This window comes from Emys orbicularis, chromosome 10 (assembly GCF_028017835.1).
Source record: "Emys orbicularis isolate rEmyOrb1 chromosome 10, rEmyOrb1.hap1, whole genome shotgun sequence".
NCBI lineage: Eukaryota > Metazoa > Chordata > Testudines > Emydidae > Emys > Emys orbicularis.
In genome coordinates, this window is record NC_088692.1 from 7,324,588 (window position 1) to 7,393,440 (window position 68,853).

The window sequence follows — 68,853 nt, forward strand, 5'->3', positions numbered from 1 at the left end:
TTGCGCGTAGGTGTACCTGAGCATTGACTTCTGCAGAGTCTCTCAGACAAGCTTTGCAAAGACTAATTATGCTGTCTTCCTGGGCTGTTGCCTCTATTAATTCAGACTCCCCTTCGTGATAACACAAGGGATTTCTTTGAGATTTGGGGCCAGCTAGGTGGCACTGTCCCTAATCCACCTCTTCCAGGCATTTGGAGTCCTGCAGCTCCTCTTTATCCTCCTTGTGAAGACTGCTAGCTGTCTGGGAGGGGGGAGTTGTACCAGCAAATCATGCTGCAGAACTGTGCAAAAACCTAGGGTTAGGTTGCCACCCTGCAATCGATCTCTCTTAGGAGAGGGCTGCACATGGCAAAAATAAATAGTCCCTAAAAGGCAGGCATGGCTGGGGAAGGCTTTTACTTTCTTCTGGGTCTCTTTCCTCACAGCAGTTCTATCTAAACCAGATATAAACCTCCTAGAGGGTGAGTCGAAAAAGGACAAGGGATGGCTGCAGACTCCACATAGGGATCATTTATTCGCCCCCAAAGCCAGGCCTCCTGAATGCTTCCTCCCCGTCTAGCGGTGTGTGTTCTCCCTGCTCTATGGCAAACAGAAGGGGGTAGCAATTCCAGGGCGGTTTTTTCCTAGTAAAAGGCTGCTGCAGGGTAGGCGAGACATCCTGTGGCTGCATTCAGTTAACCCCCGGGGCTTTTTGCTGTGGATATCGGGGGGTGGGGGGGGCAGAATAGATCGGGCTAGGGGAGCTGCCTGGAATCTTATATTCCCAACGTAGCCTTGTACCTCTGCTCGCTATGCTGGAGGGGAGAAAAACTCCGCTTGCATTTCTCCCCCTTTCGGAACCTCTGCGCTGCAGTCACCGAGAAGATTAGACAACAATCAGCCACGCGGCGCGGTTTTTTACTTGCAACATTGCAATGTATATCGAGGGGGGGGGGGGAGAGTAATTGTACCCCTGGTCAAAGGAAGAAGCAGCACCACCCCCATGACATGAGATCCCAGGCGTGCTGGGTCCTGCGCCCCGCTCCCACTGCGACTCCCCCGGACGAGCCTAGCGGGGGGACCCCGCTTGTCCCCCAGCGTACGCTGCTCGGTGCATTGGGAAGAGGAGGGTCGAGAAGTGCTGCTGCGAAAGCCCTGCACGCCCCCAACCCCGCCAGAAACCCAACAGCCCTGCCCGTTGCTTCCAAAATCCAAACCCAATCCCGCCGCTGCAATGGGCCTCTTCCTCCTGGGGCACCCCCGCGCCTGCTCCCCTCAAGCAACTGTACCCCAGTGCTGCAGGCTCCCGCTCTGGGGGAGGGGGAAGGGTGCGCCTGCCCTAAAAGGCTGTGGCTGTCAATCAGGCTGAGGAGGCGGAGCCAGAAGCTGGGGCTCCGCCCCTCCCTACCCTCGCCAGTAGCAGGTTTGAGCACAGTTCAATTGAGCAACTTTTTTTTTTCCCTCTTCCCAGCCCCAGCCATGGAGGTGGGGGCCGCGGGCAGGCTACGGCCGCTGCCCATAAGTTGGGCTGCTTGGGTTTGCTGCTGAGTTGCTTGTTTCCATGGCCTTCTCCGGGGGAAGGATTTGTTAGCAGGAAAAAAAGGGGGGGAAGCCCCCAGAGCCCAGCAGCACCCGCCAAAGTGACCCCCCCCCAGCCAGGGGGGGACACTACCCTGCAGAGCCGACCATGACCAGCCTCTGTTTTGATGACACTTCGCTGGACAACCTGGACCCTTCCTTGACTCTCCAGGAATCCAGCGAGATCACCACAGCCCTGCTGAGCGACATCGACGGTGGGTAGCGGCCGGGCAGGCGGGGCAGAGCTGGGGCCGAGGAGCGGGCATGGCCGGGGGGGAGGGCAGCGCCTGGGGCAATGGACAGCTGGGTCCTGACCCAAGGGTCTGGGGGCAGGGAGGAGCTGGGGGTGGGGATGTGGGGGCTGAAGGCGCCTGTGAACCCAAGCGCCTGGCTTAGGCCGGGGGGCTGGGCTTTATTTCAGTGCTTTTTACCCTTCAGCGTGGTGGGGGTGGGAGGGTTTCTTTGCCCCCCCGCAGCTTGGCCCCTTCTAGCACCGTGTTTCCAAGCTCCGGGATCGCACACGTGTGTACGAGAGGGGCAGCGATCCGCAGGCGGGTACCGCCTTTCGGGGGCTCTCTTGTCCCTCGGTAGGATGGGGGGCTTGGTGCATGGATGGGGGGGTGCTGTGATTTCCGATCACGCTGGGGGCTCCCCATGTAATTACCCCCCGATCGATTTTGCTTTCAGGAGCCTGCTGCTGTCCCCTGCCCATCTTCCCCCCCTCCCTCGCCCCCCAGGCTGCCGGCTGCAAGTGGGGTGCCCGCTCGGGGGGCTCGGAAGCCAGGCCCGCTAATAATAAACCCAGGCCGGCCCCGGGGGTGGGGACGCTCCTCAGGCGGCTCCGGCTCCGCGCCGGCTGCTGGGCTGAGTTGTTGCCCCAAGCCCCGCCCCTTTGCTCCCCGGGGGCCCTGACGTCAGCGGGAGGGTTACTCGCGGTCATTTCCCTCTTACCGAGGAGAGTTCAGCCGCGAGCGCGCGGGCGGCCTGCAGGCGGCGGGGGGGCGTGGTCCGAGGGGTGGCCCGTGCCCCCAGGCCGGGCATCCATAGCCGGGGAGCAGCCCTGCTCCTGAGCCCCTCTGCGTGCGTGATGCACCGGCTGCCCGCTCTGCGCAGTGCCCGCGGGCTTCCCAGAGAGCCCCCCAGCCCCGCGGGGGTCGCTGGAGCACAGGGGCACAGTGCAATGGGCAGCCCCCCCAAACCGGCGTCTTCCCCTGGCCGTGGGGAACCCTGGTGGGTGCTTGGGCCTCGAGCGGGACGTTTGGTCACTGGCCCCTTTGCCCGGGATGCTTTGGGCAGGATAAAGGCGCCTGGCGGAGCGTGGCGCAGTGGGTTGGAAATGCAGCGTCACCGGTTTGCCCCGCAAAGCGCTCCTTTGCGAGCCCTGATGGGTCCCGCGAAAGGCTGTAGCCCACGAAAGCTTATGCTCAAATCAATTTGTTAGTCTCTACGGTGCCACAAGGACTCCTCGTTCTTTTTTCCGGGCTGTAGTGAAACCTTAGGAGCCTCTGCTGCGGTTCGGGCTGCCCAAGGGTCTCCGTCAGAGCCTGCGTTCGTATGGGTCTTGTTTATTTCGGGAGAGCCCAAGAACGGGTTCCATCGTGCTAGGCACTCACTGGAACGTTCGCCTCGTGAGCTGCGGCTCTCCAGGCCTGGACTGTGCCTGGATTAGACTTTATCTCATGCCATTTTTTGCGTTCAGGGACAGTGGGGATGAGGGGGCACATTTGGGGTGGGGGAGAACCCCCAAAGTAATCGTGGGTGGGTGGAAGGGCCGGATTCAAAGCCCAGTCGGGTCAATGGGAGGCTTTCCGGTGACTTTGGATCTGGTTTAACAGAGATGACATTCGTGTGCTTCTGCACACTCAACCCATCCTTTCCGACGTTCGTCAGTCCAGGAGCGTCATCACGTTCTGGTTTTGTGAGTGATCTGAAGCACCTGATTCAGTTCCAGGGGGTGCTGCATGTCTAGCTAGTCGGAGGGTGCATTTTGTGGCTCAGAGGGGCACCTGTGGCAAAGCCACTGGAGTTTGTGAGGTGCTTAGGGCAGCTAGCTGTGGAGAAAGGCATGCATGCGGCTGTTGGACTTGTCAGCTGAATTTGTAAGTGGTGGAAGGCGATTTCTTTTTCTGCCTCAGCAAATTAAAAGCAAACAAACTGGAAAATAATCTGCCAAGAGGGTGCTTTAATCAAGCAGTCGAAGGCAGGAGGAGATCAATGGCTGGAAGACGCTGGACTAATCCAAAGTGGAGATAAGGGCCACGTTTTTAACAATGAGGGTAACTGACCATTGGCCAAGGGAAGTGGTTGCCTCTCTGTCACTTGGCATCTGTGGGTGAAATTCTGCCTCTGTTGGAGCTTTTCCATCGATTTCAATGCGGCCAGGGCTTCACCTTTTAGCTCCAGAGCGGATGTCTTTCCAAAAGACTCGCTCTAATTCAACCACAAGTTTAACGGGCTTGATGCAGGAATCTCTGCGTGGAATTGTCCGGCCTGCGTTGTGCTAGAGGTCAGGCTAGATGATCACAATGATCCTTCTGGGCTTTAAAATCGATGGGAAAGTGACAGTTAAATGCAATCTGAAGTTTGTGCGATCGGTCACTCAAGTGGAGGATTGCCCAGAGCTAAGCCTTCTCCTGCCGTGTTGCCTGGCTGGTAGTTTATATTCTCTGAAGGAATAACAAAGAGCAATACATTAAGGGTTACACTTAACATGGGAAAGAACCTGGGGGGGGTGTGGCTAATGTGGCAAAGTTTTAAGATTGCTCTGGCAATATTAACGCCTACCATCATCGGCCTTCTGGGGGGTTAATTTCACAGCTTAATGATGCAATCATGCTGGCTTTTTACATTGACTGTCCTTGAGCAGAAGGTTAGTAAAAGGCAGTTATGTTATATGCTCTGTGTATTGCACGTCCATGGAGCTGAGAGCTGAGGAGAGCCAGAGCAGAAGGAGTTTTGGATCTGGCATTCATGGTTCAAACCCACCTCCAGCTAATTGCATTCTATTAGACAGTAAAACCTGCCTTCCTTAACCACTCAAAGGACCGCCTGCTCCCCCATTCCCTGCCATATAGTCAGAGGTTTGGGGCATGTGCCCTTCGGCTAAAGGTGGACCAGGTGTACTTTCAATATGGCCCTGATCCTGCAAGCTGCTGACCTGGGCAGACCCTGACCCACTCGCTGAGTCAGTGGGGGCTCTGGCTGAGGTCGCTGCGCTGACCTTTTTTGAAAGGGGTGCTTGAGTGGTTTCCCTGAGCACTGTGAATAGGTCACCCCTGGGGCCCTGCTCCTGCTCCCGTTGAAGTGTACGGCAAAGCTCCCGCTCCGTGGTGTAGGCTCAGGCAGGTGACCTCCAACGTTCCAAACATCAGAAGATTTCCCCTGCCCCCCCCCCCCCAATCACTGTGAGAGCTGGGGAAAGGCAGGGGCTGCTCAGTGGGTCCCCCCCCTGAGGCCCTGTGCACGCCTTGTCATGTATGAAATGGGCACTTTTGTATTAGCTCATGTGTGAGTCATGTATGCCCAGCACAAGCCTGACCCCACTGATTTTGTGCATTCAAGGGGCCCTGTTGTTCTGGGCACTGCATGGACATGCAGTGAAAGGCAGCCCCCGCCCACGGAACTAGCAGGCTGACTAGGGCCGAGACATGTCGCTTGGGTGGCATTTGTAAATACAGCGAACCCTGCCGAGATGCCACCCGTCCTGCCTGGGCAGCTCCCATGAGGATACCTTCTCCCATGATCCGCTCCGGCATCTTCCTTAGGAGAGTCCCCTGCTGTGCACACCCCCTGCCTCGGTCCCTTAAGACTGTCGTTTCTTTCTGCCCCTCCCTGCCCCGTGGAAGCTGCTGGCAGCACATCTGACATCACCATCCTGCAGCGTTGTGCTCTGCGATGCCAGTCGCCTCCGTGCGTCTCCTCACCAGCCAGCCTGCCTCGGGGGTTCTCCCTCAGCTCTGGCAGAGCCGCTCAGAGACTGGGACGGGTTGTTTCTGCCGACGGCGATAGGAGCTGCGCTCGCCTGCAAGCTTGGCTTGCTCTGAGGTGGCCTGGCGTGGTTCCTCCAAGCAATGAGTAATCCTGATGGGTTGGCTGCTGCAGCCGTGGGCTGGGTACGGTACCAGCAAATAGGCCCCACTGGAGTTAGGGGGAGCCCTGCTGAGGGTGTGGAGAGCCCCTGATGTGAGCCGGGGAGGCTGGAGCAGGCAAGGGCTCTTGCCAGCAACCCAACGTCAGGACTTGGGGACAGAACGGTAGAGGAGCGGGCTGACACTTGCAAGGACTTGAGCAGCATTGCACGGTGGGGTCAGATGCCCAGCTTGACTGCCGCTGCCTCTGTGGGACCGTGGGCTAGTCACTCCCACTCACCTTTGCAACCCCCCCGAGACCTGCACAGGGAAAAGCACTCAGGGCCTGATTTTCAAAGGTGCTGAGCCCCCCCGGTGCTCCACTTGACGGCCATAGGAGACACGGACACTCCGCATCCGTGGAAATCAGGCGGTAACCTCGCTCCCAGGGGAAGGATGGGTGCATCAGCAGCCTCTTCCGCCGCAGTGAAGAATTGGGAGCTGGCTCAGAGACCGTGAACCCCAGCCTGGCACCTGTGAGACTGGCAGGGGGCTGCATCTGCTCTTTGCCCTGGGGGTGTGACTGGTGGAGCAGACTCACTCTCCCCTTGTGTCAAGCTGACATCCCGGCATTCACCAAGGTGGGCACGATGCCCAGAGCTGTTTTAGACGAGAGATTGACAACGGTCTCTGAAAAGCAAACATGCCCTCCTGCTGCCCAGGGAAGTCAGAAGGTAACTGCCGGTCAACTGCAATTCAGACGTGGACTTTGTCCCAGGGCAAAGGGCGCGCCCTGATTCGGAAATGCTGCACAGCTGTTGCTGTTATCTCCAGGAGCATAGTGTGGCTAAATTCCTGGCGGGGCTTCAGTTTTGATGCAGATGTCAGTGGCTTGCTTTTAGTCCCATGCTATGGGCCAGATCCCCATTAGGTCAGTTGCATTCTGTCTGTTAAATTCCTCCCCTCTTCTGTGTTTAGTTAGCTGCAGTGTCCCTTACTCCCTGTCCTAAACGGCTGTTCCAGTGTTGCTGTGCACGATTAGTAGCTGCCGTGCTGTGCTCCAGAGGTGGCTGCATTTTGGCGATGCTAGGGAGAATGCCATTCCTGGTAATAAATAGCTTGTTGGATGCACAGTGCTTTGGCAGTGTAAGACTATCCCATTTCACATGCTCCCATTCCGCGGCTGGCTGGGATGACACACGTTCCCAAGGGGGAGGGGGGGGGGAAGACAAGGGAGAATGAGGATAAAAGGGTGGGGAAGACCTAAGGTGTCTGAACTAGGCTATTTTGCCATCCACGCCCTCATCCTCACAGCACAGCACTGAGCTCCCACACTGGGATGCTGGACAGAGCAGTGTGGTATTTGGTGGGCAGAAATGAGGCATTGTGGGTATCTTCGGAGGAGTCCGGCTGCATTTCTCCTGGGTCCTGGTTACCTGTTGCAAGAGGAGGGGGGCATGAGCCAACTATTCCGGGAGCGCACAGGCGGTCGGAAATGGGTGGCTCAGGCCAGGGAGCTCAGCAGAGAAGGGCCAGAGCGATCTGAGTACAAGGGAACCTCGCAGAACAAGCAGGTTTTATCTGACCCTCTAGCAGCGCATGGACTTGCCCCTTTGGGCCAGTGTCATTCCCTATGGCCTTTGGTTCCTCCGTGGGGCCTTTGGTTTCACCTATTCGGTATCGGCATCCTCTGGGTTGTGTTTTCCTTGCTCTGATGCGACAATAAAGAATTTCTCTGCTGTGGAGTTAGCCATTTCCCCCCCCCCCCCCCCCGCCCCACACACACACACACACACCCAGCTGGGGTAACCTAGGCTCCCCTGCCCAGTCAGACGTGCCCTACAGTGGAGAGCTTAGGGCGACCATATTTCCAGAAGTGAAAACGGGACACTGCGTGGGGCTGGCCCAAGACCCCTCCACACATGGGGCTGGCCCCAGCCACTAGCCCAGCCCCTCCACCCCCGCCCCGATGGGCTGGCCCCAGCTGCTCCCCCAAGGAGCCCCTCCCCCAGACTGTCACTGGTCACTCGAACCCTGCGTGCCCCCCACTTGAGGCTGTCGCTGGAACCAGGCCTGCTCCCCATGCACTGGAACCCTTCCTCCCCCCGCAGCCCAACTACCCCCCTGCACGGGGCTGGCATCTCTGCTCGCCCCCCACACCTCACCCCACTTTTTTGACAGAAGTGAGCATTTGTCCTGTTTGCTCTTGCCAACCTGATCAGTCAGCAAGAGCAAATGAACGGGACAAATGCCCTCTTTTGCCAAAAAAGTCGGGACAGGGCTTAAAAAAGGGACTGTCCCGGCCAAAACGGGAGGTATGGTCACCCTAGGGCAGCACCGCCTCCTCACATCTGGAGCAGAGGGCTGAGTGTAACCCTCGTGAAGCCACTTAAATCGGGAGGCTGCAGCTTTCTTGCAGCCCCGGGAGTTTGCAGGGCATGGCACTGGGGCTCCAAGGGAAAAGCTGCGTCCAGTTGCTCCTGATCAGCTCCGAGTCCCGGCCTGCTAAACAATCCTGCTCGGGCCCTGGCACATGGCTCCCATCCAGGGATCCTCCAATTCTTCCGTAGCGCGGATCGCACCTTAATGGAGGGCCTGTCTCGTGGCCCCTCCGTTCCCATGCATCATCTCCTGGCCACACCCCATGACATCCCTATGGCTACAGCAGTGATTGCTGACTTGGACAAGCACATCAGGGAAGCGTGGGATACCGCTGTATCTGCTTCTAATGCTGTTCAGCAGCTGGGAATGAGCAGAAGGGGCCGGCCCCATGTGACAGGCCAGCCCAGCGGGCTGCAGACTCCCAGGAAGAGCTCCACGGGCCCTGGCCTGGGACTCTCCGAGCTGGCACACCCCTTCCATCTCTGCTGAGCGGTTCTCCTGCACTCCCAGGCAGTCACAGGTCTCTAGATGCCGCTAGACTTCAGAGGGGGGGCTCTGGAGTCTCAAAGCACCAGGGCAGCGCCAGTTCCAGGGGAGGGGGCAGCTCGAGTTTGCTTTCACTCCTGTGGGTTTATTCGTGCGAGGGGGGCTGGAATTGGTGCGTGCTCACGGTGTCCCTGCTGCGCGGTCCTGGCGTGAAAGTTGCTGATGGTAGAAGTGGGAGGGGTGGATGGGGACAGAGAGGTTACATGGCCGCGTTTTTGTTATTTATTATTTGTGTTATTTCAGTGCCCGGGACCCCTGGCGCTAGGTGCTGTACAAACATGTGCATGGTGCCCATTCCTCAAGCAGGTCACTAGGGTGTCTGGGGGCCAGGGGCTGGCTCCAGAATAGATCCTCAATTTGTTTTCAAGGCCAGATGGGACCATCTTGGGCACAGATAGCTGAGGGCCTTGGCTCTGGAGGGTCTAGCAATCTGCCCTGCTGCCTTGGAGCTCAGGGCGCAGAGCTGTACCATTGCCAATGGTGCTAGCAGCCCAGCGGGCTGTGCACGCTGGCACCAGGGTGAGCAGGGCTGAGAGGCAGGCCCTGGATTCTGCAGCTTGGCAGGGCGGGGATGGAGGAATTGGTACATCTGCCCTGTTTTCGAATGGATTTAGTTGTGCCTTTCCCCCCCGCCCCGTTGTAACCAAACACAGACTCGGCCCGGTCAGCGTCGGGGGCCTGGCCCCAGGTGTTTAGACTCTTACTGGGTGACTTGTCTCTGCTGATTTTATGCCAGTCCCCCGGCCGCACCGCTGGGCTCCAGCTCTGCTGCGTTTCCCGGGCTCGGTCAGGTTCCACAAACCTCCCTGCTTAGCCGGTGTGGCATGGGAGGGGGGCTCTGCTTGGAGCCTGGTTGGGAAACAGATGGGGCCCCGTGTCCCCTTGCCCCGCACGGAGATGCGGCACCCAGCTCTACCCCTGATGGTTGGCGTTGGCTTGAAAGGCCCGGGGTCAAACGCCTTTGTCCCGAGCGGGCAGGGCCTGTCCTCCGCTCTGCCCCACTGTCTGATGCCCGAGCCGCAAGACCAGAGGCCAGGGCTGGGATCCTCCCTCGCTAAGGGCGGGGGTGCAGCTGTGTCAGATGGAAGGAGAGAAACAAGGCACTGCAGGGCAGCGTCCTTCAAAAGCGCCTGGCTCCCAAGGGGTTAACTGTGAATGACCGAGAGTAACCCCGTCTGGCAGCGCCGGGGTTAAGGCAAACGGCCTGGAGTAACCCAGCGCCATTCACCTTGGAGGCTGCGCGGGGAGGCCCAGGCTGTCTGGGGGCGGTTGGCAGGGCCGGATAGCGAGGCCGGGCAGGCGGGCGCCGATTGGCGGAGAGGGATCACCTCATGCAAGAGCCGTGATTCACAATTCCACCCGCGCTCCTTCCCCGACGGCTGGGGAGGCGGGACAGGGCGGGCGGGAGGCACCCGGGTTTGAAATAACCACACACGGCCCCGCTGCCCAGACTCTGCCATCCTTCTCCCTCCGGCCGGCCGGGCTGATCTGGGCTCGTGGGCTCCGCGGGCACCCGGCCTGTCCCTGGGCCACGGCTGGGATGGAGTGCACTTTCGAAGGTATCTCCCCCCCTGCACACGCACTGCTTATTCGGTGCATTTGGGCTTCCAGATGTGCAGTCTGCTTCCCCCCCCGCCAGATGTGCACCCGTCTTGTGGGGAGACTGAGGTGGGGCATGTGGGCGAGTGTCCCCCCCCACCCCCTGCAGCGGGCTAGGGTCACCTCTGTTTGCGATGCGGGGGGAGGCTGAAATCTCTCCTGCTTGGTTCCACTGAATGCTGCCCTGTCAGGTCAGGAGGCTGGGACGACCGGAGAGCTGGGCACCCCCTTTCCTGGGGTGCAATCCATTGTTGGCCTGCAGCGCTCGCTGAGCCCAGCCGTCCCAGCGGAACTCCAGCACCGCTGGACTGGAGTCACAGCAGTGCCTGGCCCCCTCCCTTTGAAAGCTGCATTGAGTGGAGGGAGGGAGGATCGCACGATTCTGCAGGCGGCTGAGTCTGGGGAGCGTGGGGTGAGTGAGTGGTGGGAGAGGTGGGGAACTACTCCCCTATAACAAGTGACAGCCTGTCTCCTGCGGGATCCACTCACTCAGGGACTTTCCTGGGCTGCAGGCATTTGTATTTTGCCTGAGTTTGTCACTTTCCTTCCAGCAGCCCCCAATCCATGTCCCCACTGCCCTCACACTGCTTCCTGAGCTCCCCTTTCTCGCTCCGTTTGGAAAAGGACATTTACAGCGTCCCTATAAAGCGGAATAAACGTGTTTGTGGAAGGGTGGAGTGGGGGCTGTTACCCGCCAGCTCTTTGGTGACCACCTGGAAATGCTCCATGCAAGACCTCTGAATTATGCCACGAAACCATGGTGAAGGCCACATCGGAAATAGACCGACTGCATGCTCCATAGTGTGTGTGTGTGTGTGTGTGTGTGTGTGTGTGTGTGTGTGAGAGAGAGATATTGCGTTATAAGTATCTAATCACACTATGTGATCTCAGATAGTCTATAACCCCTACCGTGTGCTTCCTAGTGGTGCGTGCTGTGTATTGTGTTATAATTGTATAATGCTACTCTGTGCAGATATACAGACCCAGTGTGCAGCCGTTTATTACCTGCACTGAGGCTCTGCCCAGCACCGTAGAGGTGTGATCACAGCAGGGACAGGAGTTACCCCAGCGGTGCTAGGCTCTGTCATAGTGTTACAGATCTGGCCTGCACCTGTGGCCTTTTTGTGTGGCAGGGAGATGTGAGCAGTGTTCTCAGGCGGCGGGATGGGGGAAGCTAACGTAGGGATGGGTCGGAGCTGGGGCCTGGGACCCAGGACTTCTGGCTTTTGCTGACATGGTGCATGAACTTAGGCAAGTCACCTCAGCCAACATTTTCAGCCTGGTTCTGGTGTCTCCAATGTTGGGAGCCCAGCTTAGGACCCCTGGGGCCTGGTTTCCCCAGGTGCAACCACAGCACCCATTAACTTCAACTAGAGTTAGAGCAGCTCTGAAAATCAGGCCCCACATGGCCCAGGGCGAGCTCCCAAACTCAGTGCCGAAAACGTAGGCTGAGATTTTCGAAGCTGACTAGGGGAGTTAGAATCAGGACTCCCCATCCAATGAGCGGGGCTGTGAATCTAACTCTCCTAGTCAGCTTTGGAGTCTTCGCCTCAGACACCAACCACTCTGTGCCTCAGTTTCCCCAGGCACATGGTGAGGACAGTGAGACCGAGCTACCTGGTGGCTGAGCTGGAAGGATCAGTTTGGTAAGAGCCGGCAGAGAAGGCGCTAGGGCAGTGCACAGTGTTATTAATGGCTGGTGCTCATTGCGGCAAAGCCTTGGCCGTCGGAAGGCTGGGTTCTGATCGAGAGAGGCCACTGGCTCCGCGTGTGACCGGGGGTCATCTCCCCGTGCCGCACTTGTAAAACGCGGTGAAAAAACCCAGCAGCTACTGCTGCGTGGGAGTGGAGTCGTCCAAGGTGAACAGATGCGCGTCTGGTTTCAAGCAACAGCTTCGACTCTGCCTCCTGCAGCCCCAGGCCCGTGTGGCAGCCTTGTCTAGGTGAGGAGGGAAGGGCAGCTCCCTGCGTCTGGTGGAAGACTAGCACTCGAACGCAGGTTCACCCTGGATGTTCAGAGCGTGCGTTTCCTGCACGCCTGTCAGAGGCTAGAATAGCGTCCCCGTGGATTCTGGCCCTTTCTCACCTGATGGCTGGGCATGGTGATGGAGTAGCCATCTCCCCCCCCCCCCGCCCCAACTGAGATGTTGGCCTGTGGGAAACACTGCCACGGCAAATGAGCGTGAGCACCGAGGGCTGCGTTTACCTGACTGGGGGCCCTGTCCCCTCCTTAGTTAGACAGGAGGGTTGCAGGCCCTTTCACACTGCAGATCACGAGCTCATGCTGTGGGCCCCGATCCTGGTCCCTGCCCCGCACTCCCCCTGCAGAAACCCGGACGCCAGGCTCCATGGAGCAGGGAGAACTAGGGCAGCCTGCAGGAGACAGCAATAAATAATGGGATGGGCCCAGCTGACTGGAAACATCTCCTCAGCGCCGTGCCTGGGCTGTTTGTTTCCTTTCTGGGGGTACAGGACTGACATGGCTCAGCCCCAGATTCTCCCCCCCCCCCAACCGCTTGCAGCTCCCCCGCTCTGTCTCCAGGTTGGGCCTGGCCCCCAGGTGCTTTGCTCCAGTGTTGGTGTCATCGGGACATTGGATCACAGCTGAATTGACACCAGAGAAGTCCACCCCAGGGGCACTGAGCAGCCATGTGGAGGGGGAAAGGAGTGAGGCGGGGGTTGGGTTTTTTAGTACAGTTGGTCAAAAAAGCCTCTGGAAGCCTGAAGCAAAGCCCAGACTGGGCTGTAAGTAGCAGGACGCATTGATCCACAGGGGGAGGGAGGGTGATGACTGCTGGGCTGGGACACGAGAGACCCAGGTTCCATTCCCTGCTTTGCCGTAGACTCCTTGGGCTAGGCACTGACTTGCTCCGCGCCTCGGTTTCCCCCCCCGCACAACGGGGCCAGGACGATAATCCTGCTTTTCCCCTTCCCGTTGTTGGTTTGTAAACTCTGTGGGGCTGGACAGCAGGGCTCTGTCTCTCGTTGCGGGTACATATAGCCCCTAAGCCAGTGGGCCTTTATTGACCCTCTGTGCTACCGTAATACGGAAAACAATAATACCCCTTCCCCATCTACAGCCAGCGCAGGACTGGGCCCTGCAGCCTCTGCTCCAGCCCACGCAGGGGGGGGCTGCCCCTCCCTGGGCTGTTGACAAGCCCCCCAAGGATGTCTCCCTCCTCCTGTTCATTGTTTTCTTGCCATTCAGCCTAAGGGTCCCCTGTCAGTTCCCCTGCAGGCTGCGGTGGGATAGAATCCGGGCCCAGCCCCCTTGCTCGTGTGAGTAGTCCCCTGTGAAGTCAGGGCAGCAGCCCACGTGAGGAAGGGCTGCAGGATCGGGCTCTCTGGGGTCCAGCCGGGCATGGAGCAGCTGTAAGAGGAGGGGTGAGATTTTGGATCCTCCCCATTGCACCTCCCTGTGTCTCCCACTTCTTGCCTGTATCCCCAAGAGTGTCCCCTTGGTGGCTGGTCTTCCAGCTCCCCCTGCTGGCAGATGCGGTTATCACACCCACAGCGGACATGCCAAGGACGGTACCCGACTCCCCTGGGCCGGCGCGCTGTGCGTGGGTTGTTTGTAAAGGGCTCGGGTGGGCTGGGCTGGGCCCAGGGGAGCTGAAGGCTTTCGGTCCAGCCTGCTGGTCTGGGCTGCCGTTCTACCCCCTCGGAATCCCCCCCCCCCCCCGTCCCCCCCGCGCGGTCCTGTGTGTGGCACTGATGCTGCAGCTGGGGGCAGTTGATGATGGGGACTTTGGCAGCTGGCCCTGCAGCCACCCATTAGGAGGCGCTTGAGGAGCCTTCTCCCCCGCATGCCGTCCCTGAGCGCTGGCGGCTGGGACCCCATGGGGCAGGCTGGGACGGAGGGAGCTTTAAAGCAAAGGTGCCGGAGGCCAAAGGCAGCCTGCAGCCATTGAATACGGAGCGGTGACCCACGGGGGCTGTGTGTCCCAGCACGCCCTGCTCTGCCCATCACGGAGCAACCTGCTTGCCCTGCTGGCAGCACGACATGATCTAAGGGCGAGTGTGGGCAACCCCTGGGCGGGAGGGTGGGCATGCCCCTGCTGGTACATGCGATAGCCAGAGGAAGGTGCAAACGGGAATGCTGAGTGTGCGCAGTAAGACTCGCTCTTTGGCCCCAGTTGTTGCTTCAGTCCAACGCCCTCCTCCTCCCCCCGCTGAGATGAGTTTGGGGGGGTTCAGCCCAGTTCCTAAAGGTGCCCACATGACAAAACCCACGGCTGGCGCAAACACCAGATTCAGTGGCGAGGCCCAGGTGCAGTAGGCCTTGGAGTTAGGTCAGCTGGTGGGGCAGCATGGGGGAGCTGGCCTGGCTGGGGATACAGGGACGCCGGGTTCCCAGGGCTGTTTTATCCAGCACCAGCGTTTACCCTGCGGGCAGTCTAATAACCGAGCTGGGTCTGGTTGCAATGTGGGCAGCCCTCACCCTGCAGGGTGTGTGGATCCCCTCCCTGCCAGACAACAAGCCCTGTATTCGGGGCGACGTAGATCTCTGTGGTACGTGGGATCCCTCTCACTGCTGGGCTGGCTTGGGGTGTTTTCCAGACATGCTCCAGCTGATCAACACCCAGGACAATGAGTTCCCGGGCTTGTTTGACACTCCGTTCGGTGCACCTGCCACCCCGATGCCAGAGGCCAGCACGCCTGTGGGGCTGCCGTCCACACCCGGCTCTCTCGACGGCTACCTGGGGCCCAGCCAGGCGCCCCCCTCCGCTCCCGTGAGCATGTACCAGGTGCCTCCACCGCTGCAGAGCTTCTCACCGCAGCCCCAGCTGAGGGCCGGGCCAGGCCTGACGGTGTCTCCGCCGGCGTCGGATATCAAGGAGGAGCCCATGGCACTGTCTGCCAGCCAGCCCCGGCCTCTGCCCCAGCCACAGCAGGGGTTGATGACAGCCCAGAGCTTCGTCCCGCCTTCCCAAGGCCAGTTCACCCCACAGCACTTGCTGGGCTACCAGGGTCAGCACGGCTTCACCGGTGAGGCTCGGGATGGGGGGAGGGCCCCTTGAGATGGGGCTGGGTCTCCCGTGGGACTCCGAACTGGCCCTGAAAGGGCTGTAGTCTATGGGGCAGCACTGGAGTGGGATCAGCTCCAGTAGGTGATGCGTTGTCCCCCATAGCTAATACTGTAAGGGGTTCATTTAAAGGGACGCTGTCAAGTAATTTAGACCTAATCTTTTGGCCTCAGTTTTTTTCTACCCTGGGTGGGACTATCCTTTTGGGTCTTTAAAAACATGAATTTAAAAACCAAATCTCACTGAGCAGTGGGGGTTTTTTTGTTTTGGAAAAAAGGAAGTGGGAGACAGTGTTTATATAGGACCTATAATTTTGTCACCTCTGCTGCTGCCAGGGCAGCCCACGGGAAGAGTGCAAGCTGAGCACCAGTAATGAGGCCCTGAGGGGGATATCCCTGTGGGGGGGTCTGTTCACTGGGGAAAGGGCAAAATGGGTGGGAGGCGTGGGCTGTTTTCAAGGGTGTGATCAACTCTGGCTGGTCCCCTGGCAGAGTGTGGGGCGTGATGGGTGATTGACAGTCTCTGGAGCATCCCGAGTGAGGAGAGGAGAGGAGCTGGGCCCTTGGTCTGCCTGGCTGACGCAGGATCGCGGGCGGGCAGGGCCCCTGGAGTGTGAGGAGCAGGCTCCACGCTGCATCTAACTCGCTCTCCTTCCTTGTCTCAGCATTGCATCCCGCAGGGGCTGCTGCCCAGTCCCCGGCCAGCCTCCCTCACTCCTCTCCGCAGATCCAGCCCGTCACCCTTCAGGCTCACGTCCAGAACATCTCGCCCCAGCAGCTGCTGGCCGCAGCCACCACTGGCACCTCCCAAGCTGTCTCCTCCCAGATCCAGCAAGTCCCGGTAAGCTGGGGCCAGGAGCGTGGACAGGCAGTGGGAGATCCAGGCACTCCTGCCCCCCGAGCTGGGGGTGTGGAGCTCCAGCGCTAACCCTCTGCCCACCCTACAGGTCCTGCTGCAGCCCCACTTCATCAAGGCCGAGTCCCTGTTCCTGACAGCTGTGAAGACGGATGTCTCTGGGGCAAAGACCTCCAGCCACACGTCGCTGGCCACCACGGCGGCCATCCAGTCTGCGCCGCTGCAGGTCCCAGTAGGTGAAACCCTCGGTGGTCCCTGTGTCTGAGTCTCCCCCACAAGCCCACGTCTCCACCCCCAGGCTGGATCTGCCGCTTGGCCTCAGGCCTGGGGTCAGAGCCAGTCAGCGGGGAGCTGGGAACAGACCCAGGGCTCCTGACTCCCTGGCTGGGGGGAGGGATAGCTCAGTGGTTTGAGCATTGGCCTGTTAAACCCAGGGGTTGTGAGTTCAATTCTTGAGGGGGCCACTTAGGGATCTGGGGCAAAATCAGTACTTGGTCCTGCTAGTGAAGGCAGGGGGCTGAACTCCATGACCTTTCAGGGTCCCTTCCTGTTCTGTGAGATAGGTATATCTCCATATATATATTTTACCCTCCATATCCTCCCTTGGTGCAGCAGCCAGGGCCTGGGACCTTCCCTGGAGACCAGCAGGAGCTCAGCCAGTTAAAGCCATAGATAATATCTGGGAGCGGCGTCAAGGCATCGGCCAATTGCAACTAGAGAGCAGAGCTCGGGTCCTGGCCCAAAGGGGACGAGCTCAGTGGGTCTCAGCAAGCTCCACATCTCAAAACTCAAATGGAGCTGGGCCCGGTCGAATGTCAGCCCCAGAGCGGTTCACGGGTGGGAATGTCAGGAGGGGGCTGTGGGTTGGGATTGGGGGCAGCAGCAGAGCTGGTGTGGGGGGGTGGAGCCCAGGGCTGGAACAGCAGGGCAGGGGGCTGCTGTGTCAGGAGCGAGGGGTCCTGGCAGAGCTGTGGGGGGGAGCTGCCTGGGGTAGGTGGAGGGGCTCTTTTCTCCCCCCACCCTGGCAGGGTGGGCATACTCCTGGCTCCGGCCGACCCCAACGCCCTGCTCTCTCGCAGACCCTGGTGAGCGGAGGCACCATCCTGGCCACGGTGCCGCTGATGGTGGATGCCGACAAGCTGCCCATTAACCGGCTGGCGGCCAGCGGGAAGTCAGCCTTGGTGCAGAACAAAGGCGAGAAGCGCACAGCACACAATGCCATCGAGAAGCGCTACCGCTCCTCCATCAACGACAGGATCATGGAGCTGAAGGACCTGGTGGTGGGCTCGGAGGCCAAGGTACCCGGGCAGCGGTGGGGCCTGTCGCGGCAGGGTGGGGGTGTCTGTCCCAAGATGCAAGCGCTGTGGTTCCCCCCTCCCTCCAGCTGCTGGGGGCTGGGAGGTGCTGCAGGCCGGGAATGAGGGGCATCAGCAGAGCTAGCTGGGAGTACGGTGGGGCGGGGGCTGAAGGGGCTCCTGCCTGGGTCTGGCGGCCATGTCGCATCCTGGTGCCACCAGGACACGGGCTTGGCTGGTGGGTTGAGCTCTGCCACCCAGTTGCTCCTCCGCAGGGACAGTACCCAACAGCGGTTAGCACGGGGGTGGGGGGTGGGCAGCATTGCCGGGGGCCACTCTAGACCTTCTCCCCGGGGTTGGCTGTGTCCGGCGATGAGGGGCAGCTGTGCCTGAGCGCCCGTGTCCCTCTCTCGGGCAGATGAACAAGTCGGCCATTCTGAGGAAGGCGATCGACTGTATCCGCTTCCTGCGGCAGAGCAACCAGAAGCTGAAGCAGGAGAACGTGGCCCTCAAGATGGCCGCCCAGAAGAACAGTGAGTGCGGGGTGGCTCTCCCGGCTGGAGGGTGGGGGGAGGGTTTGGGAGTTGAACCCAGGTTATGCCACCAGTGAAGTGAGTTTGGTGGGTCTCAGCCTGGCCCCAGCAGAGGCCCAGGACTACAGCAGCAGGTGTGAGGTGTCATGGGGGCTGTGGGTTGGGATTGGGGGGCAGCAGCAGGGGGGAGGGGGGACTGCATGAGGGCTGGGCGGGGGGGGAGATGATGTGTGGTGGCACCGTAGGGGAGAGGGGCAGTGGGGGGTGCTGTGGGGCGGGCCAGGCAAAGGGGCAGTGGGGGGGTGCTGTGGGGCACTGCCCAGCCCAGGGCGATGAATGCCCCAGCAGCCCCAGCCCATTGCAGGGTGGCACAAGCTCTCCGAAGCCACGGGGCTGGTTCAGCTGCCTGGGGGGAGCTGTAAGCGGCAGCCTCTCCTCATGCCCCCTCTGCTTTCAGAGTCCCTGAAGGACCTGGTGGCCACGTGCGGCGGGAAGACGGACGTGCCCATGGAGGAGATCAAGCCAGAGATGATGGACATGCTGACGCCCCCGCCCTCGGATGTGGGCTCCCCCTCCCACAGCAGCCCCCTCTCGCTGAGCGGCGGCAGCAGCAGCAGCGACTCGGAGCCCGACAGCCCGCTGTTCGAGGAGACCAAGGTCCCGTGACGGGGGCGCTGGGCTGGGCAGGAGACGGCTCTGGCGGGACCCCCGCCTGGAGCCAGGGACTGGCAGGTCAAACACCTGACCCAGGGGCGAGCCCTAGCCACGCTGCTTAGAGACGGTCCCTGGGCCTGGCCCGTTACCCAGCCAGCAGACGTGCAGGCTCTTGTCGGGTGCCAGGGCGTTTGGGGCAGGCCCAGCTTCGTTTGCCCTGGGGGAGGGGGTGACGGATCTGTGCAGCGCAGACTGGCTCCCAGCCCCCCAGGCATAGCTGGTGCCGTTCACCTTCACGCCCTGGCGCGCTCTGTGGGTACCGCCTCTCCAGCTCAGCCGGAGCAGACCCACCGCCTGTAGCAAGGCCTCATGCCTACCTCTGTGCTTGGCTTTCAGGGGAAGAAGGAGCAGCAGCTGTCCACCGGCAGCCTGGGTATGCTGGATCGCTCGCGCATGGCTCTCTGCGCCTTCGTCTTCCTCTGCCTCTCCTTCAACCCCCTGGCCTCCCTGCTGCGGGGCACCAGCCCCGAGGGCACCCCAGAGAGCGGGGCCTCCCCTGGCCCTGGCAGGAGCATAATGGGCGAGCCGGATTCCATAGGTAAGTGCTGGGAGCAGCACGGAGCCAGACGCTTGGCCGGGGGATTTAGTGTTAGAGAGTGGCAATCAGGGCCAGAACCCCCAGGCCAGGTGGCTGGGGTGATGGGAGCCAGGCCTGGAGGTAGAGGGGGCTGGGTGGCTGGGGCATCGGGGCCAGGCCTGGGGGTAGAGGGGGCTGGGGAGCTGGGGCGATTGGGGCCAGGCCGGAGGGTAGAGGGGCCTGGGTGCAGTCACGTGTCCAGGGTGCTGGGAGGAGCAGCCAGTGCTGGCGGGGGGCCCTGCGTTTGGGGTGTGGCCCCACGTGGCCCAGTGGGCTGTGACACCCCTGCTGGGTGATGCGGTCCGTAGCCTGGGGGGCACTCTGGGCCGTTGGTGGGGCTGGAGCTAGCTGTGATGTGCTGCTAACGCCGGCCCCCCCATCCCTCTCTGCGCCCTGTGCCCAGACGAGGCCTCAGGCTGGCCCACCCCGATCTTCTGGCTGCTCAACGTGCTGGTCGTGCTGGGAGCCTTCGTCCGGCTCTTCATCTACGGTGAGCCTGTCACCCGCCCCCACTCGGAGCCGTCCGTCCTCTTCTGGAGGCACCGCAAGCAGGCGGACCTGGACCTGGCCCGGGTAAGGAGCAGCGCCGCTGGCTGTGCCCTGGGAAGGGGGCTCCGGGCTCCCATTGCCCCAGGGCAGGTCCCAGCCCCGGAGCCTTGTGCATCCACCCCAGGTTGGCCCTGGTTTGATTTCTCCTTCCTACTCACTGGGCGCTCAGCAGCCCCTAACAGCCAAAGCCCTGCCCCTTCCTGCCCGCCTGGCACAGCCCCACCCCCAATTCCTGCCAGGAAAAGCCCCGCCTCTCCCTGCCCGCCTGGCACAGCCCCACCCCCAATTCCTGCCAGGAAAAGCCCCGCCTCTCCCTGCCCGCCTGGCACAGCCCCACCCCCAATTCCTGCCAGGAAAAGCCCCGCCCCTTCCTGCCCGCCTGGCACAGCCCCACCCCCAATTCCTGCCAGGAAAAGCCCCGCCCCTTCCTGCCTGCCTGGCACAGCCCCACCCCCAATTCCTGCCAGGAAAAGCCCCGCCTCTCCCTGCCCGCCTGGCACAGCCCCACCCCCAATTCCTGCCAGGAAAAGCCCCGCCTCTCCCTGCCCGCCTGGCACAGCCCCACCCCCAATTCCTGCCAGGAAAAGCCCCGCCTCTCCCTGCCCGCCTGGCACAGCCCCACCCCCAATTCCTGCCAGGAAAAGCCCCACCTCTCCCTGCCTGCCTCGAAAAGCCCTGCCCCCAATTCCTGCCAGGAAAAGCCCCGCCCCTTCCTGCCCGCCTGGCACAGCCCCTCCCCCAATTCCTGCCAGGAAAAGCCCTGCCCCTCCCTGCCCCCCTGGCACAGCCCCGCCCCCAATTCCTGCCAGGAAAAGCCCTGCCCCTCCCTGCCCCCCTGGCACAGCCCCGCCCCCAATTCCTGCCAGGAAAAGCCCTGCCCCTTCCTGCCCGCCTGGCACAGCCCCACCCCCAATTCCTGCCAGGAAAAGCCCCACCTCTCCCTGCCTGCCTCGAAAAGCCCTGCCCCCAATTCCTGCCAGGAAAAGCCTCGCCCCTCCCTGCCCGCCTGGCACAGCCCCGCCCCCAATTCCTGCCAGGAAAAGCCCCGCCCCTCCATGCCTGCCTGGAAAAGCCCCGCCCCCAATTCCTGCCAGGAAAAGCCCCGCCTCTCCCTGCCCGCCTGGCACAGCCCCACCCCCAATTCCTGCCAGGAAAAGCCCCACCTCTCCCTGCCTGCCTCGAAAAGCCCTGCCCCCAATTCCTGCCAGGAAAAGCCTCGCCCCTCCCTGCCCGTCTGGCACAGCCCCGCCCCCAATTCCTGCCAGGAAAAGCCCCGCCCCTCCATGCCTGCCTGGAAAAGCCCCGCCCCCAATTCCTGCCAGGAAAAGCCTCGCCCCTCCCTGCCCGCCTGGCACAGCCCCACCCCCAATTCCTGCCAGGAAAAGCCTCGCCCCTCCCTGCCCGCCTGGCCCGGCCCTTCCCTGGCCCTGCCCACTTGCCATGCCCTGCTCCCAACTTCCCAGGAAAAGCCCTGCCCTGGCAGAGGCCTGATACTCCGTAGGGGAATTCCCCACTCCGCAGGCAGCGCGTTAACACCCTGCATCCTCTCCACGTTGCCAGGGGGACTTTGCTCAGGCCTCCCAGCACCTGTGGACGGCCCTGAAGGCCCTGGGCCGCCCGCTACCCACCTCCAACTTCGACCTGACCTGCAGCCTCATGTGGAACCTCATCCGCCACCTGCTGCAGCGCCTCTGGGTGGGGCGCTGGCTGGCCGGGCGGGCGGGCGGCTTCCGGCGAGACAGCGAGCTGAAGGCTGACGTGCGCAAGAGCGCCCGCGATGCCGCCCTGGTCTACCACAAGTTGCACCAGCTGCACATGACAGGTAGGGGGCACCTGAGGGCCTTGATGGGACTGTGATTACTGGGGATTGAGCCAGAGGGATTGGGTCCCCAGTGGGGGGATCGGGGCTGGATATGTGGTTGCCCCATCCCTGAGCAGGTTCCGTGCCAGACTCTCACTCAGCTGTGCCTGTCCCCCTCAGCCCCGACCCACAGGTCCCCCCCACCCCCAGCTATTCCAGCCCGTGCCATGCAGGGAGGAGAGGTGCCAGCTGTCCAGCTGCTACCCTCCTTCCTCCCGCTTGCGCCGTGGGTGACCAGAGCCCTGTGGGGAGACTGGCAAGGCAGGAGCGCCCCCCAGTGCCAGGCTGATGTCCCACCTCCCCTCGCCCACAGGGAAGCACGTCGGGGGCCATCTCTCCGGCATCAACATGGCGCTGAGCGCCGTCAACCTGGCTGAGTGCGCCGGCGACACCGTCTCCGTGGCGACGCTTGCCGAGATCTACGTGGCCGCAGCGCTTCGCGTGAAAACCAGCCTTCACCGGCGCGTCCACTTCCTGGCGGTGAGTATGGCTCGGGGGTGGGGCTTGGCTCAGGGGAGGCGGGGCTCCTCCATGTCCCGCCCTCCCAGATTGCAGACACCAACCCCGGGCCCACCCGCTGGGCTGCTCCTAGAGGGGACGCTACAGGAAGCCATCTAGCCCGGCACCCCAGCACCACTGGTACCCACTGCCAGGAACCTATCCAGCCCGGTATCTGCACTGGGCCCATGTAGCTTGATATCGCCCCTTCCTGCTGCCTCAGACCTGCCCCTAGAGCTGGCTGCAAGCTCTGGCCGTGGCTCTCTGCCCAGACAGCACCATCCTGCCTGGCTGCCCCTGGGGCCATGCAGCCGGAGGGGCTGACCCGTGTCTCTGCCCTGGCAGCGCCCCTTCCTGTGCAGTGCCCGGCAGGTGTCCCTGTCGCACAGCGGCACCGTGCCCCCGGCCATGCAGTGGCTCTGCCACCCTGTGGGCCACCGCTTCTTCGTCGATGGAGACTGGTCTCTGAAGGGCACCCCGAGGGACAGTATCTACAGCTCCACCGGCAACCCAGGTACCCCCCCTCCCCCCGCATCTCACTGCCCAGCTCCGTCTCTGCGTGGCACCAGACTGGGGGTGGGCACTGCCCCGGTGGGAGGCAGACAGGGGCTGTGCCGGCACTCCCCATACTCAGCTCTGCCGATGCCCCTCACCCCTGAGGCTTAAACACTGTGGCCTTTGTCTCCAGAAAAATGGGCCTCTGTCACACGACCTAAAGTGAGCCTTGCCTGCCCTGCCCTTGGCATTAGGGATGCTGGGCGCCCTGCCAGGCTCCAGCCTGCCCTTGCCTTTATTAACATTGTGGTGCCTGGACCCCCTGTGCCAGCTCTGTGCCTGGCAAGGGCTCCAGGGTCTGGAGATGCAGCATTTGGGCTCCAGTGCCCCTCAGCTGGTTCCTCCCCCAAGCCAGGATGCTCCAGACATGGGGAGGTGATAGGGCCTAATCCCCTCCCGCCGCCCAACTAACAGGCCTCTCTTGGCGCTTCCCATGGGGCCCAGTGGACCCCCTGGGTCAGGTGACCCAGCTGTTCCGTGAGCACCTGCTGGAGAAGGCCCTGTGCTGTGTAGCCATGCCGGAGCCCAGCCCGCCAGCGGCCCACGGAGAAGGGTAAGTACCAGCCGTGGGGCCCAGGGCAGGGATGCACCCAGCCTGCCAGCTCCTGGCTTCCTCCCAGCCTGCAGCACCCTGCCGGCGACCACTCAGTCCCTGTCCTGCAGGGCTGTGGCCTGTCATGCCTGGTGGCCCCTCCCACCAATGGCTTTGTGCCACCAGCAGGGCCCTGAGCACCTCGGCTCTGCTGGGCTGAGCCATTGCCACCCCTCGTCACCCGGAGCCCAGCTGCTTCCCTCAGCACCTCTAATTCCTGGGGAGGGGGCGGGGACCCAGGACGGTTGGTTCTCCTGGCACCCGTCCCTAACGGCTCCTCTCCCCCTCGGCCTCAGGGAGTTCTCCGATGCCCTGGAGTACTTACAGCTGCTCAACGGCTGCTCGGACACCGCTGGCACCCCCAGCTGCACCCTCTCCATCAGCTTCGGCATGGTGGCTGGCACAGGTGAGGCCATCGCTGACCAGTGCGGACGGGGGGCAGGGGAGGGGGGCCCGGAGCCTGGCACGTGGCCTGGCGCTGAGAGGCAGGGCTAAAGCTGCGGTTGGGACTCTGCATGGGCAACTGCCTGGAGCACGCGGCACCCAGGGTGTCCAGGCCGAGGTGGGTGCAGTGATCCCGGGGAGCGTGAAAGTGACTGGCTGGAGATCCAAGGTGGGGCAAGTGGGTGTGGGGGGTGCTGTGCAGGGCAAGGCATCTGCGGGGGGTCGGCCAGGGCAGGCGAGTGTCTGTTCCTCACCGTGATAGGCTGGCTGATGCCATCGGTCCCGTGTCCCCCGCTCGCAGGCAGCGACCCCGTTGCCAAGTGGTGGGCGTCCATCGTCGCCGTGGCGATTCACTGGCTGCAGGGGGACGATGAGGCAGCTGAACGGCTATACCCGCTGGTGGAGACCATGCCAAGGGCCCTGCAGGTGTCGGAGTGAGTGTCTGCAGGGATCGGGAGAGGGAGCGGGGCGGGAGGTGCATCGCTGGGGCTGAGCTCTGCAAGGGAAATGCACCAGGGATCTTGGGGTGGGGGAGTGACACAGTGTCATGTGAGCAGCCGTGCAGTCACATGATCTCCAAAAGGGGGTGCCCATTCCATCTCAGGGAGCCAGCTTTGGGGGTGAGGCCAAGAGACGGGGCAGCATTGAACAGGGGTTGGTTATCCCAGCCCACCCCTCAGTGCTGGGAGACCCCCGCCGGGGGCACCATGATGACCCTCTCCCCCTCCGCTCGTGCAGGAAGCCCCTGCCCAGGGCCGCGCTGCACTCCTTCAAGGCCGTGCGGGCCCTGCTGGGGAAGCAGGACAGCAGCCAGGCCAGCCTGGGCCAGTGCGAGAAAGCCAGCGGCTACCTGCGGGACAGCCTGGGTCTCAGCTTGCCCGCCACTGGCACCCTTGACAAGGTGAGTCCCTGGGCTGTTCCCTGTGGCCTCGGCAGCGGGGTGGGTGAGCAGCTGTGTCTGATCGCTGACTGTTCTCAGCCGTGTAACCGGACTCTCCCCTAGCATGCACCGCATCCACTGAAAGGCAGCCACCTCTGGGGCGAAGCACACAGGGCTCCAGGAAGCAGGGTATGGTGCCGTATGCAGCGGAACCATCTGGCTCTCTCGGGCCACGCATCCAGCTATCCACGGGGCCTGCGCACCAGACGCACGCCTCTGCAGGAAAGGACCATCCAGGGGGGCGCAGCACAGTGGCCGCAGCTGTGGTGCATTGTAGTTGCATTGCATGTGTGAGAACAGGTGTGCAATGCCCCTGCAGTGCAGCCCAGACGGGGCTTCTTCCAGCACCGAGCGCCAGCGTGCAGCAAGGGACCAGGGCAGCAGTGCCCCCGCTGGGCACTGCAGAGGGCTGCTATCCAGCACCAAGCACCGGCCCTGGCAGACCCCGGGGAGGCGCCCCCCCAAGCCGTAATTCCTTCGCACCGGCCATCGCCTGTCAATGGGGCATCACCGTAGCCACCAAGGAACTTGGAAAGGTGGGACCCAGATGGGCCAACCAGTTCCATGGCACTGCGGTGGGAGGGTCAGATCCAATCTCCCTGGGCCGCGCCTGCTCTCTGCGGTGTCTCTGTGGGCGCAGCCCTGGGTGGTGTCTGTGTCACACAGTCTGTCCCCTCCCCCTCACTGGTGCCCCTCTCTCCCCCCAGGCAGTTCAGCTCCTCCTGTGCGATCTGCTCCTCGTGACCCGCACCAACCTGTGGCAGCAGCAGATGAATGTCAGCCAGCAGCTGAGCTGCGTCTACCAGGCCTCGGCCCTGGAGCTGCGGGGCTTCCAGCAGGACCTGAGCAGCCTGCGGCGCCTGGCCCAGACCTTCCGGCCAGCCATGCGCCGGGTGAGCCTTGGGGGGGAGTGGCTTGGGGGGGTTCAGCTCTTTGATTGCTTTGTCTGCTGAGCACATGCTTCCCACCATGATTGGAGGCCCCATGGCTGGCACTGTGCCAGGGGATGGGGATGGGGTCAAAGTCCCTGGGTGCAGACTCTCCCTGGGGACTGGGCTGGCGCCGGGCTGCCCGGAGGCTGACTGTCTATGTGGGCTGCTCCCCAGGTGTTCTTGCACGAAGCCACTGCCAGGTTGATGGCCAGAGCCAGCCCCACCAGGACCCACCAGCTGCTGGACCGCAGCCTGCGCAGGAGAGGGGCTCAGAGCAGCAAAGAAGGTGAAGGGGGAGCCTGTGGCCCAGGTGGTGTGGGAGCAGCAGGGGGAAGGGAGCCCAGATTGCCTTCTGCCCCCCAATCTGGGGGGGCTCCGCTGGGCTAGCAGGGACTGGGGCATGTGCCCGGCCCTGCCCTTGGGCTAGGAGGAGGATGCAGCCTCCATCGCCCTGTCTGTCCTGGGACTGCCAACCGGTGCCAGCTGTGGGGCTGTATGGCCGCCCCTTACGAGAGGGGCTGAGACCCAGCAGCTCATGACATGGATAAGTCCCACTAGGTTAGGGCATGGGTGGGCTGGGCTGAGGACTGCGTGCCCGAGTGGCATGACACCAACACACCCTGCCTGTGGCAGCAGATGGGCTCAGTTCAACCTACCTCTCCAGCCTACTTGGTACAGGACTGCGGGGGGCCAGTCTGGGGTGTAGGGATCAGCAAGATCCCCAGTGTGTGGCTGGCAGCGCTAGCGCTGGAGCAGTTGTTGGCACCCTGGGGGCGAGGGGCAGGACCAATCCCCCCATCCATCTTTGTGCATCCCCCTCTGTGCAACGGGCGCGTGATCGTGGCCTGGGCCTTCCCCTGCACGGCCCTGTCCCTCCCCTGGGCCCCCTCTGTCCCTGCTGGCGGCCAGTGCTGAACCAGCTGGGCCCTGTGTTTGCTCTTGCAGCCAGCGAGCCGGAGAGCCACCCCACGCCGCGGGAGCACGCCGAGGCCCTGCTGCTGGCTTGCTGCTACCTCCCACCCAGCTTCCTCTCTGCTCCAGGCCAGCGCGTGGGCATGCTGGCCGAGGCCGCCCGCACCCTGGAGAAGCTGGGTGATAAACGGACGCTCCATGACTGCCAGCAGATGATCATCAAACTGGGCAGCGGCACCACGGTCACCACCGGATAGTGCCGTGGCCGGAAAGCCATGGACCATGGGGGTGGGGAGGCCACTGCTCTAATGGGACTGATCCAGTAGTAACTGCTCCAGCAGGGCTGCTGTGCTGTGTCCTGGCCAATGTGTTTCCTTGCTTAATTGGCGGGAATGTTAGCCATTACTGCTGGGAGGGGCTGGGAGCTAGGACTCCTGGGTTCTATTCCCGACTCTCTTCTCTCACCCTGGGCAAATCACCCATGCGTGCCTCAGTTTCCCCACGGGTGTAATACACTTCCCTACCTCAGGGGGGTGCTGGCTGCCAAGTGGTGACACTGTTGGCTGGGGGCTGCCCTGGGAGCAGAGATGCTGTCATGGCGGAGGGAAGGGCGGGTGCTCTGAGGGGGCTAAGTGTAGAGGCTGGGGCTGGTGGGGGGCGGGGTTGCTGGCCGGGGTGGAAGGGGTCCAGCCTGGCCCTGGCTCGAAGCACGCCCCCAGCATGTGTGGGGTGCCGGGGGCCCCGTGGCCCAGGCTCTGTGCAGGCGACCGAGTGCTGGCTCTCGGAGACACAGCCAGGCCCTTCGTTGGTACAGTCCGTGGGTGCCGAGGGCTGGGCCCAAAGAGCTTCCAGCCCCTCCCCTGTGCTAGGGCCTGGAATCCCAGCTGCTCTCCTGCCCTCACCCTCCAGCATGGCCCCCCACCCTGCTCCCTGCCCCGCCCCAGGTCTCCCTCCCTGCTATGCTGGGGGTGAGCACTGGGGACCTCTAGTGGCGCCTTCTCAGTATTGGTCCCTTGCTCCAGCCCTGCTCCCTCGCCTCCAGGCAAAGCGTTCTAAGCTGCTGCCCCTGCCTCTGCCCCACCGCCCGCCCTAGACGGTGGAAGGCCTCTGACTCCCTCCCGCAGCAGCTGGCAGTGCCTACCCTGGTCGTGCACAGTGTGGTGCTGGGCATCAACTGCGGGGGCTTCAGGGAAAGGGAAGAGGGCAGGGCTGAGGTGGAGGGGGGGTGGGGGACCCTGGCGGTGGTGCACTCCTGGAGCATGGGGGTGGTCATGCCCCAGGACTCACAGCATTGCCCCCCGCCCTGCCTTGGCCCCTTCGCCTGCGTTTCCTTTTTAAAGGTTATTTTCATAGTTGGAGAGTTTTGTACAGACGATTAAAGCTGCTTATTTATAACTGTGCCTGTGCTGGATTGGGGGGGGGGGGGGGGCGCTGGACTCGACACCCCACCCTGGGACGGTCACAGAGCGCAGCCTCGCCAGGGCCGGGCACATTTGGGGGTGGCGGTGGTATCACCGCCTCTCCCCAGCAGGATCCAGCCGGGGTGTGTTTCACCCGCAATAAACAAGGATCAGGAGGCTCCAGCTGCCACTGCTGCCCTCGGCCTTGCCCGCCCCCCGCCTCCGGTGCCGCAGCCTGGGTGCAAGGATCGTCTGGCCTGGGCCTCTCCTGGAGGGGCAGAGGCACGAGCATGGACCCAGCAGGAAGTCCCTGTGCCCATGGTCTGCTCCTGCTGGCTCAGGGCCAAGCACTCAGAGCTGCTCCCCTAGCGTTGGAGCTTTGGGCTTTTTCATGTTGCCATGGAAATCTAGGGCCAAATCCCCCCGGGTGCCTGGCGGGATGCAGCGCGAGTGTCAATTCCCAATGGCTGGTTGCTAATATGGCCCCTTTTGCTGCAGAAATTGGGGGACCCCGTCTCTGCCCCCACATTTCAGCTGAACAGAGGCTGACCCTGCTCCCTTCGATGGGGTTTGTAGCTCGCTCCGCACAGCGTCCCCCGAGCACAGCCTGGGAGGGCCTAGAGGAGCTACTCGGCTTTAGGGGTGGGGTCCCCAGAGCCCCCAGCTGGTTCTAAGTAGAGTCACCATGGTCCTATCCCACCCTCCTCCAGCTGGGAAAGGGTCTTGGGCAAGCCAGGACTCCTGGGTTCTTTTCCTGAGGGCTATTGCCTGGCTGCATGACCTACGGGGTATCACTCCTCCTCACTGGGCCTCAGTTTCCCTTGCTAAGGGCAGGAGGGAGGTGCTTGTCACGGGGGCACCACCTGTGACGCACATGGGGAGGGCAGAGGCACAGACTCTTCCTGGGGCGGGGCTGTGAGGGGGAGAGGGGTGGCCAGGGGCTGGGCCCAGCTCAGCCACCCCAAGGATCAGAGTCCTGTAGGGTGGCTCAGGGTTGGCCCCTTTGCTGGGTACTGGCTGGACCCCTGGGCCCCAGGCCATCAGCACCCAGCAGAGCAGCTTGGGCTGGGCCAGGGGGTCGTATGGGGCTGGGAGGAGCCGACCCCAGGCATGGATGGTGGGGGGAGAGGAACATGGTCTGTGTCCCAGGGCAGGAGGGCTGAGAGGAGCCAGGCCCAGTTTTGTGCTGGCCCCCACCCCCTCAGCAGGGAGGGGAGGGGGACAGGGGAGCAAGCTGGCCCCTCCTCCACTCCCCCCGCAGCTGCTGACAGGGACAGGGTCTCTTCCTGGGGGTGGGGGGCACATCACCCCCACCTCTGAGTCTGAGCCTCATCCATGTGAGCTAAACCATCACCACACACCCCACGGCCAAGCGTCACACGGGGCCTCCACCAGGAAGCCTGGACCCGCCCCTTGGAGCAGAGGCTCGCCCAGCCATGGCTGCTCCGCCAGGGCACGCCCAGGGTGGGCACGGGCAGAGACGAGCTGTGTGCCCCACTGCAATGGCTGGGTTTCTGCCCGCGGCCTAGGCACGGCTTGCCTGAGCGATGCTGGACGCGGGGCGCGCTGCTGGCGCACGTAAAGCACAGGGTGGGTGAGGCGGTCCCAAGGCGTCCCTGAGCAAGGGGCGCGGGGGAGCAGGAGTTTATTAGATGCTGGGTTCAGGCCCCAGGAAGTGGTGGCAGTCTCTTTACATGAGCTGTTTAGGGGTGGCTGTGGCCAAGGCCAGGTTAGGGGACACTCCCGCAGCAGGCAGGGGGCTGGGCACGGCTAAAAGGGCTTAGCCGGCTCACCACCCCCAGCCAGTAGGCCTCACGGGAGACTTCCTATGGGGTTGTGTAACGGCAGGAGCACCGCGGGCACTCAGTGGCACCTGCACAGGGCAGCGCTGGCAGTTGAGCCAATGCGTTGGCATTGGTGCAGCCCCATGTGTGCACATGCAACCCCCCCACACACACCCTGCGCTCCAGCCCAGCACTACAGGGCGGGGGGGGGGGGGTGCTGCTTCTCAGCCTGCAGTCCCCAGGGACGGGGCACGGGGGATGAGCTCCCTGCCTCTATCCAGACAGGAAAGCGGGGCTATGGGCATGAGTCTGCCTGTGGTGTGGGACAGCCTGCCCCCCCCACACACACACACACACCTATCAGGGCAGGGCTTACGTGACCCTCAGGCTACTGTAGGCAGGTGCCTGCCCCACGTGCCCGGCTCCCAGCAGAAGGGAAGGGGCACCAATGCGGGGTCACTAGTCACATCCTCAGGCTTCAGCTGGGTTGATGGGGGGGGGGGGCAGGACTCTGGCTGGCCCCGCGGTGGAGTAGCCCAACAGGGCCTATGTCTGTGCAGCGTCTGGTGCCATGGGGCCTCCCCCCCAGTTCTGTCAGTGCCTAGTGCGCTGGTGTGGCACATCGCTCCCCCACTAGCTCTCCAGCCCTTCGCGCTCCCCGCCTGCCCCCAATCCACTTGGCTCCCTGCACTGGCCCGCCTGCCCCATGCCCCCGCGCCACTCTGCTGGCTTGGCAGGGCGTTTGCGCTGTCAGCACCGGGGCCGGGGCCTGTGGGAGCAGCAGGACAGCAGCCCAAGGATCAGCCCCCCCTGCGCCAGGCATCCCAGCCTACGTATGGCTCATTGCTACCGAGGGGGTCTGACTGCTGAGCCTGCCGCTCTGCACCCAGCTCGGTGCTCCCACCGTGGCATCACTGGCCTAGATCCCTGCAGCCCTCGGCATGGGACGTGAGCCTCGCGTGGGTCTGTCGCAGCCCTCGCTGCCGCGTGGGGCTCTCATCACCCCCCAGTCCAGTTAGGGCGACCAAGCCGGATCTGGCTGCGCTGGGACCTCAGGGGAGCCGTTTCCAACACCGGGTTGTGCCCCAGCTAGGCACAGCAGCAGTGCCCACAAGCAGCGGGATACCCCCTGCCAGCCCAGCCGCGGGAGCCCGGGCTGTGCCAGTGCCTGGTATGTGGCCACCGCGGTCGGGCAGCGATGCAGCCGCAAGCAAAGCCGGCAGAGGCTGTGGCTCTGGGCAGTGAGGCTCCGCAGGTGGGAACCAGGCTGGAGATGGTACTAAAGGCCAGCTCCCCCCAGCCATTAGGCCATGCGCGGCAGGTGGCAGAGGGGGTCTGGAGGCGGCCTGCAGGGTGGCTTTGGGGCTCCCTCTGGCGGCCGGGGGGCAGGGGAGGGGTGCTGCTATGGCAGAGGGCAGGGCGGTGTTTGCATGAGCTAATGATACCTGGCCAGACACGGCCGGCAGCGTTGGTGGGAGGAGACCTGAGGGGACCCTGGACCAGGGCAGATGCGGGAAGGGGCTCCGAGCCCAGAAGCTGGACCGTGCTGGGCTGAAACCAGGGGAGTCAGTGGAGTGGGGGAGATGACATGGTCAGGCCAGGAGCAAGGCTGGGTTTTGTGGATACTGGCGAGGCCCCAGGAGGACGCAGCAGTCAAGCGTGGGAGGCGGACAGGGAGCTTTGGCTTGCTGGGCCGAAAGAGACAGGCAGCCTTGCAGAAAGCAGACCAGCAACCAGGGCACCAGCCAACCGCGGGGGTGAGCAAGACCCATCCCCTGCTGTGCTGCAGCCTGAAGACAGGCTACCAGCCTCGCTGGCCAATGGGGGCTGAGCTGTTCTGGCATGGTCCCTGAAGGAGGGCCAAGGGGAGGAAAGGAAGTAGTAAGGGCAGGCCAGAACTCCATTTGCTCATGTTATCCTGGGGATGTGTGCACAGAGGGAACCCCCCTAGGAACAGATGGGAATGGGGAGTCAGTGAGAACCACTGCTGGTGACAAAACGCCCAGCGGGAAATCACTGTTGCAACCTGCATTCTTTTCCTCAGCTATTGCCAGGGAGGAGGGTCGGCAGGAGAAAAACAGGCTACGACTGGACGTCCACATACTTCCAAAACAATTGTTGAATCTTTATTGACGTTCTGAATGCAATGACCTGTTTTTGACTCTTAAGGAAAATAAACATCTTTTAGAAACAGCTTGTTACACACAATCTTCAGTGTGAAGCAATATACTAATAAGTACACTAGTCTTAACATTTACAGTCTTCATATATATTATATATATGTATATGTATACATATATATACACTATATAATGAGGCAATATATAATACACACGATTTACCATTTTACAGTCATATGTACAAGATGCCACTAAAAATAGCCAGGATGTCAGGCAATGGTGCCAGGGACGCAGATAGTTTTTTTCCCATGGTCCGTGGCAAGCTTCTGAAACAACAGACATTTCTTGGCCAGCAAACATTGAGGGCGAGGTGAGTGGTGGTGAGATGGCTAGCCAAGCGTGGCAGCATGAAATGCACACACTACTACCAACAGACAGGTTACAATGGGTGAATTGGCTTTGCTTGGGGAGGGGTCCAGATTCTTGTCTGGCGCAATGCAACAACTGCTTAGACTGTTGGGGATAGGCTGGGGGCGGGGGGTTGTTGCTCACATCCAACCATGTGTGATTCCAACCCGAGTGTGATGTTAAACATCTATCATTTCTCTATCTATGTAAGTAGAACCTCAGCGTTACAAACGCAGCGGGAACCGAGGTTGTTCAGGACTCTGAAATGTTCGTAACTCGGAACAAAACGTTATGGTGGTTCTTTCAAATGTTTACAACGGAACAGTGACTGAAGAGAGCTTTGAACCTTTACTATGCAGAAGAAAAATGCTGCTTTCCTTTTCGTTTTTTAGTAGTTGACGGTTAACAGTCCTGGATTCGCTTTGTTTTTGTTTTGTTTTTGGTCTCAGCTGCTGCCTGATTGTGTAATTCCGTTTTCAAATGAGGGTGTGGTTGCCTGGTCAGTTCGTAACTCTGAGGTTCTACAGCAATTCATTTTCAGACGGGCTCATTCTTTCTGGCGTCTGGCAGCATGGCCAATCTTCAGTAACGATCCCATCCAACACACTTGGACAAATACCAACCCAAACTGCCTCCGACCCCTTTAACCTGTGCGTGCGGCTCTAGCTCGTGTCTCTACGTTGCTGACTATCATGGATCTGATTTTGGAAATCTCCCGTAGGTCGTCTCATGGGTGTCAATGGGCCAACACACCCAAGGGCCGGGCAGGTCTAGGTCTGCGCTAGCGGGCTGTTTCCGTCCCGTTCAGCCCAATCCATTTACTATCCCTCCAGCCCCTGTGATGGAGGGAGCATTCCCGCAAGAACAAAGAATGGGCTGTGACATCATGGAGTGAATCAGCTAAGTGGCAAAGGGGCCAGGTCACAAGTGTCGCTGCAACCAGCAATGCTGGGGAACCAAAGACCCGGGGCGCCTGTATGCCGGTTTAAAGGGGGGGGGAGTGTGCGTGCGTAGGGGGCTGGTAAATTCCTACAGCTCTAAATGGTTGCTGGCTGCTCTCCGAGGGCGATTCTAACGAGGGGCGCTGGAAGGTGGCCTGGTTAGGCATCTGTGAGTTCAGGACTCACTGGTTTTAAAAAAAGGATGGGAACAAAGCTAGAACTGCTTCCAGCCCCAGCCACCTCCAGCTCCAGCAATGAGAGCGGGCACTGCAGACCCCATCCCCTCTCCCGTCACATGGGCCTGTATTTAGAGCCCGCTTTTAAGCGGGAGGTGATGCCAGCGGCTGTTTGAGCCGGCTCAGGCTACAGCTGCTCAGCGACTGAACTGTCTGCTCCGCATGGTGGCTGCCAGCTCGTCACAGGGTACGGCGAGGCAGCGCCCTTCGCCCCCCCGAACTCCCACCAGCGCCGGGGCACAAGGGGGGGCTGTTGAGCAGCACAGAGCAGATGAGCTACTGCCCTTGCGGAGGTGAAAAACGCTGCGGGGTCTGAGTGGCCCAGAAGTCCAGTTTCCAGCACACCGGCGAGATGGGAGCTTGGCCCAGGTGTGACCCCCAGGGCAGAGTGCTGGGTGGGTGTAGGTGGCCTCTCAGCCGCGTACCGAGCCAGGCCAGCCCTGCGGAGAGGGTGAGATCTGACAAATCTCTGCCCAGCAGGGTGACTAGGACTAATGCCAAAATCCACATCTGCTCCTTAGAACCCAGCTGCCAGCCAGGCCCCTTGGTCACTCTGTGGTTCCTGGTTATGACAAGGATGCACTCTTATCTAGCCCAAGCAGCGGGGAAAGGGCAGCCGTAAAGCTCACCAGCACACACGGCGGGGGAGGAGGGAGGGATTGGGACTTTGCATGGCACACAGCAGCAGCAGGCAGCATTGGGTACAGAGGGAAGAATGGCGTGCCGGGTTGCTGAAGCCAGCAGCCAGGGCAGGGTCCAGACTGGTCTAATGGATAAGTATTGCTTGTCACTCCCTGCCTGAGCTGCTGCGGGTGCATAGAGCAGCACACACCAGTACACAAGTGCGGTCCAGAGGGGGTAGGAGAGGGGGCAAGAGGGAGGCGCTGAAGGCCCAGAGACAATGCAGGGAGGCGGGGTTGAGATCATTCTAATGAGCCAAACTCCCTTTTCCCGTCCAGAAGCTCAGCCCAGCCTTCAGTGTGGCTGCACCAGGGGAACCTCCGAGGGCCGAAACCACGTTTCCGCCTCCCCGTGCACACACCAACTTCCACCCCCCCCAGCGTCTCCCGCAGCAGCCTCTGCCAGTCGCCCCCCGCCTGCCCACGTGCGCCCCCCCGGGGCTCGCGGCAGGGGACCGGGGCTGAAAATGAAAAACCAAACCAAAAGAGCAAAGTGTTGTTTCAAACATCAGGCCATTTTTTTTCTCATGTCGAGCACATATATACAGACAGACACCATGAGGTTTGCTGAAGGCAACATCTCAGATCAGATCAGAGTGAGATATGGAGGACTGGAAAGCTCTCATAGTCCAGCTGTTCCAGAGTAAGACAACATCGTCAGTAACCCTTTTACACTGTACCCCCTCCCTGCCCCTCCCCCGCCCTGCCCCACCCCACCCCCACCCCTGTGCAGCTAATGTAGTTCTGAAACATAGTCTGTGTTTGCCATGGGTTTTGTTATTTGCATCATCTGGGACCAGGTCAGAGAAGCCACCGTCCACGCGTCGCCTTCGCTCTCTGGTCAAGGGAGTCCCACCGCAGCAGGTGTACCCAGAATCCACTTCAAAGGGAGGTGCTGAAAATGCTCCAGGCCGGGATTTACCTGGGGCCTTGTCCCAGGTGAAAGATGTTACTATCAGTGTCAGTTACAGGTCCTAAAGGGGAGAGGAGGAAAAACCTGGAACTGGATTTCTTTGCCCACTGGCTCCGGGGTAGAGTTCAGAGGGGGAAGGAGAAAAACGTGGAACTGCTTTTATGTGCCCACCTGGAATGGCTCTGGATAGAGTTCCAAGAAGACCCTGGAGCTGGATCTCCGTGCCCATCCGGAATGGCTCTGGTAGAGTGTTGGGGGGAGCAGAAGGGAAGAAGTAGAACCTGGAACTGGCTTCCCACCTGGCCTGTATTCTGGGTGCTCCCCCGTCCCAGGTAAACACTATTGCCCGGGGGAATGGACGCAGATGGGTACATTCTGCACTTTCGTCCTTGCCTTTCCCTGTGGGATCTTGTCGTTGGCAGCCACCGCTGAGACAAGCACCAAGGAGCCTCTGGGGTGACCTGGGCCTGGCGGAGGGGCGACTTCCCGGCAGATGGATTATAACGGCTGCCTCTGCAAAAGAAGCCGAACAGGTTAATGGATCGGCAGCGAAAGGGTTAACTTGCTGCTCTGGGGGGGCCCACCCCCCCCTAGGAGGAGCGAGAATGGTGTTGCCTTCCCGCTGAGCTGGCTGAATTCCAGGCCTGGCTTTGCCAGCACGCGGGGAACAGGGTGGCATGAGACTCCCTGGGTTCACCCTGCGGCTGGCATTGCTCACCTGCGCCGGGCACAGGGCAAAATAACAGCACGCTCCAGCCAGGCTGCAGGCCTGTATCTGCAGCCTGTCGGCTCGACAGAGAGAACGGCCACCACCGGGGGGCAGGAGGACTCATCTCTCAGCAACCTGCCCTCCTCTGGCTTGTCCCTTTGGATTCAGTGCCACGCTAGCCATCTGCTGGCTTGCGGGTATCCTGCCCTCCCCAGAGTCTTCCAGAGAAAGGGATGCGTGCACCTCCCCCCGCTGCTGTCCTGTCCTTCCCACGCTGGTGTCTTCTTCGCCATTGGTCCTGTACCAGAGGAACTGCCCTGCACGGCCTGTCCTCCAGCCTCAGCTATACACTCTGCAACTTCAGCTTAACAAATCCGCTAGTGGGAGCCTATTCGTCTGCGGGGTGCTGTGCATTTCCCCCGGGCCCACAGCCCCTGGCTTCCCTCCCTGGGCATCAGCCTGGAGCAGCTACCAGACACATCTGCACATTTCTTCCCACTCATCAAACCAGCTGGCGATGACCTGCTCGGTCTTGTCCCGACCGGATTACAACCGACAGCTGGGCCTGGCCCAACCCGCCCCCCCCATCCAAACACTCAACCCCCAAGCTGTGGGCACATTCCCATTCTGGATCCGGGTTGTGCAGCCCCGACCTCCCGTCTGATTGCCTGTAATAAGGTGCACGTGCTGTAGCTGGGGAAGGAGAGAGGCAGGAAGTGCTTTTAGCGCTGATTAAATTATCGCGCCCCCCCCCCTCAGCATTTGGAAATGAGTTCCTGAGGGAAGACAAAGCCCTTTAGTCCCAGCCCTTCTCCTGTTGCTTTGTGGGGAGGTGGTGACAGCAGCAGTGACACTCCTTCTCCCTCCCCCCCCCCCGCCTCTTCCCCTCCAACGCTCCCGCTTCAACCTCACTTTGTTCCCTGCCTGCTTACGCCAGGCAGAACAACACCGACAGGCGCAAACGGCTCAGGCCGCCCGCGGAGCAGGAATCTAGAGGCAACTTGACTCCATCTCTCTGGGAGCTGGAAGGGAAATCAGGGGGTGCGTTTCCCCAGGAGGGCAACAGACGTCTGGGACGAGTTGCCAGAGGCTGAAGCCAACAGAGCAAGGTGTCTAAAGGGGCTTCAGAGGGAGCTGAGATTTGGGGGCAGGAATGGAGGGCGACACGGCCAGAGTGCAGAGGTGGCTTGAAGGCCAGGCGGGAAGGGCAGGCCGTTGGGTTTGATTCCTGCTCCATAGGGCTGGCCATGAGCTGAGCCCCTGGGCTGGGAGGATGGCAGTGGGGCTACCCCAGCCAGCCCCCACTCCCCTCAGCCTGCTGGGGGCTGTGCAGGGGAACACACACAATTGCCAGGGCTGTGGCCAGGGAAGCCAGGAGGAGAGGACAGATTCCTGGGTGGGGGGCTCTGGACTCACCTTATGTTTGGGACATTTCAGAGAGAAGTTCTCTTCAGTTAATAAGCAACCTGCGAACGGAAAGGAGAGCCCTACTTTAGAGGGTGTGGGTGAGGCAGCTGTGTGTCGTCCCCCCCAGCCTCTCACAACCACCCACCTCCACCCGCCATTAGCCCGCGGACTGAGTGCTCTGAGCTGGGGGCGGTGGTGGAGCTGTGAAGCCTTCTCCCTACCCCAGCTGATTTCCCCTTTGCCACAGGCATTGTCCTGCAGTGGACTGAATGGGACTCACTCTAGTGTCCATAATGGCTCCTCCTCCAGCAGCCAGAGGGGCCGCTCCTGGCTGATGGGAAGCCTGGCTTACGTCAGCCACGGCTAGAGCCCGGCAGGGGCTGTGCCAGGCCCCCCAAGGCTCCCCCAGGACTCCTCACCCTCGACCTGCAGCACCCACAGAGCTCTGCCTCAGCTCCTCAGCCTGGACCTGCTCTTAAAGCCCCAGTCCCACCATTGCCCCTCGGCCCCAAACTCGGGTCTCTCCTGCCAACCGCACTTCGTTGTGCTAAATGAGTGATGGGGTTTGCTGCGGCCATGGTTCTGCCAAAGGGCTAAGCTGAGACTGGCCAAACTTCTTCCCCTGGTGGCTTGAGCGGGATTTGACGCAGGCCGTCCAGAGGGTCGAGTCTGGGGAGATCTTGCTCGGTGGAGCAGGTCCCGCCCCATCCCAACCTGGCACATGTGCCTGGGTGACTGCTGGGGGAGCTGGCGCTAGCTGGGAATAGGGCTGGCAGCAATTCCAGGCCTCTCCTTTCCACGGGAAAGCTCCCAGTACCAGTGGATGTCTGCAAGGCTGACAGTACGGCAGTCCAAGCTGTGAAAGAGGCCGGGGCTGCTCACAGCCTCCTCCAGCTCGACAGCTCCCCCCCGGTGAGGCCGCCAGGAGGACGGGACACAGAGAGACGGGGATGGGGAAGAACGCTTGTGGCTGCTTTGATTCAAAAGCGCTTTCCCAACACCAGGCCCAACCGTGTGACTCCTGCGGAGATCTACAGGGCTGACTCTGGCCCCTTTACCTTAACTGCTTACTGCCCACATCTCCGTGCAGTGGGGTCCTCCCCCCCGTGGATAAACTGAGGCGCTGCGTGTGGCGGGGACTCAACCCAGTCCCCCAGGGAGCGGATGGCAGGGATGGGATCAGAAGTGCCCCCCTCAGCCCAGCACCCCACACTGCTCTAATCCTTTCACTCTCACCCTTCATTCTTTCTTGCCTTTCTCACCCTGCCTTTCTGCATCAAACCCCCTTCTCCCAGCAGCCTCCAGGAGAGGGGCTGGGTGAGCTCTTTACAGCTCCCCCAACGGGCATCTTGCTGCCTACGACAAATTTGCGACATGGCAACGAACTCCACAATACTGCAATGCCCTTCCCTGCACAAGTCCCTTGGCCGGGACGAAATCCTCCCTGAAATCTGTGGGGAACAGAGTGAGGCTCCAAGACTGGCCGTGGCAAAGTGCCCAACGGTGCCACGCTGAAATTACCTTTAAGACCCGGCCAGTGGTTTTTGACTGCCACATAAATACCGTCCCATCTCTCTGGCGCACGTGCATGGCAAACTGACACTGCGTGGTAACAAAATCGATTGCAGGGGCGTGCAGAGAATAACGCACTTGGTCCTGGCCTGTTAAAAAGGCTTTTCCCTTCTCTGGAGCCTTCCCGATACAGATCACCAGTAACTCTGGCACCATGAACGAATGGGAAGTACCATTATACCCTTTCACAAAGGGGGAAACTAAAACCCAGTGAGATCGAGTAACTTGCCCAAGGACATGCAACAAACCTACGGCAGAGGAAGGCGTAGAATGCAGGAGACCTGACTCCCAGCCCCCCTGTTCTAACCACATAGTGCCACCCTGTGAATGATCACAAATAGGACATAATACAAACTAATTAGACCAGCTATGGTTCCTGTGAAGGGGGGACTAGGCCCGGAATAGGAGGCGCGCAGGTCAGAACTGGCAGTGCACTGGCAGACCTGCTGAGGGAACTCAAGCCCGGCATGAGGGGCGGAGGGCCGGGTCTGAAGTGCATTGGGGAGCACAAAGCTGGGTGCAATGCGCTGGTGCCTCTCGTTTATGAACCCCCAAATCCCATGGAGCGTTAACGCTCCGAGCCAGCCGCAATGGAGGCTTATTCCCCACCTTGTAGAACTCTCCTCATGCACGGGACTCGGGAATCGCGCCAGGAACAACCGAACCCTGGGGAGCAGGAAGTTGAGGTCCTTCAAGCCCTCATGACCCAAATCCCTCTGCTCCTAAGCAAGCCTTACCTGTGTCAATGGCACATGCGTAATGATAGGTTTGGACACATCCCTTATGGCAGCACCCAACGGTTGCTCCTGCTTGTTGGCAACTAGAGCATCTCTTTAAATCCACCAACGGGGCAGCGGGGGAAAAGAGAGAGAGAATCCAGTGAGGTCCAGCGAAGTAAATCCCAGATACAAGAACTAGCTAGTCCCCTGGCAGCCACGGAAAGGCCAGGAAGCTGCCACCTTCACATCCCCACCAGGTTCAGATTTACCCCATTCCTTCCTCAGCCCCACAAAGCCTGGTTGAGCCCTACTAACGTTCCCACACTCATTCATTCCCCCAGGACGGTGAGGTGTAACCCTTACTGGGGATCTGGCAACAGAGCATGCTTCCATTGCTCCCACTGACTTCAGTGGGCACATGGCTGGTCCCTGGGATAGCACTCCTGCCCCCTTCCTAGCCCCTCCAGTACAGGAACTCTGTCCCAGTTACCACCTTTCCCCCCACAACCACTAACGAGTGAGCTTATGCAATGGACATAGCCTTTAACCCTGTCCTCTCCACGGCCTACCACTGGGTTTTGTTAACCACCCCTTTTCCGGTGACTGGAACCAGAATTGCAGGCCGAAGAACACCGGTAACCAGACCCAAATTTGAACGCTCGGAGGCTGTGGCAACCCTTTATGCTCTAAAAGGGCATTAGCCCAGTGGGGTGTTGGGATGGGGTGGGGCTAATGCAACCCAACTGTGTGTCAGGGGAGGCAACTCCTCTTATTGCGGTGGGACAAAACACTCTTCCGGTGACTGCCCAATGAACTTGCTTGATGTATAACAGGCAAAATACTCTGCCCTTCCTGGTGCCTTCCACCAGAGGATCTCAAAGCAGTTCCCAAATATTCATTAATCCTCACAACCCCCTTGTGGGCTAGGTAAGCGTTGTCCTCTCCATTTTACGGAGGCACCCACAGGTGGAGTGACCTGTCTGAGGCCAGCGAGTGAGTCAGGGACAGAGCTGGGTCTAGAATCCCAGCTCTTCATGTGCTCCAGTCTCCAGCTCGCCCTGCGCTGCGTGCGAAACGTATATGAATTTTGGGGTGTGCTCCTCTTTCTGCACCGTTCTGGGAACACGAGCTGTCCCTTACAAGGCCTGGTACAACTCGGAGTCTGCGTACGCTGCACTGCGTCAAACGGCCGTGCTGGAGAACACCCAGCCAGGGGCCTGCAGGTGGAAGGGTCAGGAGAGAGAGGGCACCTTGCACTGTGCAACCTGCAGAGGCCCAGAGGGAAGGATGCAGGTGGAGCATAGCCCAGAAGGGGAAGATGAAAACCCTGGAACTGTGGGGAATTGACTGTTCGATCCACCCTCCTCATGCTAACTGATCCCAGTTCCTAGCCATGACATGGGGTTCACTGCGTTAGCATATCCTCGGGCCACATCCGCTCACTCACGCCAGCCCTAGCTCATGCCAGCCTGCTCTACAGCAGAGCTCGAGAGCAGAATTGGCCCTGTGCCTCTCCCCCGTCCTGAGACTCAGCAACTCCAAGGTACATCACTTACAACAGTACAAGTGCGAGGTGCAGGCGAATGGCGGTCCAAGACAAGGGATGGTTGAGCAATCGCTACAGACCCACCCCTGTAGGGGCTTTGCAGCTGGGGACAGAGGGCGAATGGATGTTTAAAATGTTCCAACCCTGATTATTTCATAAAGCTATTTAAATACCAGTAATGACATGCTGTAAAAACACAGCAGAACGCTTTATAACATCCCATTATCTGCACCCAGCGATACCTCTCCACACTCCGAGGGCCAGATCCTCGGCCGTCATCAATCAGGTTAGCTTTGCTGAAGCCAATGGAGCGATGCCGAGTGACACCAGCTGAGGATCTGGCCCTGATTGGCTCTCCTTTGCCCGGCAGGTTCTGATGATGAATTATTACAAGTTCAGTGGCCCCACTGCTGAGCATGGTGCTTCAGAGACACGGAAGAAGGCGCAGAAGAGATCTCTGCCCGGAGAAGCTAATCATCACTCTGCTTTTGAGCTTGTCTATTCTGCTTGTGGAACGGTGTGTGTACAAATGAGCAGACACACTTAGGCACAGGTGTAAATGCGCCCGACAGTGTTAATGGTCCAGGCCGAGGGACAGTCCAATGTGGCATATCCACTGACAGCCTCAAGCTAGTTGGTGTTTTGGGGCACGGCTGCCCCTTTGGTGAAACCATGGATTTATAGACTTTCAGCTGAACAAGGGCCATTATGATCCTCTAGTCTGACCTCCTGCATAGCCCAGACCAGACAACATCACCCACTATCCCCTGCATCCAATTTTGACGGATCTAGAGGTTTCTTTTTTAAGAAAAACATCAAGTCTCGATTGAAAGGCCTGGAGAAACCATCACATTCCCTAGGTAAATTGTCCCAGTGGTTAATTACCCTCATGGTGCGTCTTACTTGCACTAGATCCTTTTGGCGCAGAAAAGAAAAGGGGTAGAAGTGAAGGAAGAAGGGTCCTTTTGCCCTCTACTCTGCCCGTCACTGTGGAATCTGGCCAGGCAGCTTCTGTTTCTTCATCCCATTTCCCCTTCCCCTTCCGTCCCTGTTCCTAGCTAGCATTGCACCGGAGACGCATGCCAAGCCAGCTGCGGTAAAGGTGGAACAGTTTGCTTCCAGCGGATCTCAGAGTCCCCACGGGTGATGGATCTCCACAATTTTATGGGAACATGGAGGGTCACCTTCCCGCATGAAGAAAGCTTAATTTAAGGCCAAAATAGGCATCATGAGTGGGATTTTCAAAGGTGCACGTGTCTCACCGAAAGTCAATGGGACTTGTGCAAATACATCACTTGGGTGCTTTTGAGAATCTCGCCCATTGTTTTCAGCTTCTGCCCGGGCCTGATGCGTAGTTATAGGATACCTATCACCAGACAAACCCAATCTATGCCCGTGCATTATTTTTAATTTCCTGGGAGCAACATTTCTTAAGACAATTGGCAGGTTTTCATTGTTGCTCCTCAAGCTTTTTATTAACGCACCGTTAAGCCTGGCTGTCTAACTGCATCTGTGGTGCTGCTGTTTACTGTGTGTGCAATAGCACCGGAACCGCATGGGGGGCAAGGGCAGGGTGCTATGGGAGACTGTTCCGTCGCCCACCGCCCATCCACAGCAGGAATGTAACTAGAGCCGTGGAGGCTGGTGAGGTGAAGGTGAACATGCTAACGTGCCATTTGGAGCCAGTCGACAGCAGCAGGTAAGGATCACGTGTCTGACTCAAAATGAGGTAGGTATTGGCTCTTCCTAATAAGACTCGGCTGGTGAATGTTTAAATCCCCTTTTCCTTCCATCTTCCTCTTCTATTTATTAACACTGTGTGAAGTCTGCGGATGCCAAGGAAAGCTCAATACAGGGCCAAACCCTGAAGTCTTTACCCAGGCTGACTTCCCACTGGAGTTGGCAGGATATGGCCCCAAATGAATACTAAAGACACATGGCTGCTCATTAATTGGTGTTCCGGTTTCCAATGGCTTCCCACCAGGGGGCACGTGGCGTTTCGCTGGTGAAAAGGGCCCTGTGGGGGGTTTTAATTGCCCTATTTGAAAGTCGGCTGTGTTCTATTGGGACGGCTAGAGAACGGGCTCTATTCGGGACGAGCATCGAATGCCCAGAAGAACAGGAACACGTCATGGGGCTCAGTGCAGGGGTAACCGGGTGAAAATGCTCTGGCCTGCGAGATACAGATGATCTAATGGTCCCGTCTGGCCTTAACAGTCTATGAGCCTCTGACAGCGTCCCGCTAGCCTTCAGTCCAATACCAGAAAGGGTCCTCACGGGCCAAACCCCACATTTGCGTGTGGACGTTGTGCTGCATGTCTGTCTAGCTGCTCAACTGCAAAGGCGGATGCAGTCTCTGCGGGCACGTTCAGAGAGGCCCTTTGGGAATCTGGCGCTAAGCACTGCTGGCATTACCTGTTTGCTCCTGCATTCAAACGGGGGGCACCCAGCGCAGGGGCATTCAGGAGGATGCCCTGCCTAGGCGAGGCGCTAGCTATCCGGAGGGCCTAATCGTGTCAGGTGCAGTGCACCCTTTGCTCCAGCTGAGGGGGCTCGACACCTTGCAGGACGCAACTGCGAGGCACCCGGGCTTGGAAATCCGAGCCTGCCTCTCAGGCACTGGAATGCCTTTCCTAGGATGGCCTCCTAAAGGGCTACACCTCGACTCCCCAGCCAGTGACTGCAAAGAATGTGGTTCGACTTGTTTGGAGGATACAATCCTTATGTCTTATGGTAAGGCTCCCCCCCCCCGCCCCACGCACAATCACAACTGTGGGTTTGACCTGCCCTCTCTGATCTGGGTGATCCCGGACTTTTGCTAACGGGAGGCGGGTGTGTAGGGCTGGTGAGCGGGTGTGCACGTTCCAAATGGCCCTTTAGCCTAAGGAGAGGCTCTTACCACTTCAGCAGCCACCTTTATCGCCTCCTGTAGCCCATACAGCTTCCCTGCAACCAGGTAAACCCCAGCGGTCCATATAGCACAGGCTTCATGAACCCAGTGCTCCTGCGTGTCTCCCACCGACTCCTGAGACGGGGACTCGGCTTTGTTGCACTCGTGCCGTCTGGGCTTCTCTGCCGCCTCCTCTCCCTCTGTCCTCTCATCACAGCAGTAACAGCTTTGTAGTTTCCTAAACATTCCCCTGGAACTCGACCGGAGCGCGCTCTGTTTCACTGAGTCAGCGGCACTGTCCAGCCTTGGCGGCTTTCCACTGATTGTACTCGTTGTACAATTATTATCTGTCGTTTTGAGCGTTCTCTCTGCCGGCGAAGGCACGGGAGCCTCTTCGCTTGGCCCCTCTACTTTAATCTTTTCTTTCAGCCTCGATTTCTTTTTCGGCAGGCAGTGCTCCGGGTAATACGGCCCACAGAGGTCCCCAAGGTCTTTGTAATTGGCTGGGTTCCGACAGAGGCAGCAGACCAGACAGGCTGCGTTGAGGGCCTTGGACACCACTGGGCCCAGGTGCATTGTGGAAGATAAAGGCAGCGCCGCTTTGGGCTGCAGGGAGGCCCCACCGGGAAGCAGGGCCTGGGCTGAGGACGAAGGCTGCTGCTCCTTGTGGAGCCTGGCCTCCTCCCCGGCTGAGTTGATGACGGTGCAGGTGGTGGTGAACTCGTTGTGCTTTTCCACCCGCACGTAGGGGGAGAAGGGCGGCGCTCGGCTGTCCGTCCGCAGCCGCTTGCACGAGATGTACTTGAGCCTGATTTCGGGCTCCGCGGGGTTAAGCAGAGGGGCCTGCTGCTGCCGCCGCCGCTTCGCCCTGCTTTTACACCTGGAGGCCACGTTCTTGGCCTTGCTACGGGTGTGCCGTTTCCTTTGTCTCTTGGAGTAGCCGTTGTAGTTGGAGTGGTTCGCTCGCTGCTTCTGCGCCCGGGTTTGGGTCTGGGAGCTTCTCCCCTCGGGGGGTTCGTTCTTGGCAAAGTCTTTGTCCTCGGTCTTTGGCTTCTTCCCGTCCCTTTGTCCGTCTTCCCCGTTCCCCAGCGCGTCCCCCGCGCCTGCCCGCTCTCTGGCCGTCAGGAGCAGAGCAGGGGCGAGATGCACACGCCTGTCCAATGGGTTTTTGGCCACGCTGAAGGCTGCTGCTTTCCCTTTTCGGTTCCTCTTCTTGGGCAGCAGGCTGATGCTCTTTGCAGCCATGCTGCTGTTGTACTGCACTGTCTCGGGAGATGAATAGGCCTCACCCTTGAAACAGTCAGAGGACAGTTTCTTACTGTTCATTAGTTTTCCTTTTAAGGATCTGTTGTTCGAATTTCTGCATAATTGCTCTGCTACTGAAGCGGCAGGAGCCTTTTGTGCCATGCCCTGGTTTAATGGCCCCGCTTCTCCCACCGCTGGGGTTACACTTGCATTCTTTAAGGCCCGCTCCTTCTCCGCGCCGGCAGGGCTCAGAGGATTACTGTGTGCAGTAGCGGTGGCAGCGGCCGTTTTGCATGCAAACTTCTTTAAATTCGGCGAGGTGATCTTCTGCACAATGGCCTCCAGCTTGAGGCCCCTGCCTTTCCTTGGGGGCAGCACTTTTGTCTTCATGGCCCCCTGAAATGCTGCCCGAGAGGTGATTTTAATACAGACGTTGGGGGGTTCTTTAGCTGGAGGGGGCGTCAAGGCCGCTTCGCAGGAGCTCTTTGTGGGCAGTTTAGCTCTCGCCTTTTTGGTTGACGGCATCCTTTTAAAGAGATTGGGGGAGGCTTCGGGCTTCTCCTCTTTTGTGCTGCTGCTGCTGCTGCTCCGTAAAACTAAATTTCTCTTTTTGGTAGGGATAGGGGACACGAAGGTGGATTTTCTCTTCAGCGAATGCAGCGGCCGCTCAGACATTTTGCTGCCCATTCCGGGCCCGGATTTGGGGAGTTTCATTCTTTTGCCCACCTTCCCTTCTTTGTGTGGCCCCCCTGGGGGTGTGATCTTGAAGGTGGGGGGTAGATGGTTGTTTGAAAGGAGCTTCTTGGGTGTTTTACAGTTTTTGAGCCTGACCTCTGCCGTCCTCTTCTCCCTTCTCCTTTTCGTATAGACCTCCTGTGTCTTGGTCCTAGATCGCAGGATCATGGATCTTTGGTCCTTCACCTCTGCATCTTGGGGCTCTAGGCCTTTAGCCTTCTGGCCAATAAAGTCCTCGTTCTGCACCAAGTTTGGGACCAGGAGAGAAGTGGGATCGCTGGGATTTTGGACAACTTTTGGGGTCGGTCTTCCGGTGCGTTTCCTGGCTTTGAAAGCAACTCTCTGCTTCATGCCACAAACTGATTTCTTCCCTAACTTTTCTTGATGGGCCAACACCTTCAGTCCTTCCAGTGGGGCTGGCGTCCTGGGTTCACTCAAGGCAGTGAAAGAGCGGGTACACATCCGAGCTGGCAAGCCTTCAGCTGGAAACCTAGGAGTCTGGCCATGGGTATTTTTGTTTGTTGTTTCCATCTCACCATCTGGCCCTACACATGGATTGGCCACCATGCCAGCTGCCTGGATGTCTTTGAACAGGCTTGGTACTGGTTTGCTGGATTCCTCTCCTTCTGACAACCTGGAATGGACCCTCTTGCTGCGAAGAGTCTTGCCCCTCGAGATTGATTCTGATTTTACCAGCAAATTTTCCGGTAGCATTTGCTTCTTTACCTTGACCGACAAGGTCGTTTCGGTCTCTGTCTTCTCCTGGAGGACGCTTTCACCTACCGTTGTGTCCTCCTCAGGTTTTATGTGAGGCAGGGAAGATTCAAACCAACTTTTCACCTTGGTTTCAGTGCCGACTGCCGGACCTAAGAGGATAACAGACTGTCCAGACAAACGAGAGGAGGGAGCTGAATTTTCTTTCTCCACTGCGCTTACAGTTTCTTCTGCTGATACCGGCACATCCTTGGAGGAGAGCACTGCAGCATTCTCAGGAGGTTTAGGTGGGGATGTATCATAGATCACAGACTTCTGCTCTGAACTAGCCAGCTCACACAGAGATGAATATTCTTCTGGTTCCAAATCAGACTCCTTCAGATCTGGAGATGATATCATCGGGATTTCACTGAAGTCCCCAGCTGAACAGCAGTGCCTGGTATCCTCCAGCCACCTCTCACTATCTGCTTTGGTGGCCTCATCATACGTCAAAGTGTCTTCCTCTTCCTCCCCCATCTGCTGCTGGCTGAAGTCCTCAGCTTGTTCATTCTTGGCTGGCTGTTCGCCGTCACATATATCCATGCAGCAGGCATTTTTTTTCTCTTTGCAAGACCCGGCCAATTTGCTGTGGAACAAACCCTTGGAAAGATCTGATGATTGTAGGCATGGCCCAAGCTCCTTCCACCTCAGGCATGATTCACTGATGCTTTCATCTGGCCAGTCAAAATGCTCCATGGCATTTTCGGAACCCACTGAGTTGGCCGTGGTGTTTGAATAGCAGCTGTAACTGGCGGCCCCAGAACTCGAAGTAGCAGCTGGGATATTGGGTTTGGAATTATATGCCATGGAACTGGTGACTTTAAGAGCATTCTTTGTTTCAGTTGTTGTAAACTCCACCTGGGCATTCTCATAAACCTCTTCGCTGAAATCCTTACTGTTGTTTCCCCCAGAGGCTTTGTCTAATTTCAGGGGTTCGGTGTGGGTACCCGAGTCGCCTTGGTTGGACCAGGTGCTCTTAACCATTGAGTCCAGACACGTTCTGTGATTTTCTATATGGAAAGGGGATTTCGCAGGGTCTTTGTTTAAAGTGGGGGAGTTGGCCCAGGCTTTGTCTGCCTTCTCGTTGATAGCATCCTGTAGCACAATGATTTCGGAAGCCAGTTCCTCCTGAGACAGCGCACTCAGGAGCAGCCTCGGGCACTCCCTTTCATTGGTCATGTACTTGGTGAATGTTTCCAAGGGCAGGTTAGCATGAATACTCTGGAAAGAATCATCGGACTTTGTGGACATGTCGTCCGGAGAAGTCACCGAGCAGGTAGAGACCGACTCGGGCTTGGCCTTGGAGTTGCTGTTGACCCTCGCTGGACTGCGGCTTTGACTGCAATAAAGGAAATTTCTCTCTAGTTGATCTTCAGACCCGCTCAGATAATCGGCATCCTGAGCTTCAGCATGTACTGACTGAGGGGTGCTAAGAGGGTCCGACAGGGGGGTCCCTACCTGCTCGGCAGAGTATGTGCTACTCTCTGGACTGCAGTGTTGGCCTTTTAGCTGTTCTGGTGTCCTAGGAGGGTTTTTGATGCCTTTTTTCTGGGGCACAGCTGATTTTGAAAGGAGAAGCTGCTGGACAGTGTTGGAAATATTCTCGACTTGTGAGGTGAGCGCAGTTAGACTTTGCAAACTGAGATCGGACAGAAGATTTTCAGGGATCTTCTCCTTCTGCAAGTTTTTGCAGTTCCCAGACTGAGCATCTGGACTCGTCCCATCTGTTGGAGAAGGATTCAATAAAGGCATGAAATGGCTGTGGTCAGTGATGCCGGCAGGGAAAGACCCTGTGCTGAGAGATTGCTGGCTGTATTGGAAATTCTCCAGGTTTGGCATCAGAGGAGATGGAGTGGAGCTATAGGATGGAGATCTACCAACAGAACGAGCTGGAGAATGACTTGAGCTAGGACTAAATGTCTGGTAATATTGCTCTGGGGTCCTCACTGGAGCATCAGTCTGGCAATAGGTCTGGCCTGGCTGGTTATAATGTTGGTACTTTGCTAGGTTTTGATAGTGAAGCGTTTCCTGGGCATGATGCCTTCCTTGCAAGGGCTGCTGCTGCTGTTGCTGTTGTGGTTGCTGCTGCTGGTCGTAGCTAATTCGGTTTGCCTGATAGCCATGCAGGTTCTGTACTCGCTGCCCAGATGCTAGGTTAGCAGCACCTCCAAGAGGCCGCTCGTGCTGTTGGCTGGAGGGCGCGGTGCAGCTTTTATAGGAGTGAGCTGCCTGGCTCCCTCCTGGGACGGAGGAGTACGTCGAAGATGCTGGGAACTGGGACTGGGAGTGCTGAGTAAAGTGGCCGGTCTGGGAAAAGGACATGGGTGAGGAGACGTCATTTTGGAGCTTCTGCCTTTGCAGCTTGGGATACGTCAAGGCAGGTGGCTGCGGCGGCGGCTGCTGCTGCAGGTGCAAGGAATGAGTTCGGAATGGAAGCTGAGCCGTTTGCTCGTGGTACTGCCTGCTGCCGGCGGGAGCCGGGCTCTTTTTCATCAAGTTTTCCTCATATTTTGCCACTCCTCCGGCTAAGGATTGCTGCTGAGCTCCCCAGGTCTGCAGGCTCTCCTCCCCAGAATAGCGGGCCGGGTACGGGCTGTTCTCTTGGACTGCATAATTCGAAAAGGCCGGCCGGCCTTGCAGCTGCTGGCCGGGCAATTGCTTATTTCCCCTGTGATATTTCTCCACGGCGCTGTTCTCGTACCCTGGGTAAGGCAGCTGCTGCTGACTGTAGTACTCTTTCGCCACCAGCCTCTGACGCTCGCAGTTCGGCCCTGCCTGACTTTGATGCCTGTAATTCTCCAGGCGTGATGTATCTTGTGAAGTCTGCTGGTAGTTCTGCTGGTTGCCATGGAAACCACACCTTTCTCGAAAGGACTGCATGGCTCGGGCTTGTTATCTGTGAAGAGAGAGAGAGAGGATTCAAATGAACCATTTTCTTTTACCTTAGGTTTGGGAAGGGGGGGACGTGTTATATTGTTGTTTGTTTGTTTGTTTAAAAGCCGGTGCGAGATATTAGAGATTTGTGCCTGTATTGTGGCTGTTGTTTTGCAATGCAGGCCTCCCGACTGTGCGCTACAGTCAGACCCACCCCCCACCCCTTAAAGGAAAACAAAACAAAATAAAAACAAAACAAAAATCCCAATGACAATTCCTTCCCCCCCTTCTTTCTCCCTTACCAGCTGCAGTCTATTGACACCCTCTGGTTCAGGAAGACTGAGCCATTCTTGCCAGCCCCAGCATCCCTGTGGGCTCAGATCTGCCAAGGACGGCAACCAATGCAGGCGGCATCTGGCTGTGGCTTGAATGGTGTTAGGTTGCTCGGTGTTTCACGCACCTGTTTTCTCATCCCTCTCTGCCCCTCGAGTGCTGGCAATCACTTAGCAAAACAACCCTCCCTCCTTTCCCCACACCCTCCCTTGGGATTTCAGGATCCTGTAATCCAGTTACAATGCCTCGGGTTTTTTTAAATTATTAATCATTATTGTTGTGTTATTATTTGACCTATCAGCACTGAGGACAGAAACATGGGCTCTGCTATGGAAAGTCATTTCAACTTCCTGGTTCTGCTTCTCTGCGCCCCCTCCGCCCCCCATCAATAACCTCCTCAATTGGTGTGATACCATCTGGAATCTGTCTGCCCCTTGAAGCAGACGTCTATCAGAAGAGCAGTGAGGCACAGCCATCATAAAACGTCCCTGGTTCCTATCCCCAATTCTGTTAGGAAAGGGCAGTGCCTGCCTCGCGTCTTCCATCTTCTAGGTAGATAAACGGATCACGTGCGGTGAGTGAGACAATGCGTGCTAACGAAAGGGGAAAGGTGCATCAGCATGGACATTAAGGGCCCGATCCTGTGAGGTGCTCAGGGCCAATGGGCAAATCGGGGGCGTAGCAAGGAGCAGGCCCCACCAGCGTCTCTCTAACTTGCTTTCCCTGGAGGGGCTCGGGGTGAGGATTTACTGTTGGCTCATCTGCACCCTGCGCAGCACCAGAGTTTACCGAATAGCACCAGTGGTGCATGAAATCCCCTTGGTGAGGGATACGGCTGCCTCTCTCACCCCAAACCACCCTCACAGCTTCCTGGGCCAGGCACGGGTATATTCCCACACTGGAAATCACATGATCTATCCACATCAGAGAAGGATTCTGGTCATGCGGGTTTCCTTCTGACTCCTTCCAGGGGGAGCTAATAAACGCAGTGGGATGTGACCAGAGAGGTCCCTCTAAGGGGATGCGGTCACATCACAGTTAACCCAGGCTCTTACCTGGGGTTTTAGCCCCAACCCCCTACCATCCACACACCATGTGACCTGGGTTTGGAGGTGCTTTAAACCCGGGCTGCCTGACGCGGCTGGGGGTACAGGTGAGAGCGCAGGCTCCGGTATAGCTCGGGCTGAAACATACCCACTTTGCAGCGAGGATGCATGCAAGAGCAAGAGCTGACAGTCCTCCAATGCCTTCCCACAGTTCCCCTCCAGTTCTCCCACAACTGATGGAATGGATTGGGAAAGAATCCTGGAGTGTCTCAGCACAAAGAATGTGGGATACGCCCCGGACACACACATGGGTGAGTGGTAGAGACAGTGAGGGCGCAGGGCCGTGTGGGGGCTCACACCACCCAGGCTAGACTAACCCCGGAGCCAGTTACCTGGGCTAACTGTGCAGTGAAGACGTCCCCTACAATGGGTAAGAGCTCGTCTGCAGGCCTGTCTCCAGAGATGAAAGGAGGAGGAGACGGAAAGAAAGAGGAATGCCTTAGCCGTGTGCAAATGGGGAGTCCTCCACGTGAGTTAGAAGGATTGATCTGATTCCCCTGGGAAGCACAAAAGGGAGGAGGCACCTGGAGGGGACCCACTCGACTGCTCTAACAGTGAGGCAGCATCCCCATTCTTGTTGATTGACTGGCCCTAAACACAAGTACCGTGAATGCTTAGGGGGCCCATATCCTGGCCAGCCAGCCTGCTTTCCCCACCAGGAGTGGTGACAGAAAGGGCCAGTGCCCCATCCTAGGAGCTGGGGTGGGGCACACCATAAGGCCAGCCCGGTTCCTCTTCATACCACTCCCATTCTCTGAGGAGCAGTCTCTCTCTCTCCCTTCTGTCCTCTCTCTGTGTTTATTAAGGAAATGACTTTAACACGGGGAACGGCCTCTCGCCCTAGTTCCCCACTTCGATTCCGGCTCTGGTTGGTGCATCTAACACATTACACCAGACACCTGCTGAGAGAGTCAAACCAGAGCTGTGCACAGAGGCGGGATTTTTTTCTCTCTCTGTTTTTTGACACGGGCGTCTCTCTCTCGGTGCAGATCTGAGCCGTCACCTGCTCCTTTCGCTAAAGACTTCAGGCTGGCTGTTAAAAACAAACCACCCCCACATAGACCCACACGCACTCCCCCCCCCCCGACACATGCAAAACACATGCACATGCATTAAAACGTGTGCACGCATGCACCCCCCACATGCAGTCAGACATGCGTGCACGCCCGATCAAACATGTGCATGCACCCAGACACACAATTTCATTCCAGTCTCGTAACAAGCGCGGACACAAATCCCCATCACAACGGCCCCTGCAGCATGTAGCCCATGAAACAAGGTTACCCCTGCCCCTTTGCACCTTCTCCAGCGCGACCATAAAATCCCCACGTTCCGTGCGGCCCCATCCAGGGAAGGTTGCGCCCCCCTCGTTCCGTTGCACCGGGGCGGCATATTTACGAGGCCAGAATGTGCAAAACTCTGCGTGGCTCTAAATGAAACTGCCTGCACCTTTGTCTGTTGAGTCTTGTCTATCTGCACAAATTACATTTCTGCTTTTATTAGTCCCAGATTGCTCTCATTTCCTGCTGAGTGTCCTGTGGATATCATTAACATTTCAGCACCTTTTATTTATTTATTTTGAAAACCGAAGCCTCTGAAATACATGACCAAAAAACGCTATTAGAAGCTACTAAGAAAGGTGGCATTGCTAATTTCCCCTCTCCCCCCACCCCCAGCACCCCGTTATTCCACTCCCCCTCCCCTAGAATGGAATGCTGGCGCCGCTTAATTCAGCTCTTCTCTATTACAGCTGGATTTCCCAATACGCACAAGCAGCTGGATGCGGTTAAAGCATATATCTCGGAGAAAAGACAGTTCGATTAAAATATGGTGAACCTTGTGCTCAAGTCACCCGACGCAGAAATCGTGGCTTAACTTTCCCCCGTCCCACCAAAGGGGCTAGGGGGGAAGGAATCGGGGAACAAAAGAACACAAATGAAAGAGAGGCCCTGGGGGCACGGGGGGGGGGGAACAAAAGGGTGGAAAGGGCCCAAAAGCTACACAAGGAAGTGGGTTTGAAAAATGAAAGCAGCTTGAAAAAACACTGAGCTGTTGCTTTAATGGAAGACTCCTTCCTTTCTCTTTGATTATTAATTATTATTACTTTTCCAAAGAGCCCAGGCAACGCCAGGCTGAGATAATGACACCGTTTGGCTGTGGGGGAAGGAGGGACGTGACATTAGCACAGAAAGAGGGGAATGAACCGGGGGAGATGGCGAGGGAAGGATCCAATTAGAATCAAAGCGGGTTTGGGTCACGGTGACATTTCCACTGAACTGATCCCCGGCTGGAAATGCACCAGGCTGGATGAGGATCCTCGCGTGAGGGACGCTACCTCTCCGGATTTGTCCCTTACCCGCCAACCTCCAAAAGCAATAGTCTGTGAAGCCCCTGGAGCCAGCGAGGAAAGAGAAGGCCTGGAGCAGCCTAGCAGTGGGAACTGATTAGCAATGGGGAATGTGACAACTGATGACAGCAGCCGCCTCCTGACAATAGCTCCTCCAACAATTGATGGCCCTGACTATCTGTGCCTCCCAGACTGTAGGCTCCCCTCCCCCAGCCCCACACATTGGCCAACACTGAGCATTAATGGCCCCATCTATCTCTGATGTAACTCCTTGGATTTCCATGGGGACCCCTAACTCCTTTGATACTCACACAGTAGTATTAGGCCCTGTTTGCATTATGCAACACATTGGTAGCACAACTGGGTTGAAACCCACTTTGGTTCAGCAGTGTAGATAGAGCCGACTTTTGCTACAGATCCTAAGCTAAAACCTGGCTTTCAAAACCTGGTTATAAACCCACCTGGGCCCATCCACTCCGGCTGCGCAAACCACATGATCGCGCAGGTCAGCCACACAGCCGAAGTCAGCGAAACGGGGTTGTTTCGCCTGTTAGCCAGGCCCTTCAAGCCGGTGCAGCAGCATGCAGCATTCCAGGTCAGCGCGCCCTGCTGCACAACAGCCGGGGAGAGGGTTGTGTCAGGGTGACACAAATACCGTACGGCTTCATGCCATAAAGCGCCTTCCCTCACTCTCCCCTGGACTGAAAGAATCCAAATGCAGAGATAAGCGACAGCAGGGGGGAGAGGTGGATTCAGAGTTATGGGCAAGGGAGAAAGCTGCTTTCAGAGGAGACCTGAAAAGGGAGAGAGTCAATGAGGCCGAGATGATAAAAAGCGGCTGTTGCCGAGACTGTGCGAGGGGACAGGGAGGAGGCTGCGCTGTATGAGGGTTGGAGCAGGGACGGGGCTAGAAAGGGGGTGGGGTCTGCGATACTGGCTACAGCAAAACCATGGAGGGGTTTAAAAACAAGGCCGATGAGCTGGTTCAGGTCACTGGGAGTTTCGCCCCCGACTTCAGCAGGAGCAGGATTTAGCCCCAGGGGAAGCAAGGCAAATAAAATCGACAGAAGCCGTGGGCGGATTTCCTCCTGAGTACGTCTCAGGGGGAGCCCATCAGCACAAGGAAAACACCCACACAACCCTGGATATTCCCCCTGGGTCCTCTGCTCCGCTTGTTACATACAAGGCTGCATTCTGCTCTCTGTTACCTGGGACAAATCCAGAATCCCCGCCCCCCCCCCCCCCCCAAGCCCAATTCTGCTCCCAGTGAGGCCGGGGTAAATCCAGAGGGGCTCTGTTTGAATGAGTTCAGCGCTCTGGATTTATGCAGCACAGAGTTTGGCCTGTTTCCTTTGCTCCCACGTGCTGGGGGCCCTGACCTGGGACACTCCGGATCAGATCCATTCCCACACTCTGTGCTGGCTCCGGCGCGTCAGACATTCCATCCCCCGGCACCTCAGCCCCCACGGTTCCAGAGCAGCGAGACCTTGGCAGTATGCAGTTGCCATGGGGACAACCTCTTATCTGACCAGTGGTTCCGACAATCACACTGTGCAGTGCAGGAGATGCTGTTCAGCTGCCTAGAGCCCCTCCCCCACACCGGCTCACAACTCTGACCGTGGGAGTCTCACCGAGGGAGATCCCCCCGAAATTATATTTCACAGCCATGGGAGAACAGCCATCACTAGGGAGGGGAACATTATTTGTCTGTGATTTTGACCCGACTCCTCTGAAAAGAAGTCAGCGGAGATGAAAATGCTGGAAAAACCTTTGCAGAAATCTATGTTGTTAGAAATAACATAAATGTTGCCTTCCTGGAATGATCGACCAGACCAAAAGTGCATCAATAACATACAAATGCTTTGCCCTTCACAACCCCTCTGAGACAGGGGAATGTTGTTATCTCCCATTTTACAGGTGGGGAAACTGAGGCGCATATTAGGCCCTGGAGGGGATGTAGGTAGCTTCCTGCAACACTCACCAGCAAGCCCCTTTGATGAGGCAATCTTTTTTCAGCTGCAAGGAGGGATGGTGTGGCAGGGGAGCTTTTGAGGGCAATGATCACAGCGTAAGCTGGGAAGGATGTTGCGATGGGCAGATAATGGAGGACATGGCTGGAGAACAGAACCTGTGAAAATATCTCTGCTTCATCTCGGAAGGGGTGAGGGAGAGGGGAGAGAGTCAGCTGCTCTAGCAACAATCCCGCTGAAATAAGGAGATCCATAAATACAATCCGTTTACTACAGCGGCGGACCCTACAGAAACTGTTTTAACACCATGGGTCTTACAGACGTTGAAGATGATTACTTGTGCCTCAGAGCTCCTGTACATCTCCCTGTTCTGCCCCGGTCAGATGGCGTCTGCGCTTGTTGGATTGGTCCCAGTCTCTCTCTTTAGAGGGTTGCGTCCAAGGGCAGCTGAATATTCCTGCTCATGAATATTAAGGAGCAGGAAAGACTGGCATGATAAGCAGCGATGACGGGAACTCCTTATATCCACCTGAAGCACCAGTGCCCTGTGTAAGCTGACCAAGAGTGACCCTCAGTGCCCCAGTTAAGATGTGATTTTATTCTTCATGTTAGCTCAAATCAAGGCCTCGCCCTTCCGCAGGCTGGCCATCCTGTTACAAAGAGCTACCCGGAGAGACTACACGACCGACACACAGGATGGAGGAGCCCTACGGAGTCCCCATTGTCATTCAGGAGAACAAACTCCTGGCAGTGTGTATCTCGCCCTTCTCTGCTGCCGCTGGAAAGAGAGACCTGGACACAAGTTTGGATCAGATCACCCGTGAAGTGAGTTTACTGTACTCCCTCTCTCGCTTTTACCCCCCGCAAACTGTGCACACAAATTCAGCACTGCTAATGATCCCTGGTCAGGAGAGCTGGCCCAGCAAGCGGACAGGAGCAGAGCTGCCGGTGCTTTTAGGATGGGTTGTCACAGCTTTGCATGGGCTCAGGACTGGCACAGCTGGCCACGCCTCAGGTCAGGCTTGAAGTGCATGGTGGGCAGGCCTGGGCGGGAGTATCTGGCTGCATCTGCTGGTCAGGCTTGCGGCACACGGGTAGAGCTGTTTGGGAGAAGAGGGGGGAACATGCACAGCACTCACTCCCCAGCCAGCAGTCCCTCTAACAAACACTAAACAGGAATCACTTTCCTCACTCCCACCCCACAGAAGGAGGCAGATGAAGGGTCTGACCTTACGAAGTGCTGACATCAGCAGGACTGGAGGGTGCTCAGCCCCCCACGAGAGCAGCACAGCACCCTGCAGGATTGGTTCTGAAATGCAGTTCCCAGCATCCCTGCTACCCGCGACAGAGCCAACCCCTCCTTCCCTTCCAAGAGGTCTCCCACGCCCCCTTGCTAGCAGTCTCCCAGCCTGTGCTATAAGGCTGGACTTAGCCAGGCGAGGTCTGTCTCTTCTCAGCAGGTGCAGCTTTGACACAGCTCCATTCCCTCACCTCTTTCCCTCTGGACGCTCTGTCTCTCCTTGTGACCTGGCTAGCGTGGAACCTAACAGATGCTCCTGCCTGATGCAGGCTGGCCTCAAGTCAAGCTGTCTACAGCAGCAAGGTTTAACATTCTCTCCGGGCTGAGACCTCGGGGCTGTCCACATTCACGCTCCCAGGTGCTCCCCCCTGTGAGACTGCTCAATGCCCTATTCTCCAGGATCCCAGCTTTCAATTAAGAAGTTTCTAGCCCAGCCCCGTGATCACAATCACAAAGGAAATCAATAGGCAGCTGTCTCATTGAGTCTGCAGCCTGACAAACTGAAACAATAGCACTGAGGTGAGGTGGGAACAGCCTCTCAGCTTAACCTCCACAGCCTCGTTCAGACTGTTGAACCAGCAGGCCCAGCTTGCCGGGGTTGTGTCTCTGAGCGTATGTCTACACTGCAAAAATAAACCAAAAAAACCCACAGTGGCACCAAATCTCAGAGCCCGGGTCAACTGACTCGGGCTCATGGGGCCTGGGCTATGGGGCTAAGAACAGCTGTGTAGACATCCCCGCTCAGGTGGAGTCTGGGCGCAAGGGGGAGGGTCTCGGAGATGAGTGGGGACGAGGCTATTTTTAGCCCGGCAGCCTCTGCCACAGTGAGCCCAAGTCAAGTGATCCTGGCTCTGAGACTGGGTGCCATGGGTTTTTCTTTGCAGTGTAGACATACCCAGAAAGCCCATCCAAACAACCACCCCCACTCTCCACCACCCACCAGCTGTGCACACCCAGGCGTGGTTCCGGGCCGCAGCCCGCTCCTGCGGAAGGGGATATTTTCTGAGGGCATGGGGCGGGATCACCAGCAGGGGTTTGTCAGAAAAGCAGTATGACAGCAGTTCTGATGAGCGTGAGAAGTAGAGGCAGGACCCAGCATATTAAACCCAGCAGCACTGGCCGGCTCCAAAGGGCAATGAGGAACACTCTTTGGCTAGAATGGTGAACAGGAAGGGGAAGGAGAAAAGCAGGGGCTCCGCGGAGGAGCCCCTTAGGCAGAAGGAAAGCTCCAGGTACTGCCCACTGCCACCTTTTCACGCAGGCGACAAACAAATGCCGGTGAACGACAACTTGGGATTTCGGAGGGGCACTTTCTGGAGGGTTCCCACCCATTTTCCTGCTGAGTAGGAGATTCGACTCCAACGCCCCTCCGGACATCAGAGGCACGCTTACCTGTTTGTCAAATACGGCACAGGAATGCTCGGCCAGCGGGCTAGACATTCCCCACAAGAGTACAAAGAACCTCTCTCTCTCTGAGGATCTCAAAGCACTTTACACCACTCCGTGACTTATGTCTCACAGCCCCTCCCCTGGCGAGGAGGTCAGGCTTGTCCTCATTTTACAGAGGGGGAAATGGAGGCACAATGTGGGTCAGGGACACGCCCTAGATCCTATAGTCCTATTTTCTAACTAAAGGACCTATTTTTACAGCCTGTTGCCCCCTGTAACTTCACTTCAGTTTTCACCTCTCCATTTTGGAGGGGGATAAGAACATGAATTAGAATTAAAACACCCACTTGATGCAGGGCTGGGAACGTGCAGTCACTGGCCAAATACGCTACAATCCTTCACTTCCTTTCACAGTGACCCGCCACTTGTCATCAGCAGCATCCTTGCGAGTGGTCCACAGCTGACCCCTCTGCTGTGCTAGGAAAGAGAGGTGGGCCCAGAACTTGGGCTGGAAGGGGGGGCCAAGTGCTCCACAGATGGAAAACGTCAGAGAGCCTCAGCCGTTCCCAGCAGGCGACCTGGGAACTGCTTACTCAACGCCCATCTCATGAGAAACACTGCACACTCTGTGCACACCAGCCCCTTCATGTGCCCCAGACAAAGGGTTTACGCTGTCGGGCCGGCCAAGTGAGATGGAGCCCTGTGGTGGCGTTGAGGTGTCACAACACAGCTGTGCAGACGCTCGCGGCAGTGAACGCCAGCCGCTCAGATGCACGGAGCCTTCCGCCGCCGTTTGTGATGGTTTTCTGATGCCCGCTCGGGGGGAAGAAAAAGGCCCAGAACTCTGCAAATGAAGGCCCTGATCCAAAGCCCTCTGAAGTCAGGGGGACTCTCCGCACGGACGTCAGCACGCTGAATGAAAGAACGGCGGCTCGGGGACTTCACCCTCCAACGTCACTCACTCTGCTCGGAGGAGGGGCAGCTACCGGGAACGGCACACGTTTTCACTGACAATGCCGCCAGCTCCTTTGAACCTTGTCACTCACCCCTCCAGCCACTGCAGTCCTGGGCTGCTCCAATCCTCTGCCAGCTCCCCGCACCGCTCCAAGCCTGTCTCCTGCTTCCAATTCTCTAAGGGCCCGGTCCTGAGAGAGGCTGAGCGCCTGCAGCTTCCACTGACTTCAACAGGACGTGGGAGTGCTCAGCTCCCCGCAGGATCAGGCCCTCGCCGCTACCACTCAGCCGCTCCAGCCTGTTCTCTCAGTCTCTGGTTGCTCGCTCTTCGGGTGATGTGACATCAGCAAGGTCTTGCAAACTAAAAATAACCAGTGCTGTTGCATGGTAATAATCTGGGGAAAGCACTGTCATCCCGGCTCCCTGACTGCTCCCAAGCTCCGCACCCCCCCCCCCAGAGCGCTCCAGATGGAGCGTTACAAAATGCAGCCCCCTTGCTAAGCAGCAACCCCGGGATGCCAGCTGCCAAGACACCTAGCCGACCATCTAGCCTAGATCCTGGGTCTGCCCACCCTCCGCCAGGGTAGCAGGGAAAATGGCAGCCCCATGTGGTGACCTGCCCCCCCCCCCCCCAGCCCCACTGGGAAGAGAGCAGCAGCGGAGGGGGGCAGGTTTCACATTGCAGCCCGATCGTCCTTTGCACGGGGAGCCATGGAAAGGCGGCGAAGGCTGGCGCTGTGCAGCCCTGCCCCCTGGCAGAAAGCGCCTGGCAGCCCAGGAGATGCCAGCGGCACTCTCCGAACCACGCTCTGGCAGGCTGCCACACCGCAAACTGCTGCGTGTAATTTGATTATTAAGGCGGGGGGGGGGAGAGGGGGGAAGAGATCAGAAATTGCCCAGCCCCCGCCGGGCTATGCTGCGCCGTGCTAAGGCGGGGGCCCCTCTCCAGCTGGCAGAGGACAGAGCTAATTGTGCAGCCACTCTCCGCTCGTGGGCACTGAAATGAAGCCGGGCCCCGCTCCCGGCAATTAGGCTGCGACTCAGGGATGATGTCTGTTAGCAGCCTCCGAGCGAGAGATGCGGCGTGCCCCCCCCCCCCCCCCAAGCTGTGTGCACCCCCTTGGTGGGGGACCTGGGCAGACGGGTGCTTCCCTCCCCAGGGGGGTGGCTTGTGTGTGTATAGGGGGGTGCCTCCTGGCACCCATGGGGTTCGGGCACCCATGGCTGGGATCCGAGCGTGGGGGAGGTGGCAGCCAGGCGGCTGCTCGCGACAGCTGTTCCCTCGGCGTGCTAGACAGGCAGCAGCACGCCCTGAGCTGCCGGGGGAGCGGCAGGAAATCCGCAGGACTCCCCCGGGGCCAGGTAAAACTTCCTGGGGCTCATTTCTGCTCTTCGCAGCCCGCCCGCCCTCTCGTCTTGCTTGTGCACCGGCGCCCAGTGGGCTGATCGGGGCGATGAACAGGCGCCCAAAGCCCCTCTCCCTGCCCGGGGCAGCCTGGTGCAAGGTCACCCGGCAATCTCACCATTGCCTCCCGCTGCAGGGACACAGGGTGGAAGAGGAGCAGGGCAGCCCCGGACTTCTGCCTCCCCCTGCCCCCCCATAGTATTAATTAGAGCAGAGGGGGAAGGATTCTTAAGCCACCATCAACAAGCCGCAGCAACTAGCCCCTTGGCTCTGCCTTTCCAGACATGTGGGCACGCACAGGGACACAGGGGAAGGCGGGAAGGGGGGCGGCTGGGCTAAGGGGACCCCCCCCACAATGGGGAGGAGGCAAGAGAAAGCAGCTCTCCTCCCCAGCCTCCATCATTCATCTTCCCCGATTCCCCGCTGTACACTCCCTCGGAAATCAGCCGAGTGAAGCAGCTGTTCCTTGCACACTTCACTTGACCACAGATGATGATAAATGAGGCTGGGGCTGTGCCGAGAATGTGCGCGTGGGGGAAGGGGACGGCTCACTCGCTGCGGCCACTTGCAGCCCCTCTCGCTCCCCCCCCACCCCAGACAGCGGGGAATGCCCTAGGCGGGTTCCTCCTAGCTCAGCAAAGGGCGCAGTGTGAGGGGCTGGAGCCTGCCCCACGCTACACCGATGGCCCCGGCTGCGAGCCAGCGGCAACGCCAAGGCCCCGCGTGCTCCGGGAAATGCGGCGCGAGAGGATCACACGGGGCTCGGCCCCTGCAGGGCGCAGCAGTGCTGCCGGCAAGGTGCCCTACGAGAACGGCCACACTGGCTCAGCCCAGCGGTCCATCGAGCTCAATAGCCGGTCTCCGACCATGCCGAAGTCCTGCGCCTGGGAGCTCCGCACACGGGGCTCCATTGTGCATCACTGCAGGCAGACAGAGCCGCTGCTTTGTCCCCTCCCTCCAGCTCCACTGCTGCTCCTCCTCCTCCTCCAGGCTCCACCTTTGAAGCCCCCCCCTCCCACCCCCTAAAGGCTCTGGGTCGAGCCTCCCCTCCCCAAAAGCGCTAATGCCTGGGTCCCCGCTGAGCCCCTCCTCCCCCTTGCGTGCATGCCCCTACCCTGCTACCCATTAACAATTGTAAATAATGGATCTCTTTCCTCCAGCCGCCTGCGAGGGGAGAGGTGCGGCGGATGGAGATTGCTGAAGGATGCTAATGATCAGTTGGCACTCAGCGGCAGCATGCAGGGCTCTTGGGGCGCTCAACCTCCTAGTTAGCAGCGGGGCTGGCGCTCTCCCGGGGGGCTTTGCTGCTGTCGGGCTTTTTAATGCTGGAAGCAGTGCTCTGAATTCAAGGGGGAGCCCGGTGAATGCTCTAAATGCTCAGTAACTTCCCGGCCAGACAATGCCTCCTCCCTTCCCCACTGGGGTATCTTCCTTCCTTTGATGTAATACATTGCGCTGTCCGCTGCAGCTTCTGCCCACTTCCTGTGTCCAGCTAGTCTTAGAGGCTTGTTGCTCTCTGCGTTTATGCTCACACTCATCCCCGTACCCATTTGGAAACCTCAGCCTAGCTCCCCCTTACTCCCTCCCTTTGGTCCTCAGCCTGGAGACTCCACTCCTCCCAATCTAGGAATTTCAAAAGAAAACACTGGCTGGGAATACGGATAATGACTCAACATTTCTTCCTACCACCCAGGATCCGATTCTCCTCTTGCATGCACCGCTAATGCTCCACTGACTTGCCTCACGTCCGTTTGAATCAGAGCATTCTCACTCTTCTTCTTTTGGAGAACGGCTCAGATGCTGGCTGTGGGGTTTTTTTTCTAAAGCCGCTCTGGTGCATTCAGTCTCACACCAGATGTGGAGGAGAAATGGCCTGGGTGTATTAATCCCTGTAACCTCCCCTCCCCCCTTCCATTTTTTATTCTTTCTTCCTTAATTTTTCCTTTCAATTCTCTATCTTTCCCAAGCAACTTTAAAAAACAACCACCACCAAAACGGGCAGCCCTTAATTATGTCACAGGTCAAAAGGGCAAAGGTCCGTCCTTTTCACCTCCTCCCAAGGCCGAAATCGCCAGTGGAATTACAAACGAGTGAGGGGAGGCAGGTTACGCTGAACTCCAGCCATGAGGATATTGGGAAGATCCCGTGTTCTAAAACCCTGAGCAAGTCTCCTAACTCCCTAGTGCTTCAGTGAAATGCCAGCTAGCAAGATCGGTTCAAAAAAAGCCAGGAACCTCCCTGCAAACCAGATGCTCAACCTGAGCTGAGCATTCCCAGGCAAGTGATTGGTACAGCAGGGAAGGATGCACTGTCGCAGAATGCATAGCCCAGACTTAACATGTAGGGAGGAAAAACTCGTTTATTACTTCTCCCACCAATCCCCCCTCCCCTGGATTGGCATCAACCTTGAGAGGCTTGCAGGGGAATGGCAAACAAGCCGATCGTTATGCAGAAAACAGGACTAAGGTTAACAAGGGACTTGGCACTTCAGCCTCTGCACCTAAATCTTTACAGCACTCTGCCTGAAGCTTGTGACGCAGGCAGACAAAAGCAAGGACAGCTGAAATGATATACTGACCCTCTGGCCTTCACATCTCTCACTGTGCCTAGGTATTGCAGCAGGTTCAGGGAACTGATTCCAGACCAGTAACCACTGGAGGGGCAATACAATGCCTAATGAAAGATAGTGCCTCAAATACTCAGTGCTGACCCGATGGCCTTCTCTTAACCGATGGACTTCACAAGTACTGTCAATCTCTAGTGCGTAAGTGTTCACACTAACAAGACTGACATGAAATTGTGGCATGGGAAGACTTAAAGACCCAGTGTTATGAGTTGTCTGTTCTCAACCTGCCCCAAGTGGAGGAAGAGAGATGGTGTATTGAAGTTCATTCACGGGGGTCCCCACAATGCACCAGACAAAAGCATTGGCAGAGACTGAATGCAGCCTCCTGCGTAAGTTCAGCTGCTTGTCATATGCACTGAGGAGCATATCGTGGTGCCAATCAAAGAACAGTTCCATAGGTGGACAGAACGGTACGTGTCTCTGGCCTGGTCTACACTACGACTTTAATTCGGATTTAGCTGCTTTAATTCGAATTAACGCTTGACCCGTCCACACAACGAAGCCATTTAATTCGAATTAAAGAGCCCTTTAATTCGATTTCTGTACTCCTCCTCGACGAGAGGAGTAGCGTCAAAATCGGTATTGTTAATCCGAATTAAGGTTAGTGTGGCCGCAATTCGATGTTATTGGCAATTAGATGTTATTGGCTACCCACAATGCAACGCTCTGGAAATCGATGCTACTACGGTAGCTTGGACGCACACCACCGAATTAATGGTGCCTAGTGTGGCCGAATACATTCGAATTTATAAAATCGGTTTCCTAAATTCGAATTATATAAATTCGGATTAATCCTGTAGTGTAGACATACCCTTCGTGTAAGCGCCAAAGCTTGTCTCTCTTACCAACAGAAGCTGGTCCAATAAAAGATATGACCTCACCCACCTGGTCTCTAATATCCTGGGACCAACATGGCTACAACAACACTGCATATGTCCCTACCGTCACACATCTGCTTGGCCAGTCCTGGCCCCCTCTGCGTATGTACTCGCGGACGCAGCCTGCGCTGCAGCCCACGACACTGCATCCTGATTGCTACTTTTAGCGAGCTAGCGAGGTTAAATCTAGCACAGGTACGTCTACAGAAGCTGTAAATTACACTTCTGGTTAAATATCCTAAGGCCCTGGCGGAGCCCTCCATTACCTCGAAAGAGCACCCGGCCTCTTCTTTCACCACCACCCCTCATGGCCCCACACCGCATCAACCAGGCTTCACAGGAGGATCAGGCGGGGTCCCTTCAAAGCCCAGCAGTGCTGATCCTTAAGAAGTCCCTACAGCACTTTTGTTCATCCCCCTGAAGGAGAAAACCTCCACCAGTTTTGTAAAAGACCCCACTAGACATGTTGCCTTTTGTGTGAATTTCACACAGCGTTCTTGGGCTCCTACCAGGTGGCATGGATGTTGAGCACACACTCAACCGAAACTCCTGGGAGCTGAAACGGGGGGTCCTCTCACCGCTCTAGATCTGAAAACAGGGAGTACTAGTGAAAATGCTGACACAACTTTAACTATAAATTGCCTAAAGCAACAGAGGGTCCTGTGGCACCTTTAAGACTAACAGAAGTATTGGAGCATAAGCTTTCATGGGTGAATGCCCACTTCATCAGACGCAAGTCTAGGTATTAGACTATAAATTGCCTGAAAGTCACCCACAACCATGATAAGCTTTGGATAACCCTCCGCTGCTGCTCAGAGCAAAGCGATGGGCGTCCGGATGGAAAGCATTTACCTTTTTTTTTTTAAACATATTTTCTGTCTTATAGACTGACTTTCCTTCCTTCAGAAGAACTATGAGATTCCAAAGTAGTTTAAATGTAAAAGAAAACACCCCAACAACCTGGTGTCTTAAAAGAACCAAATCATTTCCCATGCTTCTTTATAGTATCATTCTGTTTTAAATTACAGACAGTTCATTTACACATTTCTAGTTAACCTATAATTCTCTCTCATCCACCATTTTGAAGCCACTACTGGGCAAGAGCTTATACAATTTTAAGTGCATTCAAAATCCACACCGTATTTAATCATGGAATTAACTCATTTGCTTATGCAATCACAGTAAATGTCCTGTATGTAGGCAACACATAAGAGTTGTCTGATCACAGGTTGCCAGCAGAAATATTGGTCCAGGCCTAATAGGAGAGAGGAATGGTCTTGTGAAGCACAGTGTGTGTGTGTGTGTCTAGATTCTAGTCCCAGCTTTGTCATGGACCTCCTTAGGCAAGTCACTTCCTCTCTGCCTCACTTTTCCCATCACTGAAATGGGGACAGTAATGCCTACCTAGGAGGGATGTTGTGAACCCAAATTCACTGCAACTTGTAACAAGCGTTACAAGTGCTGTTATTATTATTAAAGCTTTTTTATCCTGCCTCTCACTCTAGCGCAGGGGTTCTCAAACTGGGGGTCGGGACCCCTCAGGGGGTCACGAGGTTATTACATGGGGGGGTCGCGAGCTGTCAGCCTCCACCCCAAACCCCACTTTCCCTCCGGCATTTATAATGGTGTTAAATATATTAAAAAGTGTTTTTAATTTATAAGGGGGCGGGTCGTCCTCAGAAGCTTGCTCTGTGAAAGGGTCACCAGTACAAAAGTTTGAGAGCCACTGCTCTAGCGCATACTGTGTATGGATCACAGAGTCTTCTCTGCCTGAGCTGATAATGGCGAATTGCTCTAGGATATTTAGTGCTCTGCTCTCATGCAACTGGTTGGTGAGGCCTCCTCCATCAGACACAGTTAAGTAGGGTGTGAAATGCCCTTTTACCAGCACTGTGATCGGACAAGCTGTCTCGCTAAAACTACAGAAACAAAAAGGCTGTTTCATTATCACGAGGCCAGGTTAGAGGAAAGGAACCACCAGAGTGCATGGGCCAAATTCTGCAGTGATGGAAACTGCATGGTTAGATGTCAATCAGTGTCAGTCAGAACCTCGACTGATTTGGCTTCGAGTGGGTGTGCAAAACAAGGACAGCTGACCTGCCGAGGGGGCAGATGAGGGTGGGGAGGAGAGCAAGAAAAGCAGGAGGAGCGTGTAGGAGAAGGTGAGGAGCTCTTTGGTTTATAACCTCCTTTTGCCCCTTGTGGCTGTCTTAGGAGCCAACGTCCCAGTGACTAAGTGCCCCCTGTGCTTCTGGAAATGGGATTTAGCCATCTCAGTCATTAGACCTTGCAACTCTGAGCGGAGCAATGCCAAGACACCTATAAAAACCTGGGCCTCAGTAACTCCATTACCTGTTTAGGCTCTAGATTTACATCTGTGTAACCAAGGGCAGGATCTGGCTCCGTCCTGTGTATATTACCCTCGCTTTGCACACCCACTGAATGTCAAATGCATTTGGTTTTACCCTGCTTCACCATTTCCATCTGCTTTCTGACCCACTTACTCCCACTGTAAGTTGCACCATTATTTACATCGCCTCTGAAGTCAGCTCCGAGGCGTCCGTGGGATACGCTCTCGCTCCGTGCTGGCTCTGGGCTCCAAGGGGACCACGCTTGAAATACTGGTTCTGTCTGTTTGACGGAGGAAATTAACCTTTTAGGAGTAAAGATCAAATCAATCCTTTGCTCTGTTTATGGATCACACTGCTTTGTAAGCCGCTTCCTCCTTTTCCGGGCCTAAGCACCTACCAGGGCCTTCAGTTCTGCCTTCATTTGCATTTGAGTGTTTCTTGCGGTTTGCTGGCTAGAGCTTTCAAGTCCTGTCTGAGGAAGCTCTTATGCTCTGTCTACCAATACCCTGGGCTCCACGCTGCTGGAAACTCCATGCTCTGTCTAGATGATGCGTTAAATAAAGACCAGAGACAACTGAAATCCCAGTAAAGACTTAGGCCAGGGGTCTCAAACACGCGGCCTGTGGAGTTATTTGCTGCGGCCCGCCAAGCTCCCCGTCCCCTCCGAGTTATTTCCTGCGGCCGCCAAGCTCCCCTCACCCGCCGCCCCCCCTTCCCACCCAGTTCACCGTGTCCCTGCTCCTCTGCCTACAGGTGCTTCCCAGGAGGGAGGGGGGAGGAGCGGGGAGCCGCGCGGTCAGGGGAGGAGGAGGAGAAGAGGTGGGGATTTGGGGAAGGGATTGGAATGGGGGGTGGAGAAGGGGTGGGAAGAGGTGGGGCAGGGGCGGGGCCTCATGGAAGGGGTGGAGTGGGGGCAGCGGGAGGGGAGGGGGGTGTCAGTGATGCGGCCCTCAGGCCAATGTACTAGTCCTCATGTGGCCCTCGGGGTCATTTGAGTTTGAGATCCCGGACTTAGGCAGAGAGGAGAGGGTTAACCCTTGGGGTGCCAGCACTCGGGCTTTGCTGATTCGAAGCACCGTTTTCCTAACTCCCAGGGACAGGATTAAAAGCGTTCTGTGATCCCACCAGATCATATCAACTAACAGGGTTGCGCCAGGTCATGATTTGCATTGAGGCCTATGGCAGGAAGCGGCAATGCTGATTCAGCACGTGGTGTTCTTTCCACTGAACCAATGCCCAGGCTGGGCAGTTGGAGGTGGTCTCAGATGAGGTTCTGGCCACTTGCGGTGACTGAAGAGCCTAGGGCATTTTTCATAAGAGTGGGTGTCTGTGTCTGACTAAACTCCACCTCCAGTTGTTGCGAAATGCCTGTTTCAATTCTACCGGCTGTTAACTGGACACTTCCTCTCCTAAATTGATGTGGAGCGTTGCTGGGAATTGGAGAACAGCTGCTGAGTAACAACACCCGTGTGGGTGAACTGTTACCTCTGTGCTGGATCCCTTTCCTGTTGCTCCAGGGCGTGGCCAGTCCTAAGCCGTCAGTTGTCTGTAAAGCACTGCGCAATCCCGGTGCTGTAGAAAGTCTAAGAGTTCACGCTGACGCTAAAGGAACTGCTCCAGTCGCACATCTTCACCAACTTCTCAGTAAGAGAAACACCTTGTAAAAATCTAGAATTAGGGGCTACAGGGACGACGCTACACGGGGCACCAGAAGATAAACTGATATGGCGTAAACAACACGGGCTTGTTGGCGCTTTTCCAGGGAAGAGAAACCTCCCACTGGTGTCACTGGGAGCAAGACTGGCACCGAGGGTTCAATTGTCACCTCTCCGCCATCTCCAATCCTAAGGTTTGCCAGAGCAACTCCCGCATACAAAACAGAGAAGCCACAGGGCTGCTTTAAGTTAGGCCCATTAGCCTAATCCCCATGGAGCTATTCTGCCTGCCCAGGATCAGCAAAAGGCAGAGTGCTTGGCCTGCCTTCCCACCCTGATAGGCCCCCTTCTTGGAGAAGTGGCGAGACAGAGCTGGATTCATGTTCCCAGGAGATTCTCCAACAACAGAGGAATCTCCAGCTGCTGTTTTACACCACCAGAGGAGCGCAAAGGGGACTTACTCTAGGCAGAGGATCAAGTCTCCACATGGGTCCAATGAGGAAACAGAGCCAGAAGGGAGATTCTCCCACACTTTGCACGAAACTTGGCTGACATCTGTAGAGGTTGGAGGTATTTTCGGACGGAATGAGGCAAGGAGCCTAAATAAACCTACTCTTCCCTTGTCTGTGTTAGACAAATATTTGTCCAGAATTCAAAGGACGATTCCTTTAAAAAGACAGAGGAGGCTCTGTGCATTCCTGCCCTCCCTGAACCTTGCTAAGGTCAAGTCTGTGCCCAGTTGTTGTTCTGCTCAAGACTAGCCCAAACAGACACGCACGTTATCTCTCCTCCTCTAACCCCTGCAGAAATGTTTACACCTCCACAAGGTCACCGCTTAGCCACTCCTTTTCCAAGAAAGAGAGACCAGGGGCCTGATTCTGCCCACATGCTGCCATTCCCCGATGGACCTCAGCGTGGTTACATCCTCATTTATGCCACTGCAAGATCAGAATCTCTTAGCATGCTGACAGCACTGGGCCATGTCTCTGGCCCTTCTATTAAATCGTTTATTTGTATGGTGCATCCCCCATACAGAGCATCACAGAACAATTGAGAGAGGGAGAGAGCACCCTAATCAGTGACTGGAGAGAGAAGGCTGTTAAACTGCAGTTATAGTTTAAGGCTTAATCACCAATTATGGCCCCAACATTATTGCAATAAGGACCAAAAAA

General features: G+C 58.0%; 2 protein-coding genes across 2 annotated transcripts; one reads left to right on the top strand and one right to left on the bottom strand.

Annotated features, from left to right (window-relative positions):
* The first annotated feature begins 1,435 nt into the window (after positions 1 to 1,435).
* On the top strand, positions 1,436 to 26,879 carry SREBF1 (sterol regulatory element binding transcription factor 1). The gene is made up of 19 exons (XM_065411482.1): positions 1,436 to 1,772; positions 14,712 to 15,140; positions 15,843 to 16,018; positions 16,125 to 16,259; positions 17,113 to 17,331; positions 17,747 to 17,861; positions 18,319 to 18,518; positions 18,912 to 19,113; positions 19,568 to 19,725; positions 21,262 to 21,523; positions 21,876 to 22,042; positions 22,406 to 22,574; positions 23,060 to 23,168; positions 23,504 to 23,613; positions 23,953 to 24,085; positions 24,390 to 24,552; positions 25,299 to 25,484; positions 25,698 to 25,824; positions 26,469 to 26,879. The coding sequence occupies exons 1-19, from the start codon at positions 1,667 to 1,669 to the stop codon at positions 26,690 to 26,692; spliced, it is 3,390 nt and encodes a 1,129-aa protein (XP_065267554.1). The 5' UTR covers positions 1,436 to 1,666; the 3' UTR covers positions 26,693 to 26,879.
* An 8,163-nt stretch (positions 26,880 to 35,042) lies between these two features.
* RAI1 (retinoic acid induced 1) lies at positions 35,043 to 49,373 on the bottom strand. The gene is made up of 5 exons (XM_065412523.1): positions 43,770 to 49,373; positions 39,343 to 39,436; positions 37,043 to 37,092; positions 36,228 to 36,319; positions 35,043 to 35,430 (listed from the first exon to the last, which is right to left on the bottom strand). The coding sequence occupies exons 1-5, from the start codon at positions 49,371 to 49,373 to the stop codon at positions 35,043 to 35,045; spliced, it is 6,228 nt and encodes a 2,075-aa protein (XP_065268595.1).
* Positions 49,374 to 68,853: the final 19,480 nt, after the last annotated feature.

What these genes read in the sequence shown, in the direction of transcription:
- SREBF1 (XM_065411482.1), top strand. Translation starts at nt 1,667, where the DNA reads ATGACCAGCCTCTGTTTTGATGACACTTCGCTGGACAACCTGGACCCT. An exon ending in GGCGCGTCCACTTCCTGGCG is followed by an intron (nt 22,043 to 22,405) that starts GTGAGTATGGCT and finishes CTGCCCTGGCAG; the next exon opens with CGCCCCTTCCTGTGCAGTGC. An exon ending in AGAAGGTGAAGGGGGAGCCT is followed by an intron (nt 25,825 to 26,468) that starts GTGGCCCAGGTG and finishes TTGCTCTTGCAG; the next exon opens with CCAGCGAGCCGGAGAGCCAC.
- RAI1 (XM_065412523.1), bottom strand. Translation starts at nt 49,373, where the DNA reads ATGCAGTCCTTTCGAGAAAGGTGTGGTTTCCATGGCAACCAGCAGAAC. An exon ending in TAAAGGTGGCTGCTGAAGTG is followed by an intron (nt 39,437 to 43,769) that starts GTAAGAGCCTCT and finishes GTGGATTTAAAG; the next exon opens with AGATGCTCTAGTTGCCAACA. An exon ending in AATGTGCCCACAGCTTGGGG is followed by an intron (nt 35,431 to 36,227) that starts GTTGAGTGTTTG and finishes CTTCTTTTGCAG; the next exon opens with AGGCAGCCGTTATAATCCAT.